The sequence below is a fragment of the Prinia subflava genome, chromosome 2 (genome assembly GCF_021018805.1).
Source record: "Prinia subflava isolate CZ2003 ecotype Zambia chromosome 2, Cam_Psub_1.2, whole genome shotgun sequence".
NCBI classification, from domain to species: domain Eukaryota; kingdom Metazoa; phylum Chordata; class Aves; order Passeriformes; family Cisticolidae; genus Prinia; species Prinia subflava.
In genome coordinates, this window is record NC_086248.1 from 4763777 (window position 1) to 4834867 (window position 71091).

General features: G+C 43.7%; 2 protein-coding genes across 2 annotated transcripts; both read left to right on the forward strand.

The window, feature by feature from the left end:
* Window positions 1-1295: 1295 nt before the first annotated feature.
* On the forward strand, window positions 1296-6204 carry LOC134564636 (zinc finger protein 91-like). Its single transcript, XM_063423597.1, has 3 exons — window positions 1296-1584; window positions 1791-2393; window positions 3044-6204. The coding sequence occupies exons 1-3, from the start codon at window positions 1326-1328 to the stop codon at window positions 5689-5691; spliced, it is 3510 nt and encodes a 1169-aa protein (XP_063279667.1). The 5' UTR covers window positions 1296-1325; the 3' UTR covers window positions 5692-6204.
* Window positions 6205-9080: 2876 nt separating this feature from the next.
* Window positions 9081-39995, forward strand: CDC5L (cell division cycle 5 like). Its single transcript, XM_063423610.1, has 16 exons — window positions 9081-9409; window positions 12320-12423; window positions 13245-13406; window positions 14237-14364; window positions 15192-15291; window positions 15375-15593; window positions 16739-16883; window positions 17007-17195; window positions 18526-18674; window positions 20338-20500; window positions 21513-21677; window positions 23257-23337; window positions 23668-23913; window positions 26629-26826; window positions 38224-38436; window positions 39531-39995. Exons 1-16 carry the CDS (start codon window positions 9365-9367, stop codon window positions 39633-39635), a joined length of 2412 nt encoding a protein of 803 aa, XP_063279680.1. The 5' UTR covers window positions 9081-9364; the 3' UTR covers window positions 39636-39995.
* The last annotated feature ends 31096 nt before the right edge of the window (window positions 39996-71091 follow it).

The window sequence follows — 71091 nt, forward strand, 5'->3', positions numbered from 1 at the left end:
CACAAACTCAACAAAAGTTCCTACAAATGGATGCAGCTCCATACACAAGAAGTGCAAGGCTTTGACTTTAAGGCAGATAATTGGTTCCATGATTTTTATTGGGGGAAGAAGACAGGGAATAGGGAAAATTCCTCTCATTGGAGTGGCTAAACATTCCACCCTCTGTCTGGAGACACCACTACTGAGTGCTGAGCATGGAAAATGAGAACTGGGAATCCTCTAGCAATGCAGAATGTGGGATCACAGATGGGGCTGGGGACAAAATAATGTCAGGAACAGGGAACTGGGAGCTGGGGGGATCCCGGGGATGGTAGGACAAGGAGCTACTGGAGAGGCCTTAAAGATCACGAGGCCTCTGGAGCATCTCTCTTACGAGGAAAGACTGTAGGAACTGGACCTGGTTAGTCTGGAGAAGAGAAGATTGAGAGGGGATCTCAACAATCTATGTAAGTATCTCCAAGACAGGCGCCAGGAGGACGGTGCCAGGCTCTTTATAGTGGTGCCCAGGAACAGGATGAAGAGCAATGGCCATAAAATGAAACACAACAATTCCCACCTCAACATGAGGAAGAACTTCTTTACACTGAGAGTGGCAGAGCACTGGAGCAGGCTGCATTGTTTCTCTCTGGAGACGTTCCAAACCCACCTGGACACATTGCTGTGTCACCTGCTTCAGGTGACCCTGCCTTACCAGGGCCCTTCCAGCCCCAACTCACAAAATTACAGAATGGTTTTTGTTGGAAGGGACCAGCTCATTCCAACCAGGCTGTCATGGGCTGGGACACCCTGCATGTATACAAATTTATGTATGCATATAAAGATCTACATCTCTACACATGTATGCACACAGGTTGATACATTTTCCACTTTCAGCCTGAACAGCCTAGAAGGAGAACAGGATGAAACAAAGTTGCTGTTCTGTGTTTCCATGAACTTTGTGACTCCGGCCTGCGACTGTTATTTTTTCTGTCCCCAGCAAGGGAGTGCCTAATTGTTGGCACAATTCCGAATTTAAGTACGATACGTATTAGCTGAGATCGAAATTTACACGAAAAGAAGCAACAATCGATCAAAATTGCTTAAGCCAGCAATAGATTTCGCGGAGCATTCGAATAATTCTGCCCAGGGCTGGGGGCTCCCTGGCCCAGGTGGGTGATTAAACAGAGTTTTTATACCACTGAAGAGCACGTTTAAAACTGAGTTTTAACGCGTATTTGAAACCCCGCACACTCCTCAGGCCGCGGCCCCGCCTCTCCCTCACAGCGGGAGGCTCCGCCCCCGCCGCGCTGCGCAGGCGCGCAGGGCCCGAGGCGCGCGGCCCGGAGATGCCGACGGGGCCGGGAGCGCGGCCGGAGGCCGAGCAGGGAATCCCGCAGGAAATCCCTCAGGAGGCCGCGGAGGGAATCCCGCAGGAAATCCCGCAGGAGGCCGCGGAGGGAATGCCGCGGGAGCCGGCGGAGGGAATGCCGCGGGAGCCGGCGGAGGGAATGCCGCGGGAGCCGGCGGAAGGAATGCCGCGGGAGCCGGCGGAGGGAATCCCGCGGGAGCCCGCGGAGGGAAGCCCGCAGACGGCCGCGGACAGCGGTTAGTGCCGGTGGCCTGGGCACGGCCCCAGCGCGGCTCCCGCGGGAGCGGCGGTGCCCCAAAGACCGCGCAAAGTGGGGATGGCGGGAAGGCGGGGGCGCGCATGCGCACCGGGGGTGCGAGTGGATTATGGTGGACGCGGTGCCGTCGGGTTTTGTGGTTTTTATTTTGGGAATTGCGATAATTGCGTCTGTTTCTCCTCGCAGAGCCCGAGGTGTTTGAGATTGTTCTGCCTATCACTGTCTTTGTGTTGAGCGATGAGGATTTTCTTCAGCATGATGATGAGGACCAGGAAGTGTCCATTCCCGAGGCGGAGCAGGAGTTTAAATTAAACAACAGCCTTTGCCTAAAATATGAAGTGGAGCCTTCAAACGACAGTAGCGGTGTAGGCAATTGGGACGCCAACAAGAATGTGTCAAATGAAGATAATTGTATTAAGTACTCTGAGGATAATTGGTTTGCTGAGAGTGTGTGTAACACATCAATATTATCTTTAAGTGATGGATGTGGTGCAGACACGGATAAATATGGTCAGAATTGCATGTTACCTACATCACCTTGCAAAACAGAGCTTCCAGAGATAATGAAATACGGTGATGGAGAAGATTGTGGTGATAGTGATGGCTTTCAGAAGATTCCTCCTGTCCTCTCCTCTGCTGACAGTGACAGAGCTGACACTTTTGAGACAGTGGTGGTGGTACCCAAAGATGAAGAAGAACCTGTCGGTATTGAAAGTGTTCTTTTTGATGGCAGTCCACAGAAACAACTAGATATCCACAAGGAATTTGAGATAATCGTTAAAATGGAAGGTAATGTATTCATAAGATTATTGCAAGAGTTTAAGAAATATGGTAAACCTCAAGTTTTTGAAATAAAAAAATTGTATAGAAATGCTATGAAACCCATTTCTTTTAGAGTAAGCATTTCAAATTAGATTCATAAATGAAGCAGAAGGAAGATATTGCCTAGAGTATGTTCAGTTCTTTCACAGACTCCTGTGAAAGGCAGTAAAACTACAAAAAGTTGGTATGTTATCATTCTCCTCCAGTGAGAAAAAGGGTGGCCTTGCGTCAAGGAAATGTTCTCAAAATAAAAACACAGATAAAGTGTGGTATTTGTGAGAACAGAGCATTAGAAAAGTTTGGTGTTAGTATTTAGATAGGAATCCTGGCATAAAGATGTTCTGTTAAAAACTGGATATGGGGTTGTCCTGTGAAATTGAGTCTTGAGTGAAAACAGAAAGTATGAAAGAAAGTGGCTTCTAACTAGGAGCAACATTTAAATGTTGGGGACAGAGGGGAGCATGAAGAGAGGCATTAGGGAAAAAATGGAGAGAGGGAAGTAATAAGCAGAAGTAGTGAAGAGCAAGCGAGTTGTTAGGTAATTTGGGATTGTTACTATGAATTAATCATGAATATTGGTGATTGTGTGATATGTGACTTTTTATATCTCCTTGTAGATCCTGTTTCCTCAAATGATAATGAAACGGATTACAGGCAAATAAGCAAATTTGAAGATGAAACTCCGAGTTCTCTTGTGGAATATGGCTTGAAAGAAGAAGAGAAATTTACCTATAATTGTTCTGATCCATTTCTTAATGGATGTTCTCCTACTTTTAAGGAAGATCTAGAAGATGTAGGGAAACCTAACATGAATGCCTCCACTTCTGCTGAATCAAATACTGCTGGAGAGCATATTTACAAGATGTTAACACCATTCAGTAAGAAAAGATACCAGCAACAAAAAGTTGTTTCTTCTCATGCAAGCCCAGAAGAGTTCCAGAGCCAGCAAGAAGGTTTAACGTGGCTGAATGATAGCATGACCATAACACCTCTTCCTAAAACATCTTGTTTTACAACGGAGAATGAAAGATTGAGTTTCAAGTGCAGGTTTTGTAGTTCTGTTTATAAATGCAGTGCACACCTGAAGAAACATATTTATTCTGCACATAAAGATAAGAAAATACATAAATGCTGCTTTTGTAAAAGAACTTTTTTCTTTTCTTTCAATCTCAAGAATCACCTTAAATTTCATAAGAAGATTGCTAGGTTGCAAAAAGCAAGAAAAAATAGAATAAGTGCGAGAAAAGGGATGCAGAAAGGATCTGAAGAGGGAGAATCCGAGACCATGAGAAAAGAAAATAAATACAAGAAATTTTTCATTAAAATTGAAAGGGACTTTACACCTCTGGATGTGCCAGTTAGCTTTTCTTGCAGAATTTGTTTCTTTGCTTCATCAAGTCCTAGGAATTTTATTCATCACATGAAGGGACACAAGGAGAGACCACCTTACCAGTGCCCTCAGTGTGATTACTCCTGCAGCAGCTTGTCCTACCTGTTAAATCACATCTACTGGCATGCTGGCTATAAGCTCTACCAGTGCAGGTTCTGCACCTTTTTTTCACTGTATTTTGCAAGCATGGTGAGGCACAGCCACGTCCACACAGGGGATAAAGTGTATTCCTGTGAGCTGTGCCAGGCAGCATTCACCAGCACCTCAGGGTTGGAGAGACACAGGAGGACACATGCAGGGACAGAAACGTGCCAAACACAGCAACCCGACTGCCTGAGTGCGAGAAAGAAAACTGAAAGACCTCCAAAGAATTACACGTGTGATGAATGTAACCTGGTGTTCTACACTAAAGGACATCTCAGCTTTCACAAGAAATTTCATGAACGGTCAAAGGCTAATGGTTATATGAGTGAGAGCAATAAATACTGTAAAAGCAATATATGCAGTGCTGATGGTGATTCTCAGGGCCATGTTTCTCACTCTCTTTTTGGCAGAGAAAATGATTGTCTGGGTGGGGGAATCCTGACTTCAGAAGTGGAGTTTGAGCAAGCACGTGATGTGTGGGGCAATAAGAAAATGTACCCTGGAAAGAAATTCCTTGAAAACAGCCAAGGAAGCAACAGCATGGCAGTTACTGGAAATAGATCAGAAGTTCCTCAGACCTCTTTCCAAATGGACAGTGTCACTTCCAAAGAGGAGCTTGTCTTCCAATCAGAGGCCTCTCATGCACCAGTGCAAGATGATGCTTCATTTCATAACTTTGTGGAAAACTTGAAGGATACATATCCTTCTAATTTAAATACATTCCAAACATATAGATGCCAGCACTGCAGTTACGCTACTGCCATTCCTAACAACTTCAGGCTGCACCTAAAGATACATACGGATGAAAGACCATTTGTGTGTAAAGAGTGCAATGAGGTATTTAAAACATCAAGCCATTTGCAGAAACACAGCCTTCTTCATGTGAAAAATGGACAGGAGTTTGGAAGTTGCCTCTTTGTAGAGAGGTGTCTAGAGAATCTTGAATTGCATCGTGAAATCCACAGAGGTACATATCCAGAAAGGGATTTTGATTCCTGCAAAGGCTCAGACAGCTCCTTGCTTGGTTCAGAAGTCTGTGGAGTTCAGCGAGGTGTTCAGAGGGGCACAGCAAATGATGTACGAGCACAAAGTCAGCCACTGTTATATCAGTGTGCAGAGTGCAGCTACGCTACTGGCATTTTAGGCAACCTGGAACTCCACATCAGAACTCACACAGGTGAGAGGCCCTACAGCTGCACCGTTTGTCAGAAGAAGTTCCGTACCTCCAGTCACCTGAAAAGGCACAGCCTCACCCATTTGAACGTGGGGCAGTTCAAGTGCAGGAGCTGTGAGTACTCAACCGATAAATGGCTGTCCTTGAAGCAGCACCTGGCTTCGCACAGCGGGCAGGAAACCTCCTCTCCTGGCTGCCTCTACGAGCACAAGGAGCTGCCTGTCAAGACGTACAGGTGTGAGGAGTGTGGCTACTGCACAGCCCGCAACGGGAACCTGAAGCTCCACCTGAGGATCCACACGGGGGAGAAGCCGTTCCAGTGCAGGCAGTGCTCCCTGGCTTTCCGCACCTCCAGCCACCTCAAACGCCACCTGCTGACTCACCTCAAGCTGCACTGCAGGAGGTGCAGGTATTCCACAATGGATAAACATGCTTTCCAAAAGCACATCAAAAAGCACAAAAAGAAGTACAAGTGTGCAAAGTGTAATGTGGTGCTGCCCAGCAAAAAACTGCTGGAGAAACATAAGCAGAATCACAAGCTTGGAATGTCAGGCTGAGAATTGGAAGCTGGTACTTGGTTTTGGGCAAGTTTGCATGTCCTGCATTTCTTCATGGCTTTATGTTCCTTTGCTGTGCTCGGAACAGTGGCTGGTAATGGATGCATCCAGCATTTTGGTTGAGAGAGTGAAATTTGGGGTACTGGTTTGCTGCAGGTGTTTGTGAGAACATCAATTCTAGCACAGGCTGTGCTGAAGATTTTGGAGACACTTTTTCATCCCTGAGTAACTGCTTCAGTAGAGGTCAGTTATTTTGGCCAGTGTTCATCTGTGATTTTGCGCCACGTATTTTCTGGTAAAAATTTAATAAGAAAAAAAATCTGTTTTCTAACCAAAATAATGTCTAAAGGGAGGGGAAGAAGGGCATGTTATATTTTGTAGTAATAACTTTTCATATAAAAATTATCAGTGTATCTGGATGCTACCTCCCATCTGCTGAATGTTACCTCCTTTACTCCGAGGTACTTTTGCAATACCAAGAGAAAAAAAAATAGTGTTTCGCCAAATTACAGATCAAAGTATGCATGTCATCACTGGGTAATTGTGACATGAAAATGTTTCACATGTGTCTGTTTATATGTTTATTAAGCTTTTACCTTGTCTGCAGTTTTGATAATTTTTGTAGTAGTCTGACAGAAATGGTTGTGTTCAGAAGCATCTATTTTATGATATTGGGAATCTTTAAATCTTTAATTTTGTGTGAATGTCCGATGTTAATCTAGTAGAAATGCCTTACCTTTTCTCAGGTTGGTAGTGACTGTGTTGTTTGTTAAAATAGATGATACATTTTTCAAATAACTTCTGTTAATATGAGCAGGTGCTCATACTTGTGAATGCTATTTAGTTACATTGAAAATCTTGGCAATATCAGAAACTGTTCAATTTATTTTAAGCACTTCAGTCTAAAATACTGAAAGGACCATTGTACTATGCAGCAGTTGGTGCAGGGTGTGGTGAACCCAGATGGATGCTGCTTCCAATTTATATTCAAATCTAGACAAATCTTTTGTTTGTTTTGGAGTTAAGCAGTGCTGGGAACTCTTGAGTGCACTAAGTGGTTTTAATAATAGTGTGTTATCCTCTGGTGTGAGGAAAGACAACAGCAAAGGGCTGGTGCAAACGGTCCCAATGCTACAGCTCAGTCCATGGAGCAGCAGAACAAATCTGTGGTTTAATTTAGAGAATGTAAATGTGGAACTCAGTGCCTTTTTTTTTTTTTTTTCTGCTCCTGGCTGAGTGCCTTTCTGAAGAAATACAGATAATGTCTTGTAGAGGCTTTCTGGTAGGAGACAGCCTGGGAAGGGCTGCACAGAGAGGCAGCAGAGTTCCTTTTTTAAGGTGTTTAAAAGCCTTCTGCATGTAATCCTGGACAAGCAGCTCCGGGTGGCCCTGCCTGAGCAGGGGCTTGTCTTCCACAACTCCTGCAGCCATTCTGTGATCTGGAGACATTTTCCAATGATGGGTTGAAACTCATGGACAGATGCATGTATTTAAGGCCAGATCAGCAAAGATATTCAAGTTCTTTGCAGCTTCAGTGAAGTCAGACAAGCAAGCATCCATGCATGAACTGGGGTGGTTACAGGTGAGTGATTTAAACCTTGGAGCCACCTAATCCAGTTCTGAGAAAGAAGAATGTTATCCTGTATGAAAAAGAAAAGCATTTCTGAGAAATAATAATGGTTACTCAAGCTTGGAGGAGTTTTTACCTGTGTTACATGACAATTCTGATCATTTATTTGAAAAGAACAGGTACAAAGAGAAAACAAAAATACTGAAGTAATTTTAAGTCTATCAGATGAGACAAGAAGGCTAAATCTGATGGAGCATAGTTGTTTAAAAGTATGGTAGAGCCTGGTTTAAGGGGATAAATTAATTGCAGTAAATTTATGAAAGTTTGTAAATTTCTTTAAGTTTGTAACAAGAAGGTATTTTCAGTTGGGGCTTGATGATTTTGTAAAAATAATTATTCCTAGCCTCTAATAAAAATAAACAGTTCAATGACTCCTGATGTGTTGCTTTATGTTCCTTATGCACTGCACTGGATTTTTGGGATTTCAAAGGTATTCTCAGTCTGCTAAGTCAGAGGTTAAATTTAAAGGTTGAGGGATATTCAGTTTCAAATAAGACATGGGCTGTTGTCGGCGTAAAGAAAAATCAAAGTCTTTCCTAAATCATACTGTGAAGTTTCCTATTTAAACCAAAAATGTTTCGTAATTTTCTCCATGAACACATCCTGAATTTGGACAAAACAGAGAAAAGTAACAAGACAAATTGAGCAGAAGGCTGTCATTTTACCTGCTGTGCATCTGCTAATTAAATGAATACAAGTTAAACTGGAGGTGATGTAAATGAACAGTAGTGAGTCAGACCTGTATGGTGTGGTGGTGCATCCTCCTGTTTGGGCCACACTGTGGTCTCAGAAAATCTCATTAGGGCTTGGCCTTGACGAGCTGGGCCAAGCTCCTCTTGAGTTTATCCAAAACACTGTCTGATCCCAGGAACTTGTGCTGCCTAAGCAGCCCCCTGGGTTTTAACAGCCTTTGGGAACTTTTCTTGCCCAAATAACCTTCTAGGTGGAACAATGTTTTCAGTTTGAATTCTGAAAGAAAGTTACCCACCTGAACTGCAGCCAGGGTGGGACATGGCCATGAGCAAAGCCAAGTCTGTTTTGGCTCTCTAAGCAGTGGTATTGGAGACCCCCTGAGCTCTGCAGCCTGCGGAGGGCTGAGACCAGCACTCCCCTCTGCGTGGGGCCTCTCTGAGCCACACAGCTCCCAGGCTGGAGATACCTGGGGGTCACAGCTGGGTGACAGTGACAGATCTGAGCTGATCCCGACTCTTTGAGACCCAACCCTTCACCTGTTGAGAGTGACAGGAGTGAAAATTTCCCGAATTCAGGCATGTACCTTGTACACGCTCCTTTAGTGCGAGTGTGAATATGCAAATGCACTACCAATGTTGCTCTCTTGTAGAATCATAGAATAGTTTTGCATTGGCAGCTTAAAGATTATCTCGTTCCACCCCCTGCGATGGGCAGGGACACCTTCCACCATCCCAGGCTGCTCCAAGCCCTGTCCAAACTGGCCTTGGACACTGCCAGGGATCCAGGGGCAGCCACTGCTTCCCTGGGCACCCTGTGCCAGGGCCTCCCCACCCTCACAGCCGAGAATTTATTCCACACATAAACGCACGGGGGTTTTCCCTGAAATTAACAAAATACCCTCTAAACGGAACATTGGGGAGATGTGATTACGTTCCGCTGTCCCTTTCCTCTCTCATTTGTGTCCCTTGGGGCTATTTGAGGAGTTTAATGGGCGCCCAGTTCAAACGCCCTTCCGCCGTGCGCTCCTCCGGCCGGCAGGTGGCGCTAGCGCCGCCTCAGCGCACGCGGGGGGCTGCGCATGCGCAGAACGGCGGGACCCGCTTCCCTGGAGGAGCAGCGGCCTCAGTTCCCGTGGAAAAGCCGCCGGCCCCGCTTCCCTGGGAAAGCACCGGACCCGCTTCCCGCTTTTCTGGCAGAGCAGCCGGCCTCGCTTCCCTCGCCCTCGGCACCCGCCGCCGCTGAGGGCGACCGTGCGCGGTCTCGGCTGGCCCCGCTGACACCAGCTGCGCTCCCGTCCCCTCTCCATTCTCTCGCTCCAGGGGTTCGTCCCCGCCTCCCTTCGCCGCCAAGATGCCGCGGATTATGATTAAAGGCGGCGTGTGGCGGAACACCGAGGTAGGACTCGGCGGGGTTTGAGCCCTCGTCCCTCTCAGGGCCCGAGGAGTTGGGGGAGCCCTCGCTGTGCGCAGGCGCGGGAGGGGTGGGTGTCGTGGTGCGCCTGCGCGGGGCGCTCGGGGTTCGGGGTGTCCCGGGCAGGTTCGGGTCTGGCGGAGCCCCAGAGCCGGGACATCGGAGGGTCTGGGGCCGCAGGAGCGAGGGCAGCGCAGCTGGGGAAGGGTCTGGAGCACAGGTCTAATGAGGAGCCCAGAGGGAGCTGGGAGGGGCTCAGCCTGGGGAAAAGGAGGCTCAGGAGGTACTTTCTGGTCCTCCACAACTCCCTGACAGGAGGGTGCAGCCAGGTGGGGGTTGGGCTCTGCTCCCAGGCAACAAGCGACAGGACAAGAGGACATGGCCTCGAACTGCACCAGGAGAGGTTTAAGTTGGACATTGGGAAGAATTTTTCACAGAAAAGGGTGATCAGTTGGAATGGGCTGCCCAGGGAGGTGATGGAGTCGCCGTCCCTGGAAGTGTTTAAAGAAAGACTGGATGTGGCACTGAGTGCCTCATTGACATGGTGGTGATCAGACATAGATTAAATTCAGTCATCTGAGAGACCTTTTCCAAGCTGACTGATTCTGTGATTCCTTGGCTCTCTCTTGGGCTGCGTTCCCCAGCAACCTGTGCCTTCCTCTTTCCTGCTGCCTCAGTGGGCAAAGGTGACTTTGGTGTTGTTTTTCCTTCGGGCTGCAGGCTGGGAAGCTCAGCCATGTGTGTGTCATGTCCTGCTCCAAGGAAACTGTTCCCACTGCTGGAGTGGAAGCATGGGCTGTGCTTGGAGAGGGGCCTCTCACAGACTAGAGTGGGACTTGTACTGCCTAGGCAGGTTTCTTATGCTCTAGGGAAATCAGGCAAAAGGAATCTCTTGCCCTTGAAGAGAATTCCAAATGTGGAAATGGCAAAGTCATAGAATTTTTAGGATTGGAAAAGACTTATGATCACCGAGTGTCTGGCCATCAACCCAGCACCAGCACCATGTTCACCATTTAACCTGTCCTTAAGTGCCACATCCACCTTTTTTATCACTTCCAGAAATGATGGCTCCACTACCACCCTCGACAGCCTGTTCCAATGTTTTATAACCCTTTCCACAGGGGAAAAACATCCTAATAACTAATCTAAACTCCTGGTGCAACTTCAGTCTGTTTCTTTTCAGTGTGTATGGGCTCTTCATCTGCAGCCCCAAGAATTCTGTGCACAGAAATTACTGTTCCAAAAAAGAATGATCCCCTTTAATTTTGCTGTCACAAGCTTTCAGAACTACAAGTGATCATGAAAAAGAATAATATATAATAAATTAATGAGAAGTCAAGGATGTCAGGCTTATTAGATGCATGTTTAAAGCAAAAGGATGCACCTGGTACTGTAAAATGCAGAACTCTGTCACTGCATATTGTGAACACCAGGCATGTACGTGATTCCAGGAAACGGTGAGGAAAAAGTCATAGAAGATAAAATGTGCTGGGTGTGCTTTTAAGCACTTGTGGTGTATCAGTGATGTGCCAGGAAGCAGCTAAATTTGGGGTCAGCAGAGGACAAGAAAACTCATGATGTCCTAACCCCATTCTTAGGGTCTTCCATACTTGATAAATTTTGGTGACTGTTTAAGAGAAAGAGCAGTGCATTGAATGGAATCACAGAAAGTCCTGGATGGGAGGGGACCCACAGGGACCATCGAGTCCAGCTCCTGCACAGAACACCCCCAGGAATCCCACCCTGTGCGTGAGAGCATTGTCCAAATGCTGCTTGGACTCTGGCAGGCCTAGGGCTGTGCTCACTGCCCTGAGGAGCCTGTTCCAGGGCCAAAATAGATCCCTGGTTCACCAGGCTTTGTGTACCAGAGATAAAATAGCTGTTGGTTTGTTTTTATTAACATTTTGGTTATACATACAGCATTAAAAACAGAGAAAGTGGAACCAGGTCATTCATAAAATGTCTGGTTACTTGTAAAAAAAGCCTGTTAATGTTACTGGTACAGCCCCCGTGTGCCACAGAGCACCAAGTAAGTTAAAAAACCACACAAGGGAGGATTTATTATTTATTTCAGAACAGTAATTACATGAATTGTTGCTTGTAGCAGCTCAAGCCAGATCAAGAGCTGATCATAAGCTCAGAGTTAAAGCTGTTTTTCTTTGGGGGGTGTCAGTGGAGACAGTGTCAAACTCACTGAGCACTCACTGGGTACAGGAGAGGGACATCTGTGGTTGACAGGGCTGCAAGAATGGCTTTAATGCATTTAACATACCACTTTCTCTGAATAAATCAGAAATAATGAACCCATCTATCGAGGAAAGAATAGAGGGATTGATGGATTGATTGACAGAAAATTAATAGCACTTCTGGCTTTTTATCAAATTCAGTGCACACTTCATTTTATGTGAACAAGCTGGCTCCCAAGCTGAATCTATTACATTTTTATTCCAGTTGTATTAAATGTGAAAAATAAAATTTTATAGTATTTAAAACAAGGCAGCCAGAAATATCTGCCAATTCAGCTTTTTTTTTCCAATTGTGTTGTCATTACCAGACAAACACTTCCTTACTTCTCCTGCTGTCCTTCAGGGAAGACATGCAGAGCCTTTAAACACTAATGCATTAGAGAACACTGCAAATAATCATTTGGGAAGTTCTGTTGGACACATCAAGTTTGGAACAATAACCATGTGTCTTTTTCATGTAATCTTTATGGATTTCATTGGCCTTTGAAATACAAATCCTCATTTTTCTTGAGAATAAAATAGAACAGAAGTAACAGTGTAATGCTGTTTCCTCTGGGCCAGCCTATGAACCTTACCATGTTCTCCTTTGCTTAAGCTCAGACTTTCTGTTTTGCAGTCCATAAGGGTATTTATTTATGTTTTTTTCAAGGATGAAATTCTGAAAGCAGCTGTTATGAAATATGGCAAAAACCAGTGGTCTCGAATTGCCTCATTATTGCACAGGAAATCAGCAAAGCAGTGCAAAGCCAGATGGTAAGTGAGAGGTGCTGTGCCTGGGGAATATGACCTTCATAATTAGGGGAAATTTAGGAAAAAATGTTACCACAGACTAATTTATGTCCACAAAGCCTCAACAGTTTTAACACTGTTGGATTTTATCATGGAAACTTCAAATTCTTACTGCTTGAAAATAGTTGAACAAAGGTAGCCAAATGTCCTGTTTGCCAGTGACTGCAGTGTTAGCAAATGCAGGATCACTTTAAATTATAAACATTAGTTTTTCCCTTTATTTAAACATGTTTTAATCGCTGGATATTGCCAAGGAAGTAAAATTGTAAGATACTAATCTCTCTTACATATAATTTTCTAGTTTTGTGTAATGGGAGTTTGGCTTGAGAGTAAATGTTTAGAAATTGCACTGTGAAATTTAATATTTTATAAGAAACAGGAGCTTTAAGCTGATGCAAATACTGATGCAATATGAATGTATTTGAGAATCAGACTTAGTTTCTCAAGTACTGAACCACACATATTTAATAGAATATTTGTACAGTTAACAGGACTGGCACAGTTGAGAATTATTAAGATAATTGTTGAAGGCTCCAGACCAAACAATTCTACCATTTTTCTGTATTTGAAAGTGGCAATTTTTACTTTTTTTTTTCAGAATTAATTCTGTGACTCTTTACCTTGCCAGAATAGAGATGGGAAAAGGAAGAAGAGGCAGTATCTCTATGAAAAGTGCTGGATAAATAATACATTTTAAAGCTCAAATACATATGGCATTAAAACAAATATCCACAAATCAGTGGATAACTTGGATCTGTCATCCTTAATTTTTTCCCTTACTACAGGTACGAATGGCTGGACCCGAGCATCAAAAAGACAGAGTGGTCTCGGGAGGAGGAGGAGAAACTGTTGCACCTGGCCAAGCTGATGCCAACCCAGTGGAGAACCATTGCCCCCATCATTGGGAGAACTGCTGCACAGTGCCTGGAACACTATGAATTTCTGCTGTGAGTTTCTGCTTGCCTGGAGGAAAGTCTAGCCAGGAATACCCAAAAAAATCTGTGGAGTTGTAGCAATGTGTCATTCCCTTCTGCCATGGTGGTAAATTAGAGTGGTTTCAAGTTGATTGAGTCCTTTTGTAAGCAAATCTTTAAAGAGTGTTTTCAGTCACTTGTGTCTAGTTTGAAAGAAGCTCCTGGAACCTGGAGAGCAGCTTGAACAGAGATAGGTGTATCTCCTCTTACTCCTGGGCATTCTGGCCAGGGAACTGTCAGGTTTTATGCTTTTATCAGGCTGTTTGGGCATTTTTGACTGGCTGATCAGCAGGAGTGGGTATGTGAGAAAGAAAAGAGACACAAAACACGTGTTGAAATGGCTGAATGTGCAGATACCATCTCTCTGCTACAAAGAGTTTCTTTAGGCCATGAGAAGAGAAAGAATGGGCTGCTTTCCCTTGTGAGCTTTCTTAATTCTGGTGCTATTGGTTGAGTAGAAGAAACACAATAGAAAACTTGATTTTTTTAATTGTCACACTGTTTTTATTTATTCTTGTTTTTATTGTTGAAGATTACCTGAGGAAATTTCTTTACTACTAGCTGTATCAGTATTGTATTTTATATAAAATGTTATTGTTGCAATGTAATACTGTGTTGGTTTCTCTCTCTCATCTTGTTTAACATTACGTATCATGCTTGTGAATTGTATAACAGATTTAATGTATTGCACAGAGTACAAGGTTACTGCTTCATGATCAGTCTGTGGAGACATTTAAGGGATGGTTATTGTGAGTCTGGGGGAGAACACAGAGCTGGTGGTGACACCTGCAATGTGTTACCAGGGACAAAGCTGCTCAGAGAGACAATGAGGAGGAAACTGCTGATGATCCCCGGAAGCTGAAACCTGGAGAAATCGATCCAAATCCAGAAACCAAACCTGCCAGGCCAGATCCCATTGACATGGATGAAGGTGAGTTAGGAGTATGTTTACCATTTTAAACAGAAATCTGATCGGTTTGATTTTTCTGTTTACACAGCCAATGTGCCCTGGTTTTCTTCTTTTTTTCCAGCACCACCTGGTCATTAATTTACTTACAAATTTTGTCTTGTTTTTGTATCTGGCCAGTCAGTTATGCTTTTCCAGTTTTCCTTTTCTTAGTGTGTTTTTTGCCTCCTTATCTGTCACCTTCATCTGTTACCATGACTGGCTGTTCTTTGCTTTGACAACTGCTCTGCTTGTTTGAATTCTGTATCTTCATCATTTTCCAGCAGCTCACACCTCTCAGATGAATCCATGCTGAAGCACAGAAGGATGGCCTGACTTCTTTTTCTTTTTTCTTCCTTGCAATGTTATGAACTAAAAAATGAGCATTGTTAAAATTCCATGAATAGACCATTGGTGGTTTTGAACAGTCACAGGTTCAGAGAAACAGCAGTCTCAGCTCTGGAAGTAAATGCAAGTAATAAGTTCTCAAGATAATACTCTCAGATAAAGACGGAAATGAAGTTTTACTTCCATTAATGTGGTCAGTTTGCCTCTTTATGTAAATATCTTAATTTGCTGTTGATACCTATTGATATTATTTTCAGCATTAGGCTTTTCTTCTACAAGTCTTCATTTCACCTGGCCAGTGAGTCAGTAAATACATTGGGACAACACGGAGATCAGTGATGACAGAATGCCTGGGATTGATTGATTAAGCTTTCAAAGATGTTTTTCTGATCTTAATATCACCTTTTTCCTGGCTCTCACCTTTAAGTGCAGATTCACTGCTGTATTTATCTGTACTATTGCAGATGAGCTGGAAATGCTGTCTGAGGCTCGAGCGCGTCTGGCGAACACGCAGGGAAAGAAGGCCAAGAGGAAAGCCAGGGAGAAGCAGCTGGAAGAAGCTCGGTAAACTCACACTTAGTTTCATATCCTGGGACTGCCTCTCTTTACTCGACACTTTAAATGACGTGGTGTTACTGTTTCTTTAGACGTCTTGCTGCTCTCCAGAAAAGACGAGAACTTCGCGCTGCTGGAATTGAGATCCAGAAGAAAAGAAAAAAGAAGAGAGGGGTGGATTACAATGCAGAAATTCCATTTGAAAAAAAGCCTGCCCCTGGTTTTTATGATACATCAGAAGAAAATTATCAGTCCCTGGATGCAGATTTCAGGAGACTGCGTCAGCAGGACCTGGATGGAGAGTTAAGATCGTAAGTGTTTGTTGTAATAAGGAGGGTATTTGAAAAAAAACCAACCCATATATATGTGTGTTAAGTCCTGGAAACATAATGTGGGTGGCAAATGTATTTTCCATGGGACAGATACAAGTGCAAGTGGCCTCTGCGTTTTCAGTTTTCTGTATTTTTATCTTTCTAAAAGGTCTAATTCACCTGTTGTCTATAATCACCTTTTTTCTTTCCTCTAGTTCACCTTTTATCTATCAGAATAAAGTTTCTCATTCATGTTCTTTCTCTTTAAGTTGAAATGTCGCTTTTTGAGGTTGTTTTTTTTAGCAGTTCTTTGCTTGTGTATTTTGTGTCCTTTAAGTAATAATCTTACTAAGATTGCTTATAGGAGTAGATTTGTAGTATTACATTTGATGGAGGTGTTCTGAAGTTGATGTCCTTAAATGCTTAATTTCTCCACATTCCCCCAAAAAATCCCCAAATGTGTAGTTGAGAAGTTAAATGCCACGCTTGGGTACATATTTAATTGTAGAGTTGCATTTCCCACTATTTCTGCCAAAACTGCTTTTTACTGGGAGAGTCCAGTGCCACATACAATTTGGTTTATTAACTTGTGTTACTGGATTTTCTGTATGGCTCTTCATTCAGAGGGTCAGGCAGGAGCTTCAGACTGAAGTTTATGATTTCACTGACTGCCCCCATTGCTGTCTAAAGGAAATTCCATTTTTATTAAAGACTGAAGAGAAATTGGTTCCCACTTTCCACAAAAGAAAGTGTCCATCTTCCCTTAGCAGCTGCTGGAGAAAAAGGGACTGTTCACATTCCCTTATTTTTACTATCTAAATTCTTGGCCTGACACTTTTTAAATTGATCCAGTGACCCTCTTGATTGTAGTTATTCAGCCTAAAAGGTAAATCTGTTGCATTTAACCATCAGATTTAGCTTTTAGGTTGATTCCATAATTTAAAAACATTACAGTGCCCTGTAGTAGGTTCTGCTGCAGGATCTGCAGATCACATCTAATCACCCACAAAGCGCTCCACTCTTTCTGCAGTGTTTTATTTCAGCCTATCCAGTGTTTGATAAGGGTACAGCCTTTTTGCTCTTAGCTGCTTTGCTTTGTAGCTGCTCTGTGTGTTCTGAAATGATTCTGTTTTCCACAATAACAGTGAGAGGGAGGGAAGAGAGCGCAAAAAGGACAAGCAACACATGAAACGGAAAAAAGAGTCAGACTTGCCCTCGGCTATTCTGCAGACCAGTGGAGTGTCAGAATTTACCAAGAAAAGGAGTAAGCTGGTGCTTCCAGCTCCTCAGGTGAGGTGTTTGCTGATAATAAACAACTTATAAGGCCAGTACCAAACAGTGCTTTCTGTTTCATCAAATGGATCTCATAGTTACATTGTGTCTTACTGTGCCTTGGGGTTTTCTCTTTCAAAGATATCTGATACAGAACTTGAAGAAGTTGTGAAAGTCGGCCAGGCAAGTGAGATTGCACGGCAGACTGCAGAGGAATCTGGAATCACAAACTCAGCCTCCAGCACTCTTCTGTCTGAATATAATGTAACCAACAACAGCATAGCTCTGAGGACTCCCAAAACTCCAGCAGCCCAGGACAGGATCCTGCAGGTAGAGTATAAATGTGCAGGGTGGGTTTTAAGTTTTGGAGTCAACTGAGTAGAAGGTGTAAGTGCTAGAGAAGCACTCCTGAGATTATGTGCAATAGTGGGATTTGAAGCAATTGCAGTCTTCAGGATACTGAAGGGCATAGAAGCAGATCTGCTTCTATCTGATCAATTATCACTGTGTTTCAAAACATTCTTTTTCCTTTAGTCACATATTGTGTAAAGCTTTTAACCATTTTCTTGCTGTCTTGCATAATTTTCCTTGTCTTATGTGTCTGTCAGTGTTGAATAAGTGTGAGTTCGTCTCCTTAAAACAATGAATTCTATGTTGTCCAACTTTTATTTCAATTAACAAGTAGTAATTAACTGCAACAATGCAAGAATATTTTCATAGCAGTTTATTGGCTTAAAACTTAGGCTTTTAACTTTGCAACCTCTGCCTAGATTTTTCAAAAACTGTTAATGTTGAGTAACATTTTTGAGTGTGTGGAAATGGGTAAATTAAATCAGTGCAGCTAATGTGTAGGACGAAACAAGGTCCCAAAAATCCCACTCCAAAAAACCCTCTGAGCTGACAATGAGCTGTATTTCAGCAGTCCCATGATAGGAGAAAAGAGAAAGTTCCTGGCTCTGCAGATCATTGCAGTCTGCAATGTTTGCAGGAATGGTCAGGCTCACCTTCAAATGGAGTACTCTGACATTATAAATGTCAGAATATTATGCATATACAGAGTTCTCTAGGTGGATTAGTGGTCTTCTGGGAATATATTTGCTATTTGGAGTAGTATAATCAGCTAATTTTCAGAGAGACTTAATTCTTCACTGTAATGAGGAAAAATTAAATTAAAAAGGGGGCTATTCATAAAAGCCCCAATAGAGTTATGGACCAAAAATCTGAATAGTGACCATCTCTTTTGGAACATTCTCTTTGAAGTGCAGTTTGGATAAATTTGATTGAATTCAGATTTCAAAGTTCAAGTGTGCTCCTCCCTCTTAAAATTAGGATCCTCAGGATTACTTGAATATTCAGTCACTAACAAATCCTGGAGATTTATGGAGTCTGCAAGCTGAAGGAAGCTGAAACAATAAGTAACCCATTCATTTTTGCAGCTGCAGTTTATAACATATTTTGCTGTACATGTAGTTCAAATGTCTCTCAGTAGAACAGCAAGGTTTATAAACACCACTGTATGGGTGTTAAAGCTAAGAAATTCTAAACATTTTCCACGAACTGATATTCAAATAACTCTTCAGCTGTTCTTGCTGCTACTGAATCTTTTAAACGTGACTGTGAATGTCTTGGTGAAGCACTGCTTGTGTTGTCTGTTACACAGGAGGCCCAGAATCTGATGGCTCTCACAAATGTGGATACTCCTCTGAAAGGAGGTCTTAATACTCCCTTGCATGAAAGTGACTTTTCAGGGGTAACACCACAGAAACAGGTTGTTCAGACTCCAAATACTGTGCTTTCCACACCTTTCAGGTAAACAGACTCCTTTTGTGATGGGTGCCTGTTGGGGCATGTGGGTGGGCGTGTGTCTGTTTGGAGGTGGGTGAACAGAGCAGATTTTGATGTGTCAAATACTATCATATCAATACCAGAGCTTCAAAAGAAATTTTAACTCACTTTTATTTCAAGCCCTTGTACAAATTTCTCCTCTGTGTCTTTAGAAAGCTCAGCCATGTCCTCTTCATCTGTGTTCATACAGTGTATGGCTCACTGGAGTTTTGATCCAAAATGTGGCCTTCTGTGGTCTGGAGCAGTATAAATTATTCTGGAGCAGTGCAGGAGTATAAATAGTAAGCTGGAGTGTCATTCTGAATGTGGATCCTGGCCTTTCCAAAGTACTACCTTGGAGTCAAAGATGTGGGAGGTCCCTTAGCCAAACCCACACTGAATTTTTGAAAAGCTGAAGTAAATATTTTATAAGCCATATATATCCAAAATAAAATATTTCTTATATTGCCAATCTAAATAGTACAGAATTGCTGGTTCAACTCTTACAGTGAACAAACATATATCCCACAAATGCTAAATACCATACAGCTAGAACATGTTACAATTGGTACATTTTCTGTGTCAGGTTTTTCCACTTAGGTTCTAATTTTACTTGTGTCATGTTAGTAGGAAAAGTGGAGAATGAAGTAAAAAGGACCTTTATGGCAGCTTTTCCAAAGCACCTTTATTTTGTTTAGAAGCTGTGTGCAAAAGCTCTGATCTTTTAATTAAAAGAGCAGCTCCAGCAATGTGTGTTTTTTTGGAAGATCTGTTTGTGTCAGTGTGGTGCAAAATCAATGTGGAATTTGACCTGGAGTGATCTGGCTGTTGATTTGGGTTATTTTATATTTTAAAAAGTAGAGATACTGTAATTTTGCTGTTTGAGATTTTTTGTGGTGTATTTTTAGCTCCTGAAGTTCAGATTTGCACATGTAAATATGCTACCTGTGGCTTGCTTGCAGGAATACTCTGTCAGTGGGAAAATCCAAGTCCTTGAGCAGAGGGAAAAATTAATGAATCTGTGAAGTAGCCCCTTGTTCATGTAGTAAGTCATTGGCATAGAGAACAATATTCCTTCCCAGTCTAAAGGAGAAGCAATTGGGGCCAACAAAATCTAAGACTTAATCCATGTTCCCTAACCATAGATGTTTAGAACTAATTATTATAATGTAATTACTTCTTCAGTAGTCAGTGAAAGCAAAGAGGCATTTTCAGGGTGATCCATTCAATTGCAATGTGTGACAGCTGTTGGGCCAGATGATTTTGGAGTGAATGATTTGTCCAGGTGGTGGGGAAATTAGAGCTTGCAATTCAATCCTGATTACTGTATCTCAGAATAATGCCTGGTGACCAGATAAGCCTTTCTCTCAAAAGCAACAGTGGGAGTTTGTATTGGTGGAGTTCCTGAAGCTTTCGTTAAAATGATGATGTGCCTAGATTTCAGCTTGACAGGACCTTGGTTATGCATTGACAAGCTTAAATAATTTTAGTATTCTTGTAATAGCACTTCACAGTTTCATTGCCTCCTGAGAAAAAGCTCCAGACTGAATGTATAGACTGTGTTTATGTAACTTTTCCCAGCATTCAGACTTCTGTAAGCAGAGCTCTTTAGTAAAAAACTAATGACTAACTAACTGCACTTCACTAGAACACCCTCTCAGGGGTCAGAGAGCTTGACTCCCCGAGGAGGACTGACTCCCAAACCTGCACTTGGCACAACTCCTGGGAGAACTCCCCTGCGGGACAAACTGAACATCAACCCCGAGGAGGGAATGGCAGATTACAGTGACCCATCCTATGCAAAACAAATGGTAAGTAGTACTGAAGGAGTAGAAATCAGTGCTCTGTTAATTTTCAGGGTTTTAGTTCTCATCTTCTCATCTGCTGAAAAGGATTTTATTTTATAATAAGTGTTATTTCTTCCACCTGTCTACGGGTCTGTCCTTATCACATAATAAAAAACAATCTTTATTTAAAAAGCCAAAAATCTTGCCGCTTAGAACGGCTTTCAGTGTGCTCAGTAAAAACACTGTAAAACTGTTGGAGAAGACATAGTTAAGTTTCCATCTTATTTCTGTCTTTGAAGCTGAGCAGGAAATGCATCTTGAGCAAAGATTCATTTTTCTTGCAATCCTACACAATCCTCAAATTCCTCGTCATCTTTGCTTCCTGATTTACCTACAGGTCCTTTTCATCAGTCTGTCGTGTTGACAACACTGAGCTAAAGGGGTTTAATTTTTGCCATTAGGAGCACTGGGGTTTGAGATGTTCAGAAATCTGAGTCCCATCCAGACTCTTTCATCACCTTTGGCAACAGATGTTTCCCTTCCTGGAGATTCAGCCAGATGGACTCTGCCAATTAGCCATGGTATAAAAGGGCATATACCTAATAGGTAGCACCTTGGGAACTCCTTTTATGTGGCTGATTCTGCAGCCTCGACTGTGGCTTTGAATATCTCCCACCTGAGCTATCAACAGTTTTCTTTTTGGCCTAGCTAAGATATCCACTCCAAGTGTCTGGCATGTTCTCCCAACAATAACTCTTCAAGTTCAAAATTCCAGAGCTCCTCTTAGCTTGGAGGAGAAGGTTTATTTGATGTAATTTTACTTTGGTTCTGTCTTAGCTTTTGAGGCTTCAAATTCCTGGTGGACTCCACCGGTTTCCAGATCTGGTGCTTTCTGGCCATGCAGCAGGCTGAGGTGGCCAGGGAATAATTAGTGTGTTGTTAATGCAGATGAATGGAGTGTGACTGTGTTGCGCTCAGTGTTAGGCTGCACTCAGGGTCTGATGCAGGAGCTCACATCTCACTGCTCTGCCCACAGGAGAGGGAGTCTCGGGAGCACCTGCGCCTGGGGCTCATGGCCCTCCCTGCTCCCAAGAACGACTTCGAGATTGTTCTGCCTGAAAATGCTGAAAAGGAACTGGAAGAAAATGAAGTAGATGAAACCTTTGTAGAAGATGCTGCTGATATAGAAGCCCGCAAGCAGGTCAGTGTGTGAGATGTGGATGGTGCCTTTTGTTTAAAATAAAATGAGTTCCTTGTATGGTTCCCATCGTTTCACACCTGTTCAGTGGAAGAAGTACAGCTTCCTCTACAGGATAGCAAAGTAAAATGCACCTGTTTCTTTGCTGCTATCAGAGTATACATACACAGAGGCCAAATCAGCTTTCTCTCTGAATCATTTTCTTAATTTCTTAATGTTATGTATCACATCATTTACTACCGTGAAATCCATAAGAGTGCCTGTGTCCGCCAAAAGATAAAACAATTAATTTAAAGCTTTTTTCTGCAGTGGCACCTGCTTGATTTTAAGCACATGAGAACTGCTTTTTTTTTTATTTGAGGTTATTATCTTAAGGTTAAAAGTTGCTATTTGTGAAAGGTTAGACAGGCATATACAAACTCATACAGGCTGGTAGCACACAGATATCAATCTGCCATGCAGAAAAGGTACCCTTGGCCAGTACCAGAAGATTAGCCAGACAGCCAAGGTGTGAAAGGTCCCTGTTGTTTTGTTTTGGTTTAGAATCAAGGAAGGCTGGATAAAGTACAAGCCTAAATTCTGCCAGTTAAATGGCTGTACTGGCCAGTAACCAGAGACACCTTAAACCTTTCTAAAAACAGTCTCTTTTCTATTTATTACTTAGTCTAAATTTTGTGTTGCAAATCTCTTTCTGTTGTATGCCTTATATAAATATAAATGTTTTTCATAAAAATAAATGGGATTTTTGAGTCTAGAGAAGCTTTTGACAATAGCTGTGCTTTGACAAGTGAACAAAATATTTTAAAAATCCTATGCTTTGATATCTTTAAATGGGATAAGCATTTCCCAGAATTTGATTTCTAGTGTGTCCTGTTTAGGGAGGAACATATTTTACACATGTATATTTATGTCTTATGCATACATACCCTAATAAAAAATCTGAATAAATACGAGTAATGTATATGTTTAGAATAAAGAATCCAAGTTGTACCATCATACAAGAGAAGAGCATCCTGCCTTCAAGTGAAGATGTGACATGCTGGGATTAGAACATGGAAGATGTTGATCATTGTTCCTGAAGTTCCTGACAACACTGGCTTTTCATGTTATTTATTGCTTGAAAGTGTATTGTAAAGAGAACTCTCATGTTTTTCCACTTTCACAAGCATTGTTTTAGTTAAATGTGTACTTTAAGTCAATGAAGATGACAGAGTCATGGCTGCTAATTTAAGAGTCTTTCTTTTTCTGGTGGATTTAATGTCTGAAGAATTAGAGCAGTTGTCACACATGGAGAAATGTGTAAAGAACAAAATCTTGCTGGAGTTGAGATTGAAGGGAAATTCGAAGCCTGGAAATGACTTCTTGAAGATCTCTTTTCTCTTAGTCTGCTGTGCTCTTCCCATTCACTTTAGAGGCAGTAAATTATGTTGTCATCACATTATTTAGCTCTGGCTTAGTAACATGAAGTCTATATGCTGGAAGGACTCTTTACTGCAACAATGAATTAGTTTTTATATCACCTTCCTGGGCAGGATCTGATTGTGGTACAGAGGCTGGAGTAACTCTTGCCTTGTTTGTTTAGGCTCTCCGAGAAGCAGAGCGTGCCAAGGAGCTGAAGAGAATGCACAAAGCTGTGCAGAAGAACCTACCACGGCCCTCAGAGGTAAGTGGAAACAAAATTCACCATCAACAAAAATTAAAAATAAGGGCTTTAACCATTATAGGAAGAGATACAGTGTCAGGAGATCATGAAGGAGTGAAATCTTTATTTGACTATGCTGATTTGCAGGAAACTTCCCCAGCAGAGTTGTCATGAGGTATTTCATGTGCACAAATGTTGAGGTTGCTGCATGTATCACACCACAAGGGATTTTGGCACCTGCTCTGTGGGGTTTAGCTGATACATAAAATTCATACTTGAGTGGAGATACATGAATTTAATGTTATCTTTGGTGCAAATTATATTTACAAACTGTTTTTTCTTCCTGGGCAGGTTAATGAAACAATACTGAGACCCTTAAATGTGGAACCACCTCTAACAGACTTGCAGAAAAGTGAAGAACTCATAAAGAAAGAGATGATTACCATGCTTCATTTTGATCTTTTACACCATCCATTTGGAGAACAGTTTACTGGTAAGAAAGGGAAAGGCCCAGGATTTGGAAGCAACAATGCAGAGCACATGGCTTACTTGGAACAAAATCCTTATGAGAAGTTCTCCAAAGAGGATCTCAAGAAGGTGAGAATTGTGTGGGCTAAGGACACCTACAGTCTCCTTAAGGCAAAGTTCTGTGATATCAGGGGGGAAAAGCCTGCACAGAATTCATATGGGAGGTCTCCAGGGAGTTGTATGAAGGGCTGTAACCAAAGAGTTGTTGAGGTTGGAAAAGACCTCTAAGATAATCAGGTTTGATCATTAACCCAGCACTGCCAAGCTTTAAGAGAGGGTAAGTTAATAAGGATGATTTAAGGGCACATTCTCCTTTCTGTGAGCTGATGTTAATCTGGGCTTTAGCAGAATGATGAAGATGCTGTATTTGCCCATAGATGTTGTCACTGAGATACAAATTTCAATGTGTTGTGGCTGCTTACCATTTTAAATAACTGTAAGACCAATAATATTCCAACAGTTACCAAATTCTACTTTGCTGTTTCTGTAAATTGCTGTTAAATCATTGAGGCATTAACCAAGGGTGATACCCACCTTCTGCTGCCTCTGAATTTCATTAATCCAAAATTATGAAGCATTTCCTTCAAAGCAGTGCAGACCAAATAGGACAATGCTAGTCAGCTTGTACCTTGGAGCAGCAGGTCAGGTTGTTTAATTATGCTTGTCCAGCTCCATCCAGACAAGCTGTGCTGGTGCAGAGCCTGCTGGGCTGTGGCAGCTGATCTTAGAGCCATGCCTGCTGCAGAGGTGCTGAGCAGGCACATGGGGCCACGGCTGGCTGCAGTGAGTGGGCGGCCTGGGCACTGTGTCCTGTTTTACATTGTAATCCCAAGTTAAACAGCAGCTCTGGACCAGGGCTCTAGTTCAGGGTGTTCGTTTATTTAAGCAGCTACAGATGTTGCCTTTTGCTGCCAAGTAACAGATAGGCAATTCTGTGGTTTAGCTCTTTCAAAGAGCTTCACCCGTGAAGCTGTGCCAGTAACCTTTGACCAAATGCCTACAGGAATAAAAATGAGTGAAAAGAGCAGAATCATGTGCCACCGAGTTGTCTGTCTCTCTAGACTTGTCTTTAGGTGTAGATGTTACACATCTACACCTAAATCCCCTATTCCATGAAGATGACTCCAAAGATACACAAGCAGATTTTAAATCCGTGTCCTTCACAATATCTGACCAATAAATGTAGATCCTAAAAGGAGAAACAGTGAACAGTATGTACTTCCAATTTGCTGTTAAATGAAAAATTATACTTCAAGATCTCTTACCAGGAGACGTTAAAGATGGAAAATACAGTTAGATCATGAATTTCATTGCCCTGCCAGTGTCAGAATGTTCCCTTAGGAATGATCTCCAAGTGCTTTCTCTGGTTGTTTTGAAGTGCAGCGAGAATCAGGTTTGCTGTCACTTCCTTAGAGACTATTTTACGGTCCAGTAGTTTTTGTCTGGAAACTTTTCTTCAAAGTCCCTGGAAGTTTTGTCTCCTAACTGATGGGCAGAAGTTTTTTTGCATCCCTGCTCCTGCTTACTCTCTAACATCCAGCACCATATTCCCTCTTTGCCTAAATCCAGTTCAAACCAGAAAATTTTCCTATCTCTGTGATCTCATCTGGGACTTGTTTATTTTGCTTTATTTCATTTGTTTTTAGAACATCTTGTGCTAAAACCCTTCCATAAAATACTCCTGTCTTTTCCTGATGTGCAGTTCTCTTTTGGGAAGGATTAGCAGTGGTGCTGAGCTCCTGGAGCTGGGAAACACTTCTGGTGCCACAAGTTAACACCCTCAAGTAGTTCCTCACAGTGTACTACTCTTGGCTAATTGAAATTTATAACCTTTAGCTTTGTCACGTGTGGTTGTGTTACTCCTATTTTATCTGTCTTGACCATCAAGAGCAAGTAATTAATTTTCCTTTCCCCAGTATCTGTGTATCTAATCCAGTGATACCTGAATTTCTGCCTGGTCAGTCTGCAGTTACAAAATGTAACATCTTGCATTAAGATACCTGCTGCTGATAGGGAAATTTGTACTGCACCTGTAAATGCTGTTGAAAGAGAGGACATGGACATGCTCTTATAACCAATGAGGTCTAGATTGGCAAGGATTTTTTAGTTATTAATAAAATCAGAAGGACCTGGGTGCCTGTGTAGTTTGCAGACCAGGCTCTTTGTCAGAAATATTAAGAGCAGTGAGACCAACAAGAACCTTTTCAGTTCACCATAAGTTTTGTAAACTAAACTGGAGGCAGCAGAGTGCTCACATCTCACCAGTTCTTCAGCCACCGAACGTGTTAGTTACAGTCAGAGTTGTATTTCCTGCAGCAGAGCTTATGCAGCTCACCTGGGAATGTTTAGTCTTGACTTTCCAGGTTGTATGGAGAAGGGCAAGCAAAAGGAAATGAAAAGTGATTTTTGTTTCATAGGACAGCTGCTTCTGTCTGTACAGTTCTCCCTCCCCTCAAGGTCCCTGCTTTTATCTCTGTTCTTGTGCAGCAAGATGAAGTATCTCACTGTGCCACAGCTTTCATTAGCCACGCCAGAGTGATGTCAGGTTTGGCCAAATTATATAAAATGAGGGATAGTTGTGCTGTGAGGAGCCTTCCAGCCTGGGTTTCATTTGTAATCCACAGCATCTGTGTTCGATTTCATAGTTAGCTTAACCTGATGGTGAGCTTTGAGTAGGAAAAGAAAAGCTGCCCCCATGAATTGCACACTGAAGGTTTGAAAAGAAGAGGAATTTTCTTTTATGCTGTATATTGTAACTGCAATTTCTCTCATGCTTTCCAACAGGCACAAGACCTACTGGCACAAGAGATGGAGGTGGTAAAGCAAGGAATGGGCCACGGAGAGCTGTCAAGTGAAGCTTATAACCAGGTGTGGGAGGAATGTTACAGCCAAGTGCTGTACCTGCCTGGACAGAGCCGCTACACGAGGGCTAACCTGGCCAGCAAAAAAGACAGGATAGAGTCACTTGAAAAGAGACTCGAGGTCAGTGGCACTTTTTTCCTGCCTCCTTGTGGGGGTTTTTTGTTTGTTTTTGTTTGTTTTTTCCTAGGGAGTTCATAGATGTTCATGAGGTGCTTAGATCACTTTCTCTCATCTTCCTCCTTAAAATATCCCCACACAGAGTATTCCCACACAGTGTTTCTCTGCACTGTTAGCTGTAACACAGCTCATCCACTCCATTCTCTGCTGGAGAGGTGGTCAAGTTCTGCTGTCTTGTTATTACACGTGGATTTTTTTAATGTTTTCCTAATCTCTGCTGTGAGTGGATCAGATCATTCTCAGTTTGCAGTTGATTGTGGCCAATATGAAGAGAAACCTTACAGAAAGATGCTTTAAAAAACCCTCTCTATACCAAAGTTCCTCTCAAGTTCTCTTTCCAACTTAACATTGGGTTTCTGACTGGCTATTACAGACAGGAAGGTTAGATAGTCCTGAATTCTTGCCAGGTTGGCATCTTCTTCTAGTTCCAGAGATTCCCTCCAAAAAAGAGAACAGTGGATGTTTGTGATCCCATTTCACTTTCTTTATCAGACCCTTTAACACTGATTCCCCTTGCCCAATCCCCTCTAGATTTTCCCCCAAACGCTCCATAGAAAAAACCAAAAATGGACAACGTCCATGATAACAAATAAGCTGGTCTGAAACAGTTTCTTCCCACAGAACATGTTTGTTCTGACTTGCAGTTAATCATTAAATGTTTTCTAAAATACCATTCTAGCCTAAAAGTCTCTCTAATTATGCAGGCATCAGATTATTTTTTTCCCATGGTAAAAGGAAACTTTGCAAAAGAAGTTTTTCTGTATTTAAGTGAACATAGTTACTGTTGCTAGAAGTAAACCTCCCCAAATAGCTGCTCCTCCAGAAATAAGAGAAGCCAGAAAGGCTGAATTTTCATTTGATTCATACCCATGAAATACAGCATGTGTGAGTTTTGTAAGGTCTGTCAGTCGAGAGCGTTGTCCAGGCACAGATCCGCAGGTGTTAGCGCAGCTCCAGGAGCGTTCCCCTGCACATGGCCTGCTAGCAGAGGCTCGGTGCGAGCTCCGAGCCGTGCCGTGCCGTGCCGTGCCGTGCCGTGCCGTGCCGTGCCGTGCCGTGCCGTGCCGTGCCGTGCCGTGCCGTGCCGTGCCGTGCCGTGCCGTGCCGTGCCGTGCCGTGCCGTGCCGTGCCGTGCCGTGCCGTGCCGTGCCGTGCCGTGCCGCCGCTCTCCCGGCAGAGAGCGCCATTGCCCTGCCCAGCGCTGCCGGCGCTCCCCGGCTCTTTCCTCTTTCCCGAGCCCGTGTGCGAGCTCACGGCAGCGCGCCAGCAGGCGGAGGGCTGCACCTAATTTGTGTACAAATGCTTTTGAAATTTAAATATCTTTTAGCTCCAAAACGACATTAGAAGGGCATTATTAAAGTTGCAAAGTTAAACAGTCCAAGTTAGGGAATGCACGAACGGCCTTAATTTGCCTATGCATATGTTTTTTGAGACAGTCTTTAATTTCATGATTGCAGCCTGGTTTTTCCACAGACTCATTTACTGCACAGGGTGGATGGTACTTGCTTAATGAGTAGCTCTTGAATATTTTGTTTTCTCTTAATTGTTTGGTGTGTGGCCCTGTGCCTTTATCCTGTGCACTGTTTCTGCACTCTAAATTGGTTACTTGTGTGTGGGCTTCCTTGTGCTGTTGATTTCTGTCGTTCTCTTCCCAATATTTGAATGAGTAGTTGGTGGTGGACTGCTTATTAAGGATACTGAAGCAAAGTAAGGTCAAGTTTATCATTTATCAAACTCGTGTATGTTTGTTCTGAATGGTCTTTGCTCTGCAGTCACAAGATAGTCACCCAGGAAGCAAAATACAAATCAGAGGTCTTGCCAAAAAAAAATATTTGCTACCAGCATTGCATGGGACTCTGTGAAAGACACTTAACACAGTCCTGTTAGCTGTGTCCCATCAGGCTGGGGAAGGTGATCCTGCCCCTCTGCTCAGCCCTGCTGAGGCACATCTGGGGTTCTGTGTCCAGTTCTGGGCTCCTCAGGACAAGGGAGACGTGGAGCTCCTGGAGTGTGTCCAGTGCAGGGTGACAAAGATGATGAAGGGACTGGAGCATCTCCCTGCCCAGGAAAGGCTGAGGGAGCTGGGGCTGTTCAGCCCTGAGAGGATCCCCAGCTGAGAGGGGCCCTCATCCCTGAGTGTCCCTGTGTGCAGGGAGGCTCCGAGCAGGGCCCAGGCTCTGCTCTGGGGGCTCAGCAATGGCACCAGAGGAACGGGCAGGGACTGATCCCAGCAGGTTCCACCTGGACACGAGGAAGAACTTCTTTCTGTGCAGTGACCGAGCCCTGAACAGATTGTCCAGAGAATCTGTGGAGTCTTCTTCACTGGGGATATTCCAGAACTGTCTGGACACAATCCTGTGCCCTGTGCTTTGGGATGACCCTGCTTGAGCAGGGAGGAGGGACCAGATGAGCCACTGTGGTCCCTTCCAGCCTGACCCATCCTGTGTCTGTTATCAGTCACTGCAGTCATGAGACTCTGGCTAATGTACCCACATCCCCTGGGAGCTCAGAGTGCTGCTGGATGACACTGATGGTTCAATTCCACACACAGTCCTGCTCTCCCATGTTCCTGTGTTCCAAAATACCACCCCCAGAGCCCCATGCCTGCAGGTGCAGTGAGCACTGTGCTACCTCTCACAGCTCACTGTTGTCGAGTGCAGGTGGACTCTGCAAAGTTAAATTTGACCTGAAAATCTCTCCCAGGTGTGTGCAAAATGCACTTTAGTGCAGCTCTGTGGCCTGACCCTAAAAGGCCCTTCCTAAAAGGAAGATATACAGTTTTTTAAGCATAGGTCACCTGCTGAATAGTTTTTTAAACAAGAAATAAAAAGCATAGCATTTTAATGAACAAACGAATATGCAATAAAAAAGTACAGATTTTTTTTTCCTACCCCATTCTCAGCAATAACAAAATCCACCTTCATTTTAATGTTTTTCCAAGGAAAATTGTCTGAAAGCAATATCAGTTGAAATAGATATTTTAATGGGAAGTATCAGACAAGCTTAATGAAAAGCAGGGACATTAGCTCAGCTTTCAGTACCCCAAGACACTTGTACTCCTAGCTTTTTTTGAGAGAAGAGTAGAAACTGTAAAACAGAGCTTGCCAGCAACAGATATTGGTCAATTTTGGGGGCTGCTTCTTCCCCTTTATAGTGCACTAGGACTGTTAGGGAAAAAATCTATGAGAGTGTGGTGATATTTGGCACAGCTGCACATGGAGAAGTCACTGTCTAACACTTCCATATGGGACTGCTGACACCCTGCAGATCCTGTGCAAAAAAACCAAGCTATTTCTGGGTCTGTCTTTGTCTCTCAGAGATTCCTGGCTGGATTGATGGCGTGGACACACTCATCTTCCTCTAATTGTCCCATTCTCACTGCCTGAGTGGTTTAGTTGTGGTAGCCTATGTTGACATGAATTTATCTTTTTCAAATGGATGCTGATATCACAAACAGATTTGTGCTGTTACTAAAGAACTTGAGGAGGCAAAGTGGAGCTGTTGTGGAGGGCTTCTGTTTGGCTGGCTATCCTGTCCAGGCATCATCAGTAATGCACAGCTCATCAGTAGTTCTGATGTTGGAGTGTACTGCTGTGTATTAGTAATATTTTTCATTGTTTTGGTTTGAGGGTTTTGGACTCCTTGAATGTGTTTCTTAATGTGGGTTAAGAGTGTTAGAGGATTAGTATGTGAACTTTTTTGTATTACAGATGGGGAGTTTCAGGTCTGTGCAAGTGAATCCTCAGTATGTGTCTGGTATACCTTAGATTTGTGGAATTTTCTGATCTTTCCATTAGCTTTTAGAAATCCAGAATATTTTTCCAAGGCTACGCTATACTGCAGAGCCAATGATTTCAGAAATTGAAGTTTTCTGATGCTTGCAGTTGCATTCTCTGGAATACTTTTGCTCCCTTCTCTTCCAAACAATACATTTATAAAGAAAAGCCTTCCTACTAACATATGTTAAATCGGGAACATTATAAGATGAAATGAGATAGTAAAGGCATCTGTTTAACAACCTAGTTGCTTCTCTTTGTAGTTCACAACATAGAAACTTCCTGCCATCTTTACTTTTCCTTTGAAGACAGTTAATAAAGTTGGCTTGCAGAATACAAATACTTTTATTAAAATTGTGGTAGTTAACATTATCATTTCAGTTGATTACTAAATTTTAAACGCTGTTGGAAGCCTACAGGGAAAAAATTCAAGGTACACTGTATATGCAAAATATAGTAAGTTATGTATTCTTTGCAGTGTCCAAGATACATCAAGGTGATGATTTACCGAAATGTTGATGTTTGCTTTTAATTGCAGCCCAAGTCCTCTGAATTAATTCAGATTAAAAACAACTTGCTTAGCTGGAGTTTTATAGGTTACATAGTACACTCTGCTGCAGGGTGTATCACTTAGTTTATTGGAGATTGTCTTTTAATTTCTCTCTAGTTTATGTGGTAAAGTTTGCAGTCTCTTTTGCATTTTCAGGTGTGCTGGTACTCAGAAAGCACCTGGAGAAAATAAGAAATTTTATAGGAGTAGGAACAGAGAAATTACTCTAAAACTAAAATACGGTGAAAATCCTGAGTAGTGTTGCTTTTATGGTCATATGTTTTATTTTCTGCTAATGTCTTGCATTTGTGGAATCCACTTCTTTTAATAAGGTCTGTTGGGAGTGTAGTTGGCACCACAGGATCACAGCAGAGAGGTATCAGTAGTCTTCACTGTCAGATTGTTCAGAATCTGGTAATTTAGCATGCTTAAAAATAAAGTTCAGCATTGACAAAGCTCTCATTGCAAAGGCCTTTGCACACCCTCACTGTTCAGGACTGACTGCTGCAGGATCACCATGGGCTTCTGCTGTATTGAGAGGGAGCCAGGCTCTTTGTCAGCTCCTTTACTGCCTGAGCTTTCCCAGCCTTGTCAGCCTCTGCAAGAGGCCAGTGCAGGCACTCTGGGTGTGCAGGGGTGGTGTTTGAAGGTGATTCACTGTGCTGGCTGCCCTGTGACCTCATCAGATATGGCAGTAACCCGTGTTTGCTTGTGGTTAATCAAAGATCTTGGCCTCTCGTGGGTGTTGCTGTCTGTGATCTTAATGCAAGGTTTTTCTTTCCCATTCAGTGGTAGAGAGTTTCCAAAAAAAGGTTAGTAAAAATAAATAATTCGTTTTTCATCATAAACTTCTGTCTTGTAGACATGTTTCTGGTGTGAAAGAGATAGGATCCTTGAATCATTAAATTTGGAAAAGACCTCTAAGATCACCAAGTCCAGCCTTATACCACCATGTTGTTCACTTCTAAACCATATTCTCAAGTGCCGTATCCACACATTTTTGAACAGTTACAGGGATGGTGACTTCACCACCCCCCTGTGCAGCCTGTTCCAATGCTTGACAACCTTTCCATAACAACATTTTTTCCTAATATCCAGTGTAAACCACCCCTGATGCAATTTGAAGCCATTTCTTCTCATCCTGTCATTTGTTACTTGGGAGAAGAGTGACACCCACTTCAGTACAACCTCCTTTCTTCGTAGGGAGCATATATGGGTATCACTCATTAAACTGCTGGTCTTAGAAGCAGTTCCCAAATAAAAATATTCAAAGTGGACTTCAGTGTCATGGCTGTAGATCAGCAATGACTGCTGACTCACACAGTAACTTTTCTAGATTATTCTAGTTCTAGGTATTTGGATGCTGTGAATCCTGTAGGAACACTTGCTTTTCATATACCCTGTGTTGTCTTTACTCAGCAGTCACACTGACTCGTGGTGTTTGAATTTCTGGAATTATAATTTCTGGAATGTACTTCAGAGGGAGCGTGCTCTTGGGTCATTAGATTTTGCTGTGAGTAGAGAATGGTGTTCTGCAGATACCAGTAAGTCATAATGGTACAGGATCTACATGGCAAAGTACAATATAGGAGTTTATCTGGGGCTCCCCTATTGAACTGGGAAAAGTCAGCTTTATATTGGTATGCAAGCTCTGAACATCTGGTCTAGTTTCAGCTGGGAAGTTATAGCTGCTTACCAGCAATGCCTTAAATTGAAGATTTTTTAAAGTGAATCTTTCAGTAAAAACTTTGTGTGATCCCAGTCAATGAAAATTGACTTCTGCTTTTTCAAGTCTTAACAGCTACAAGCTCAGTCCCTGTTTGACTGCTCTGATCCTGATCAGCACCTTTACTTCATGATCCTCATCCTCCCTCGTACGTTAAGTAAAGCACCTTACTGGAGATGAGGTGTTCAAGGCCAGGTTGGGCTTGCACTTGGAGCAGTCTCGTCTAGTGAAAGGTGTTCATGCCCATGGCTGGAGGGTTGGAATGATTTGATCTTTCAGGTCCCTTCCAACCCAACCCATTCTCTGGTTCTGTGATCTCTAGTGTCACAGCAGAAATGTGAAGTTGTGTCAAGCCCATGGAGTGGTTTTGGTTGTTGAGCTGAGCTAATGCTGTTTAATACATTGAGGCCACATTGTTCTACACTGGACATGCAATTTTGATTTCATACTAACTCCAAGCTTCAGTTTCCAGTAGAGTTGACTTACCTTGTACTAACTTAGGGGTAACTCTGGCAGGGTTCTAGAGAGTGTTTTGCCTGGTCAAACTCTAGACAGATATAACAGTATTTCAAGCCAAAAATTGAGAATTCTGTCCAAGAGCTTGGAACTGAAAAAGCATTTTCAAGTAGAGAAATTAATGACTTTTTTTAAAAAAAACCCCACACTATAGTTGAGTGCACCATAAGCTTGTAAAAGCAGATGACCCCAGCATGGCCAGAGGATTCTGCAGTGTGAGGTCCTTGTCCCTGGGGTGGTTGGAAATGCCTGGCCTGGAGCACAGGCTGCTGTCAAGCCGGGCGCTCTCACCCCAGACACTGCGGCTGAGCCAGCATGAGCCAAGCTCACAAGCCTGCCATTCCAATTAAGTTAATCCATCTCCTGCCAGCAGAGCTGAATTTGGGAGGGCCACGTGTGGGTCTGAGGTGAGGAAGGAAGTTACAGTAAAGTTTAGAGTAGTCCTATGTATGTTCCAGGAGTGCCCTGCTCAGCCGGCGTAGCTGAAGCTGGCAGAGGATTCTCTGTGTGAGTGAGGCAGCTTTGTGATGATGTTGATTCTCCAAGGTCACAGAACAGGTTGGTTTACTTTGACCGTGGCTCTGCTCCGAACGTGCAGCAGTTTTTCTTCCGTGTTTGTTTAATCCATCCAGCATGATTAGGAAGATCAATTAAAAGACAAGAGAGCTTAATGCTGTTCGGGGATTACCAGGAGCTCCACATTAAAGGCAAGGAAAACAAACCAGTCAGTACAGTGAAAAAGCCCTTGGAATTGACCAGGGGTGTCCTCAGTAGACCTGGTGAGATGAGAATTCTGAAAATGCAGTCTTTAAGGCACTTGAGCTCTTCCTTCCTCAGGGTCAGTTTTTCTTAAATCTTTCCCAGTGGATGTTTATTCTCATAAAGAGTCCTTCCCTGTCCTTCATTGTCCTTAGGTAAACCTTACAACTAACATCTAAAATTTCTTTTCCAGATTTAAGTCCCTCTTCCTTTCTCAGTAGCTGTAAACAAATTAATTTTTCACAATGAACTTTGTGATATTTAAAGCAGGTGTTGTCTTTCTTCTTTTTTTCTATTTTTGTTAGGCAGAGGAAAAACAAACCAAACAAACCCTGGTTTTCCAGTCAGTCTCCTTTTTCTAGATCATGTTTTATAAACCTCTGGTTATGTCTGTTTCTCTTTTGGCTCTTTTGTCTGCTGCTTGTTTTGGTTTCTCTTCCTTGGTTCTCTAGTGCAGTACTAAAAACTGAACACCACTTTATGAGTCATGAGGGAAGGCTTTTGCATCAGAGATTTGGGATAGGATGAGGCTCTCACACTTGCCTTAACATCATATATCATCTTACCCCATGTCTGTACATGCTGTTCTCATTTTGCTGTAGCTGGTATAAAAGTCAGCAGAACCAAAGCTGGCTAAGGAACAGTACAAAATAAATAAGTGGAGAAATCTTTCAAATGTCTTTACTCTTTCTGTTGGGTTCAGGGGGAAATGGTTGTCAGATTTTACTCAAATCTATTTCTTTGCTTTAAGCAAATAATGTAGACTACTGTTTAAACACACCTCTTTATAACTGCTTGGAATTTTTAGCTTGGTATCTGAGCCTTAAAATTTTATGAAGCTTGAACTGAAATTATATGCAGTTGTTGGCACTAATGCAGCAGTCAGCAATTTTTAATAAATAGTATTTGTTACAAAAGCTGAGACCTCCTTTTGACCTTTTTGTAGTAGGTCCTAAAATTTTGTAGTTGGGAGGAAGGGGAAAAGGTGGTGAGTGTTCACATTTCTCCATCAGCATAGAAGGAAGAAAGGGCTGTTATTTCTGGTTTTAGATACTTGAGAGGCTTTTTTCTTTTCTTTTTCTTGTTTTTTTTTTCTTCTTCCAGCAGTGAGGCCTATGATAATCCAAGATGGACAAGGAGCTGAGTAGAAAAGCAATATAGCAGCATACAACCTAAGGAGCTCTAGTAGTTAAGAGTCCAGTATCCAGACCAACTCAGAAATACTAAGTCCAATTCTGATTGTCTGAAAATTTCAAGAGTGCTTAAATAGTGAGGGTCAGACACTGTAATAAGTATTAGACTTGAACTGGCTTTGTTAAAAGCTTCAAATTTAAAAATGCTCTTTTATATCCCATACCTTAAGACAGTACACACTCGGAATGGGATTGATCTACCTGATCTTGGATGACAGTGTCTGGACATGGAGTTTGTGCTCCCATCAGTCAGTGAGGAGCCCTTCTCTGGGGTATTTAATCTTGTCCCAAGCCATGCCCTGGAGTTGCCAGTTTCTCTCCTGATGACACAAAGACCTTCTGTGACAAGCTCAGATGTTGTATCTAAAGCCAAGCAAAGGCTTGCAGAGTGTAGAAGAGGGAGACCAAGCCAGTACTGCTGCTCCTTGGAACATGGGGATAATTCAGGGCTTGTGACCACCCTGATCACAAGTCCCTTTACTGTATGGTGGGGATAGTGCTGATAACTATTTCTGTCCTCAGGTACTCAGTGTTTAACATTTTATTAGAAAACTAGGTTGTTCAGAGATCAGAGAATCACAGAATGGTTTTGCTTGAAGGGATCTTAAAGCTCAGCTCATTCCAAGCCCTTGCCATGGGCAGGGACACCTTCCACCAGCCCAGGTTGCCCAAAGCTCCATCCAGCCTGGCCTTGGACACTTCCAGGGATCCAGGGGCAGCCACATCTCTGGGCAACCTGTGCCAGGGCCTCATCACCCTCATGGTAAAGAATAAGATCTTCACTCAGGATGACAGAACAGTGGAACTTCTCTAGATGGTCTTTTTAGCCTGCTCTGAAGAGTGACATTGTGATGGGAGTTTCATTTCACACCAGCCATACTCTACTCCAGTCTGTAATGCTGGGAGCAATGTGGACAATGGATCTTTGTTACATCAGGCCTCTGTTCCAAACAAAATTCTCTTTGCCTGTGCATCCATCTATTCCATGATCTCTAAATGTCAGTGGTGCTCAGCACACATTTTCATCCAAGAAACAGTAATTGGAAAATAGCTCATTGACCGCACAGCTGTATTTGTTGTTGCAGTAATAGCATATTATTTACCAATGAAGACATTTAAAGCTTTCATACTTTTCCATCAGAGAGTATCCTCACAAATCCCTAATCTATTTATTTAATTTTCTCTAGATTTGTATAAATATTGAAAAAGAGGCGCCTTTCTGTATGCTTAAAGCACCTTGGGCATAGCTTAAGTCTACATTGCAAACAGAGTTTGAAAAGCGTAGCAGTCTGCATCACTCTCCCCACGAGCAAACTAGACAGCTCAGAAAGTCAAATTTCTCTTTCACTCACCCATTAACAGTTTGCTCCCTTGACCATTCACTTTGTTTATCTCTGCACCACCAACTAAAACTGTTCTAAATGAGTGAATAAATTGTTAAGGAGTATGAGGGCATGTTACAGAAACCTGCAGCTCTGTAACAGAGGGTACTTTAGTAGAATTGGAGGGCTGGAAGGCTCATGAAATGCACTTCGCAGTAGCTTGGGGTGTGAGACTGATGGCTGACTGTAGTTATCACTGTGAAGAACAGATCCCTCTTCAGTAGCTCCTTCCCAAAGGAGTTGCATTTCATTGGTAATGAATAATATATTGGGTAATTGTAGCAATGAAAAGGTGCTGCATTTTGGTTGATTATTGGTAACTTCTTTGTATGTGAGAATGTTCACTAGCAAAGCTTTGATTTTTAAAGAAACCAGGCAAGGATTTGTGACTCAGCCACCGTGGTTCTTTTATATTTTAACATTTGAGAAACTTGCATATTATATTTCACGTCCTGCACTAATATATTGTTAAGTGTGGCAAAAATCAAAATATGAGAAGTCTTAATTCCTTTTCTCTTGAGCTTGACAAGGATTTTGTTTTGTTGTTTTTCTTAAGGAAGTAGCATTAAAAAGGCCTCACCAAGGAACCTTATGTCCCTGTTCAGAGATGTGAGCTGGTGCACCTCTCCACAGCTGTGCACAGTGGTGGAGACCTGAGTTCTTTCCTGGTTTCACAGGATCACAGAATGGGCTGGGCTGGAAGGGACTTTTGTAAAGCTCATCTCATTCCCCCCCCTGCCATAGGCCAGGGACACCTTCCACTATCCCAGGCTGCTCCAAGCCCTGTCCAACCTTGAACACTTTCAGGGATGAGAGCAGCCACAGCTTCTCTGGGCAACCTGTGCCAAGGCCTCAGCACCCTCAAAGGGAACAATTTCTTCCAAACATTTAATGTAATCTAATCTTCATCTTTAGGCCATTTGTGATTGGGATTCAGTGTTAAAGATTTCTTTGATCCCTTCTTTCAGGCTTTAAAAATTCTGATGGCTATTTCATTCTTTTAGTTTAGCTCATTTAATTTTACTCCAGGTGGAAAAATAAAAAATAAATATTTATTTATTTTTAAATAGAATAAAAACTTGTATTACCTTTGCTATTTATAAATATTTTATACAACGTTTATAACATGTTAACACAAATATGTTCAATTATTGGTGTTGTTTCCCAGTTGACAGAATTTTGTAGTTTGTGTCACTTGTCTGTTTATTGATTTTGTCTGGATTATGATTTAGAGATTATGTGTATTATAAAGAATTTAATCCAGAAGGCTAGGTTGTTGTAAAATGTGCAGTATGATTATTTTAATAGAAATCAAAGAACTTGATCAACTCAACACAATTCCACAGATACATTTTTACTTTTTTTTTTTTTTTTTTTTTAACTCTCTTGACTTTTGGGTTCTGGGTAACTGAAAGAACTCTTGGATTCCTTCTGGCAGATCAACAGAGGCCACATGACCACTGAGGCCAAGAGGGCAGCCAAGATGGAGAAGAAGCTGAAGATCCTCCTTGGCGGGTACCAGTCGCGCGCCATGGGGCTGATCAAGCAGCTGAACGACCTGTGGGACCAGATCGAGCAGGCGCACCTGGAGCTGCGCACCTTCGAGGAGCTCAAGAAGCACGAGGACGCTGCCATCCCTCGGAGGCTGGAGGTGAGAGTCCAAAATCACTGCCTGAGCTCAGATACAGGCGCCTCGTGGAAAAGATGTTCGTGCAAGGCACGAGCTCTGAGCCTCACAGCCTGAGCTGGTATCAGGTTTTTAATGTCCTCTTAAAATTTCGGCCGTTAGCAGATTCATCTGTCTTTTACTTCAGTATCAAAGATTCTGTGATACATGTATTAGAGGCTGGGACTAATCTGCCAGTGTGTTTTCTAACTTTGGGGTTTTTTTATTTCCTTGTGTGGTTTATTTTATAAGTCTCCTGCAATGCGTATCAGCACAAGTTCCATCTCTCTCTTGATTTGGTTTGTTTCGGCTTTAATTACTGTTAGAAATTCAAGTAAACATAAAACATGTCTAAAATCTTCCTTAAAAGTCAGTGGACTAAATGCTGGTATATACCTGAAATCACTGCCTTGGAGCCACTTTTCTCAGTTTAAAGATTTCCAGGATATTCTCCTTCCATTCAGCTAATGAGACAACCCTTAATCAAGACTCAGTCCTAGTTTTGAACCAGTGCCAGCCTTTCTTTCCAAGGAATAAGTGTTCACCTGAGCATAATTTTTATTGTAATGTGTTTTTCCTCCAGAACAGAGGCTTCCATTGAGGCTTAGATATTCTCAACCACTTGCTGTAAAAAAGATAAAATGCATCAGTTCTTAAAACTGATTTTGTGAAGATGATTTAGAAATGCTGATAGATGTGTCTGCAAACTCAGAAGTGATTCATTGATTTAGTGAAAGATAACAGTTAAAACATATTAAATCACTTGATAGCTGCTAATAGCACCTGTTTTAAGTAAATGGCAAGGTTCCAATTTGAAATTTCTCGTTTTGAAGCACTTGATCTTAGCTGCTGTCAAACACAGGGTGAGCTACCTGACATTTGAAGTAAGATAACTGTGATTCTTGATACTTTACATCTACTGCTCATTTTACATTTATATTTAAAGTAAATAATTCCAGCAATGTTCTGTCTTATTTCTGTGCTCTTCCTGTGGGGGAACTGAAAAACAACCTTTGGTAATGGTGTTCATGGGTGTGACTGGTGGAAAACTGATTGGTTGTTTAATGTTTTCCTTACAGTGTCTGAAGGAAGATGTGCAGCGACAGCAGGAGAGAGAAAAGGAGCTCCAGCAGAGATTTGCTGACTTCATGTTGGATAAAGAGACTTTTCAAGCAAAGTATTAAAGCACAAAATTCCGTCTGTCACTGATGTAACATTTCTGAAGTATGCAGATATTTCTCCAGCAGCTTTTGCCAGCAGTTGCAGAAATCAAGTGTAGTCTGCTCTTTCCATCTTGTCAAGTTTTGTTCCTTCAGTGGACTACTCCAAATGCTCTAGGTATTAATAGCTCTGGCCAGTGTTAAAAATGGGATTGAAGTGTCCAGAATTTTATTGAAAGAAAAGAAAAATCACTCTGGTATGATTTTAGCCTTGTCTTCATTTGCTAGGGTTATCACGTTATTCCTAGTGTTTTACCAGTCTTAAGACCTGTAAGATACATGCAGAATAATGTCTTTTGAATAAACCTGGAATGTTAAAAAACAGTGAAGTGATAATGTGTGTCTTTTAACTGAAATTGAATCTTCACATATCCCAGCCCTCCTTTGTGTTTCTGGTCTTCCCCCTGCTGCTGCCTCTATTTTCCACTACTCATTTGTAATAGGAATTACCTGTGCAGGGAGTTGTTGTCCAGGTAATAAATACCATGTTCCCAACTCTTCTCTGTGCCTGTGAATAAACACTCACAGGTTTATCAAGGTGTTCTATTGGTTAGTGGCATAATCTCCCCATCCTGGAACCATGGTAGGGATAAGTTTTATAGAGACACCCAGCATGGCCTAGTGGAGCCATAGATTTCAGCAGAAAATGTACTGTTAATTTTTCTGAGTATTAATTTTTATAAATCATCTGCTTTGCTGCCCATGGTATGAGACAGAAGCTCTGTGTTTGCTCCTCTTCTCCTTTCACCACATCTCAACAGGATTTAATTGTCTCAATGGCTTGTCCTGAAGGGTGAGGATGGAATTAGGGAAAGGCAGGAATGTGCCTGCACTTTGTGTCTTTTGGCTTGTGGAAAGGCACAGAGGAAAAGGCAAAACTGTTGTTAACAGCACAAAATTCAGCAATTAAATACATCCAGTAACATGGATCGTGCAAATTTGCTTGGCTGTGTGTGCAAATTAAATGTAGATTTTGCTGTCTGGATTTTACCAGGTTACAATGTCACTTTACTTAGGCCTTGGAAATGTTACTGGGGAGCACTGTCAGGGTTGTGCCTGTGGAGCTCTGTGAGTGTCATCCATGGAGATCAATGATTATCAGGTTTTTTTAAATGTAACCTTGATCAGTCCTGCTGATCACTGACAGGAGCAGGGACACAGCCAGCCTTGGAATATCTTTCCCTTTACTCACCAGGACATCATTCTTCTGAAGTATTAATGCAATTATAGACAACATTCTTCTAGAAATGTGTTAAATATTTAACTAAGCCAGAACACATCTGGAATGAAGTATTAAGCATCAATCTTGTAGCATATGGGGTATTTTAGCTTGGATGGTTATACCCAAAAGGAAAAATCATGGCATATCATGTCAGTTCTTGTGGTTGTGTGGTAGCTGGAGATATTAACAGAGAAACCCCTGTGGGTTTACCAATACCACAACTACAATTGTTTCCTTTCCTTTTGGGGCTGCAGCAGAGCCTCTTTGATGTGCACTGTATTTTTGACAGCTTTGGAGCTAGACAGGTATTCAAACACTGCCTTAAATTGCTTTAAATGACAATTACAGAAGGACTGATCAGTCACAAAAGACCTTTCTTGAAATGTGTGCAATTAACCAGTCATTAACTGCAGCAGGCATGAGGTGGTTCTATTGAGGAGTACCTGCAGGAGCTTTGCTCTGTGTTTCTGCAGTACAGTTTGTTCACACAACACTTAAGGTCACAGTTTTCCCTGTCTTCAGTCAGAGTTTTTGGCCTGTAGTTTCTATCTCAATAATGAAAGAAAACTAATAAAGTCGCTTTCCTTACTTAGAGCTTGGCTGTGCCCTGCTTTAGCTTTTTACCTGCCCTCAGCTGGCTGCTCTAGGGCAGCCAGTCATAGATCTGCTGAAATTACCCCAAAAACTTCACACAGGGTGCTCTGTGCATTTGTTGGTCCCCAGAATGGTGTGAATGGAGCAGCAGAACCTGGCTAGAACAGCCTGAGACTATTCAGGTGTGGGATCTTAAACTGGAGTGCTTAGGAAATCTATCCAAGCAAATTTGGATGCTGCTAGATGTCAGTGCTTCCAGCTGCAGGTGATGATGGAGCTTGGCCTTGTCAGATCTATTTCTTGGGCATAGTTTATGTCCTGAACAGCGCTCCTTGAATCTTTCCAAAGGCTTTGTAGCTAAATGTAGCAGATGTTTGGTGGACACAAGCGTGACCAGCACATCTTGACAGCAAATTTTTATTTTAAAATTCTGAAGCTGGCCACCTATTTGTCCATTCTCTCCAAGAACAATAATAAGTATTATCATAAACAATGCAAACTTGTGAACACTTCACAAGTGGGGAAACTCTAACCTGACTGACAGAGGTGGGATGGGGGTTGTGCTGTGTGTTAACAATTACTTTAAGAATTATTTAATATTCTCCCCAAGAAATTCCTCCATTTCCATTCAGCATGCCAAGATATATCTGCAAGCCTTTAAATAATTTCAGCTGATGATTTTCCTCCCTTCCTGAAATCAGACTTGGCATTTACGTATTGGATCAATCCCGTAGCTGGAGCCTGCTTCAAAGCCCGTGGAGTTGATAAGGCTGTCATTTACTTCAATTGAGTTGGAGTCAAATACCTGGGAAAGCCAAGGGAACTAAATTATAACAGCTGGGTGTCATCCATACCCAGCAGATAACAGATCATGAGCTCGAGGTAAGGGGGAGACTCCTCGGAGGCACAGGAGGTTCCCTGTGAGAAATGCAGCCGAGCTGAAGGCAGCTCTTCCAAACGTGGCAAATCTCCAGGGAAATAAGCACTGTGTAACACTGTAATTAGTCACGGCAGCCAGCAGTGGCCAACACACACCAGAGTTCTCTGGCTGCCTTAAAAAGACACTTCCAGCGCCAACAGGAGCATCTTGTCTTTGCCTGTCGCTGCTTGTTTGCCTTTTGCACCTTTGTTTGCTGGGACAAGAGTTGGGGCAGCAGAGCTGGGTTAAAATATGTTAATGCAGTTTCACTGTCCAATCCCCAGTACAGGGCAGACAGGAGCTGGACCGCATTTCCAGGCAGGAAGTGCAGGTGAGGGTGGAAGTGGGGCAGTGTCCAGAGAGGGGCAGTGGGGCTGGGGAAGGGTCTGGAGCACAAGGAAGCAGCTGAGGAGGGCTCAGCTGGAGAAAAGGAGGCTGAGGGAGACCTGGTTCTGCTCAACTCCCTGGAAGGAGCAGGCAGCCAGGTGGGGGTCAGCCTCTTCTCCCTGTGATAAGGCAAGAGGAAATAGCCTCAAATTACTCCAAGGAGGGCTAAACTGAATATTGGAAAAAATTTCTTCACTGAAAGGGTGATCAGGCATTGGAACAGGCTGCACAGGGAAGTGGTGCAGCCAGCACCCCTGGAAGTGTTCAAAAACCGTGTAGATGTGCTGCTTAGAGACCTGGTTAGTGTTGGGCTTGGCAGTGCTGGGTTAATGTTTGGACTTGATGATCTTAGAGGTCTTTTCCGACCTTAATGATTCTGTGATTGCTTCTGTCAGAGGATGTCCCACTTCATTGTCTGCCTAAAGTGAGTGTGAAACATGGGCTGCGATTCTCCAAGGCCAGTAGCTGACATGAGGTAACTACCCACAATTACGTCCTCTGACAGACTCAGCTGGATCTGTGCCCCTGATGAAAACGCTGGAAATTCGTTGTTTTTTGTCATCATGGGCTGAACATAGATTTCTAAATAAAATGCATCAAAACCCGTGTTTGAACTTTTGTTTTGGCTGCAGACTTGCTAACAGTATCATAAACCAGTGTGTGAACTTTGGCTTGCCTTCAGTATCCTCGGTCAGTGATGTTGCTGGAGAAGAGAGATTATTGTGGTCTGGACTTAATCTGCTTCACATTCATCTCTGGAATCCAGCTTGTTATCTTCCATAATGTGGGTTCAAAGCAACACCTGTCTCCCAAGCAGGATTTAAAAGTGGAGTATCAAATAGCATTTCCCCCATTTTCCTAGCTGAGTGAAAAGCACATTGGAAAGCAGCCAGATGCTCATCTCAGGGCAAAGTGTCCCTGTAACTGATTCCAGACCTGTGTGCTCTGCCTTTCTAGGGCTTCGGTTTCTACCTTTCCTTACCAACAAAATGTACCTGGTCCTGCTGATCTTCAAGACTTCCCTGACATTAGGAGTGAGATCAGACCCTGAAAAAGACTTCAAAAGGCACATTTGACACATATCTAAGACTGCAGCCCTGTATCTCCACTAAGTACACACAATTGTCTCGCCCTTTGAAAGTTCCACAGTAAGCACTTCTGAGACTTTAATAATTTTGAAGCAAAGGGGAGTAGCTGTGGGTGGAAAAAGAGGAACTTTTACTTTTTTTGGTTGCATGCAGGCCTTTAGGTGAGTCATCTCCCCTCCAGCGAGCCTCATTAGTTTTTTTACGTCTTTAAATGAGGTGGCTTTAACCAATTCCTGCTGCCTCAGGCATGACTGTGATGCACACAGTAGGTGAAAAGGTAAAGAAGTGGGTATGAGCAGTGTTTCACAGCATCACTTCTGCTGCTGGTGTGATTACTCATAGCGGGTTTGATTGTTTGCCAGTGGTTGGAGGGTGTTGTCTGGGTTTGCTGTAATTTATTGAGAGATGCCTCAGTGTCAGGGTTAGAAAAGCCTTGCAAAGGTTTTCCACAGATCAGATTAGACAGGGTCTGCCTCATTCGATGACTTCCAGGTTTCCAAGTCACCACCGTGGTGCTGATGTGTTTGGATTCCTTAAGGATTCCCCAAGGGAAATTCAGGTACAGTCTTCTAGAATCATTTGTGTGCATCGAAAGCATTTACTAATTGCGACACAAGGAAACACAGACTATTTTATTATTTATTCACTTCATACATCACATCTTTTGCCAAGTACATGCTGCTGGTGAATGCCTCATAGGATCAAACAGATGTGTGTGTTAAGTTCCCCTCTTCTCCTCCTGCTCCCTCTCCCCTCCCAGGACAAAACTGTGGGGTCAATTTTGTATAATTATCAGGCCAGTAGCATTTTTAAGTGTGTTATGCACCTTAGGTGAGACTGTGGCCCCAGTGAATTCGATGGGAGATTTGGCTTCAGCTTCAATGGAGCTGAGATTTCCTTTCCTCTCCTCTCCTATGAGTATTTGATGAGCCTTTCTGTCAAGAGAAGAAAGAGATTCTCTTTTGAAAAATAGTCATGAATGCTTAATAAAGCTGAATGAGCCAGCCAGGATTACGTTTTCAGCTCTATAGCCAGCAAAATCTATTCCAGAACTAATTCTGATTAAAAGAATCCACTGGTTGAACCTCAGACACAAAGGCACCCCTGAAGTAATTCAACTGTATGATATATTTATTTTTCAAAAAACCTAATTATTACATTGATCTTTGTAATATCTGGCTCTTGTGTAAAACATTGATTTCAAAGCTGTCTCTGTCTTATCTATAATTGTTCATTATTGATGTTCATGAATTATCTTAGGGCTTGGGCAGGGCCATCAGTGTAACTGGGTCTTAAAAAAGGAGTGACTTTACTGACCACATTAATTAAGATTCATGGCAGACCATAAAATAACTATAAATAAAAGTTAAATCATTCCTTAGATTGTGTTCCCCCACTTTTTTTCTTAATTCTGACTCAACCAAATCAATCTTTAGCACAGAATAGGCTTATCCCTCCTTGATCTAGGCTCCTGCCAAACTCTTCCAAGGGTCTGGGAAGAGGTAGGGTCTTTCCTAAGAAAGGTGGAGAACACAGATATTTACAAGACCGTGAACTCTGAAACTCACCTCCCTGTTCCAGTTGGTTTACTCAAAGATATTCTCCCTTCAAACTGCTGCTTCTCTATCCTTAGCTCATCCTGGCTCCAACAGTGACCTCAAGGGGTTTTGTTCCCTTTTTGCTGGTGCTTTAGTTGAAAAGAGACTGTGCTGATCATCTTCAAGTTCAGAGGAAAACAAGACAAAACCAGGAACAGCAGTTTGGTGGGAACACCCATGAGGTGTTTTCAGCTCACATAAATGGTTGGTCATTGCTTTAGAGGGCTCTGAGCAGTTTCTCTCTCTGTTGTAGCACGTTTAGTCACACAACTGTGTTATTTCACTAAGACAAAGTGCTTTCCATCTTTGTGGAGGAGATGCCAAACCTTCCCCTCTCTCCTGGATTGGAAGGTCTGGACCTTTGGTCACACTTTTGGCAGTCCCAGAGATCAACCCCCTGGCATCACTGGGTTACCTGGGACATACCCAAACTCTGGTGTAGGCAGAATTTTTTGTCTCTGGCTTCCTGCTTGGTCCCTGGAGAGGAAGATGGGAGTATCTGGCCACTTTCTACCTCATGGAAGGATTATACAACAGGGAAAAAAGTATTCTCTGTATTTCATGTCTGCTATAGCATATCCTGTGGATTTTATAGAATCATAGAATCATTAAGGTTGGAAAAAACCTCTAAGATCATCAAGCCCAGCTGTCAACCCCGCACCACAATCATGTTCACCACTAAACCATGTCCCAGTGCCACATCCACACAATTTTTGAACACTTCCAGGGATGGTGACTCCACCACTTCCCTAGGCAGCCTGTTACAGTGTTTGACCACCCTTTCTATGAAGAAATTTTTCCAAATGTCTAATCTAAACCTCCCCTGTTGCAACTTGAGGTCATTTTATTCTGTCATTCTTAATAATGGCAAAGTTACCAAAGTCCAGGGAAAAAAAGGGGGTCCTTGAACCTACAGTCAATATAAAACATCCCACCTAATCCTAAATCACATTAAGCTGAGGGTGAACTTAATCATGTGAGTGAGGATAGAACAGTGAATTAGATTTCCTAGCAGCTCCTGTAATGTGTTGTTAGCAGCAAAACAACCTCTCCAGCTCTGCATTTAACTTCCTTCCATTGCAGATGGCTTTTGGTTAACAGCAAAGATCTGATTTAATTTTACAGTTACCCGGTGACCACAGGACGGGGATTGTGCATCACCAGAGAATGCACAAACGTCTGCCTGCCTCCCCTTCTTCCAGCAGGAACGAGGCATGGCAGGAGCACAGCCAAGCCCGTGTGGCTGGGACTGTAATTGGAAAAACTGCTGAATCAGCCAGAAGGACAAGGGTTCACAGAGGAACTCAGGCCAGGCAGACACACATCCTTGGAAGCACCAAGCAAAAAGTGACCACAAAGAGCAGCGTGGCCAGGAGAGGCTGGGAGATGTCAGCTGGGTGGGAGGCACCTTCCTGCCTACGAGGACAGTGGTTTACATCTTCCTCAGGGGAGGAAGAGGAGGGGCAGGCACTCATCTCCTCACTGGTGACCAGTGGCAGGACCTGAGAGAATGGCCTGAAGTTGTGTCAGGGGAGGTTTAGGTTGGATGAGGAGAAGGTTCCTCACTCAGAGGGTGGTTGGGCACTGAACAGGCTCCCCAGGGAAATGGTCACAGCACTGACAGAACCCAAGGGGCATTTGGACAATGCTCTCAGGCACAGGGTGGGCTCCAAACCCAGACTCAGGCAGCTGCTTCAGAAGGCAGTCAGCAGCACGGATCAGCCTCTCCCCACCCATCCCCTCAGTGTGAGGAGCAGGAGCCCAGAACAGCTGCACAGAGGCTGAGAGCCTGTCATAGCACACAGCTGGAAGCAGTTTTCCTGCAGAGCTGAGCACAGCTTCCAAGCCCCAGGGTGGAAGGAGGATACTGCAGGGAAGTGGGGCAAGGCACAGGAAGGGAGGGAGACAAGAAGCTGTAATGAAGTGCACACACGTGCATGTGTGAAGGAACGGCCTGACACGCAAGGCGTGTGCCAGCAAAATCTAAAAAAAAAGTAATAAAAAGTGAGTCCTGATACTTCTCTGCTCATGTAACACATGCAGGGCTGACCTTAGATGCCTTCTGTCTGGCATCACCACACTTCCAGAGATGATGGGACCCAGGTGATGTGTTTGGTCTTTGGCCATCGCTGGCTCAACTCTTCAACAGAGAACTTGGCCCAGTAAAAAACAAGGGAAGGGACAGGCACAGCTGGAAGAGAATCACCATCATCATCATCATCATCATCATCATCATCATCATCATCATCATCATCATCATAATTCTGCTGCTGAGCAGTGCCTGGACCAGGAGCTGCCCAATTTTGCACTGTAGCAACAAAGCACTCAACTCCTTTTCACCCCTTCCCAGGCCAGACAGACAAGAGCACTTCAAGGAAGAGAGACTTCAGTCAGATTTGTCTTTGTTGCTTATATCCAGTTACTGTTAAATGGAAAGAAATCTGAGCAGTCCTCGGGCCTGGGTGTGGAGTGCAGAGCTGCTCCCTGCTTGCTGGCTGTCCCTCTGAGGTCACAGGGAGCTCTGTGCAGGGCATGGCCACGTCTGGAGCAGCTGAGGTCACTTGGTATATTCAGCCCTGGGAAGAGGAGACTGGGGGGAGACCTCATTGCAGGTACAGCTTCCTCACGAGGGGAAGAGGAGGGACAGGCACTGATCTCTGCTCTGTGGTGACAGTGACAGGACCCGAGGGAATGGGCTGAAGCAGAGTGAGGGGAGGTTTAGGTTGGACACTGGGAAAAGTTTCTTCATCCATCACATGGCTGGGCACTGACCAGGCTCCACAGGGCAGTGCTCACAGCACCAAACCTGACAGAGCTCAAGAAGCATTTGGACAATGCTCTTGGGCACAGGGTGGGACTGTTGGGTTTGTCCTGTACAGGGACAAAAGCTGGACTCAGTGATCCTTGTGGGCCCCTTCAAACTCAGGATATTTAATGATTCTACGATTCTACGATTCTATAATTCTATGATTCTATGATTCTATGATTCTATGATTCTATGATTCTATGATTCTATGATTCTATGATTCTATGATTCTATGATTCTATGATTCTATGATTCCATGATTCTATGATTCTATGATCTGTGCCAGGAAACTAAAGCACACCTATCCCTGTCTCTTGCATGGATTATGTCCATATTGAACTGGTTCTCCCAGGTTGATAACCATGTCTGAAATTTGCCCAGGCCCCTGCTAACATCTGAGGAGAGCCTAGGGATCCATGCTGCAAAGGGAGCACACAAGATAGATCCTGGGTCCAGCACACTGGTGACACATGTATGTTATGTTTATGTATTCTGTGCTTATTATAGCACATCCTGTGGATTTTTATAGAATCACAGAATCATTAAGGTTGGAAAAAAACCTCTGAAATCATCAAGTCCAACTATCAACCCAGCACCACAATCATGTTCGCCACTAAACCCTGTTCCTAAGTGCCAGTTCCACACAATTTCTGAACACTTCCAGGGATGGTGGCTGCACCACTGCCCTGGGCAGCCTGTTCCAGTGTCTGACCACCCTTTCTATGAAGAAATTTGTCCAAAGGTCTAATCTAAACCTCCTGTGGTGTGACCTGAGGCCATTTCCCCTTATCCTGTCCCTTATTCCCTGGGAGCAGAGCCCAACCCCACCTGGCTGTCCCCTCCTGTCAGGAGCTGTGCAGAGCCACAAGGTTCCCCCTGAGCCTCCTTCTCCCCAGGCTGAGCCCCCCCAGCTCCCTCAGCTGCTCCTCCTCAGACCTGTGCTCCAGACCCTTCCCCAGCTCCGTTCCCTTCCCTGGACACGCTCCAGCCCCTCAATGTCCCTTTTGTCATGAGAGGGCCAAAGGATTCACGGTGTAGCCTCACTGCACAGCCTGCAGCAGGACAGGTTCAGCCTCCCCTGAGCCACGTCTGGGTGTCCCTAAAGGCAGTGCCAGGCATTGCTCCCCCAGCTGTGCAAACACCACAGAGGGACTGAAGACAGCCTCAGGTCATTTCTCAAAATCACATCTCTTGTACTGTGCTGAGGCTAGAAAATGGCAAATAGGATGCAGGATTTGGCTCCACGATGTTCACTGCTGTCGTGACTCATGAGTTATTTTTATCTTTTCTGTAACAGAACAAATGGCTGCAGTAATTAATCTCTGTCTGTTCTGACAATGGCCTGGCCAAAACACATGATGTTTTTGCAGACAGAGTAAGAAGAGAAGCACAAAAACATCGTGTGTGTGAGTCAATATTTTAAATATTTTCCTTAGGTTTGCTTTTTTACATGCTTTAAAATATGCTTATGTACTGCATTCAATGTATTAAATAAAGTTAAAAGGAGCAACAAGTGCTATTGCACAGGTTAGCTGCACAGATATAAATCTCTGTTTTGAAGCTCAACCACATGTGAAACAAGATCTAATCAAATCACGGCAATGGCAAAATTAATTTGAATCTTTTCAAAGGGATCCAATCCCAGTGGAGGATTTTACTCTGCCAAGCTCCTTCCAACTTTATTGGATGATAATTATTTCTGTAAAAAAGAAATGTTGCAATCAAACACTCCCCCAACAGTACTTTTGTTTTCTGCAGAGCTGGTTGAGCAATGAAAAGATTTATTAGTGGAGAATGTATTAACGAGGAATTTGTGGAGAAATAACCAAAAAAACAGTGAGTGGAATTTCCATGAAATATCTCCAGGGTGTGAGTTTGCCAAGCACTCAATTTGCAGATGCCCAGAACTCCCTGTGGAGTAACAATCATACCCCAATCTCTGTAAACAAGTGCTTTTGCCACCCAGAATGCCTAAGGGGGAAATACCAGCTTACAGTAGTATCACAGAATCACAGAATTGTTTCAGCTAGAAAAGACCTTAAAGATATCTCATTCCAACCCCTGCCATGGGTGGGGACACCTTCCACTATCCCAGGTTGCTCCAAGCCCTGTCCAACCTGGCCTTGAAAAATCCAGATCTACAGACCCCAATTCACCTCTGAGACCAAAGGAGCAAGCACTTCATCGTCTGAGTTCAGGCTGCCCCTAATTGTTGGCTGAACTAAAAATCTGCTCATGCCATAAACATAAATCATGGTTTCTTGTCCCTTCCTATGCAGCTCCACGTTCTCATGGTCCAGAGGATACGAGCCAGACAAGCCTTACACAGATTTACACAAACACATACTAAAATAAGAAATATCCATTTTCCATACCCATTACTCACTATTCATGTACTATCTGAACAGTCCTGCCATCCCTCTATTTAATAGGCTTTTCTTTGATGTGATCCATCAGAGAAGACAATAATTAGGCTTGTCCTTAATCACTCGAAGCCTGTTGCCTAATAGGACATTTGTATAATACCATCATTTTTGAGATCTCAGGGAAAAAATCTTCCAAGTCTCTTGTAGCAGCAAATGTACTGCTTTTGCTTCCTTCAGACTTTGTAAAAGTGAGAGAAAACTTGTTTATAGCATTAATTAAGCCTTTCATTTTTGTTTATCAAATCAAATAATCTTTTCTGAAACTGTCTTTTTTTCCACACCTATGGGAAAAAAATGCAGGCTACATATCAAATTTCTTCCAGCACTGGAGTATCTGTGTTTGTGTTGAAGATAAACAGTGACAAATTTCTCTTCTTTCCAGTTTACACAGAGATTGGACTGATGTATTTTCTGAAGTTGCATGGAACTGATGTGTTTGATAGAATTCAGGGGATATTTTTGAACAGTTAAAGGAAAATACACAAGTATTTCCTGAATTTGTTTCTTCTTATCCCATAGTTTACATGAACTGTTCAGCAAAAGGAAGCAGAAGCTGAGCTTCAACCAAACCCAGACCAAAGCAGAGCTTCTGGTAGAAACCATGTTGGGATTAAATGATTTCCTTTGGTTTCCATCCAAAACCAAGCTGAATGTGGATTTCTGGGTTGAGTTTCACTTTGAATTTTTGGTTTTATTCGGTTATGAAGAATTAAGTGAAACTTGGGAGGTTCAAACCCTCATTGAATGATCCTGAAAAACGATCTGCAAAACCCCTTGCTATGGAGTCCAATTTCATACCTTTGATCTCTGTGGATGCTGGGAGCAGCACCAGTGTCTCTTCCAACCTATAAAAAACACACAAGTGAAGCCACTACATTTTTTTATGTAGAGACTTAGCTGTTCAAGAGACAATATCCAATCCCAGTCATCACCCTGGGCCAGCTGGAAAGCAGGAAATCCCAGAATTTGCCCTTCTCCCAGACAAGGCCCATCAAAGCCAGTAGGTACAACCCTGAGCAAACCAAGGGCCTCCTGAGGAATATGGAGAGGAACAAACTAAGGGTCTTACTGAATTTTTCCCTGGATAGACGAAAGAATTTACCTTCCTCAGCTCCCAGCTTGTGCTGGCAGTGCTCTTTGGGCTCCCCATCATGGTCAGGATGATCCATGAGATCCCATTTAAGTGGTGTAGCTGGAGCTGCACATCCCACTCCACAGGAGCAAGAGGGCAGCCACTGAGCTGGTGGCCATCCAAGTAATGAGCATTTTACATCTGCTTATCTACCCATCTACACTCAGGGGAGTAATCCCATGTGTGCCAGCTTTGGCAGGAGAGATGCTCCAAGAACCTCCCACCCCATCATATTGAATCTTCATAACTTGTTTTTTATTGGGAGTCATTTCCATGATCTGTCTTCAGTCCCAACTCACACAAGGTGGTATGATTAAATTGGGGAAGGGGGCAATTGCATCTCAGGCTGAGAATCTTCTAGGGAAGAAGAAGCCTTTGAAGCTACTGTCTCTCCCAAAAATACCCTCAGGTACCCCCATTGGACCCTCCTTAGGGATGTGTGACACATGTCTCCTGGTCAAGTCATTTTTATGGAGCACGTATTTCCTGCTCCCTTGTGTTTTTATTTTCTTCTCCCCCTTCAAATACTTCCTGCCTTTGGCTGTCTGTGACTGAACTCCCTGGAGCCCTAATAGTCTTGGAATTTCTCCACTTCTATAACCTGATTTTACTATTTAGGAGAAAGTTTGATTCATCCCCCTCAAACCAGAAAGAGAATAAAGGGGGGGAAAATCCTGTTCACCCACCAGCAAAGGAGCAAGATACAAAAAGACAAGATTATTCTCATTCAGCTATTCCTGGCTTTGGAGTGCATTTCATTTCTCTGTCTGCACAGGCCTTTGTAGCCACCATCTGATTGAACATTACTTATGCTGCATATTATAGGCACTAATGAGAAAATGATTCTAAATTGCCCCTAGGGATGGTTATGATTAAACTATTTGCTTTTGCTTCCTCTAGTAAATTAAAGCAACCAAAAGAAAGAGAGGGAAAAAAAGAAAAAAAAAAAGAAGGCTTAATCTGGAAAGCTGTCAGAATAACGGTTTGGTAAAGTTTCTGAATTCCGAGGAACAATTTTACCCCTAACCTGGCCATGGGCTGTGTATTTCATGCCGCAATTTGAAGCTAAAGCTGTGACAAATGTGTGACACGGGGAGGCATTTTGGATGGCTGAACTGGGCATGATTTTCTGTGTTGTCAACCAGCTCGCAGCCCTGAGCAGCTTTAATTGCAGGCAACTGAAGCCGCTAAACCCCGCTCTGCCACCGAGGAGCTCCTCCAAGGCGTCAGGCGTCTGTCTCTTAAAAAGAGCATTTCAGAGCCTCACAGACCCTGAGCCTCATTCAGACGTTTTATTTAAACTCTTAAATCTTTTGAGCTTCGGATGAATAAACAAGTCCCTGAAATGCAATCCATTCTTGCTGGTCAGGGTTTTGCAAGTGTTTTTCACGGGGAAGAAACAAAATGTCATTTGTGTTTCCTTTGGCCATTTTGAGCACGGCGGGATTTGGGGAACTGGGAGCCGCGTTCCATGAGATGTGCCTGGGCCTGGATGTGCTCACGCACTGGGACTTCAGTGGGACTTTCATCCGTGATCGTTACCTGATGAATTAATTAAACATGTGAAAACTCTGTGGGTCGAATTGCCAGGTCACACAGCTTCTGCTTAAGCACTGGTTAAAATATTGGCACTGGCGGGGCCCAAACAGGAGCCCACAACTCTCTGGTGGTCCCCAAGTCTCTGCAAGGTGGTCCCCATCATCTTCACACTCTCTAACCTGGACAATCTCACTTCCATCACCCAACCCAACACGTTGGAGCCAATTACTCCTTGTGGTTTGTGGGTTTGTGGGTTTGTGGGTTTGTGGGTTTGGTACCAGTGATGGGAGAAAACCCTGAGCTGACCTGTCTGCCAACACCCCAAAGCACCTCAGATTCTGTGCTACAACCTGAGACGTGCACAGCCCCTGCAGATGCCTTGGGGGTTCCTCAAAAGATACCAAGGTACAGAGCTTAGAGACCCAGCAGAACAACCAAATGCTGCATTGTTGAGTTTTACTGTAGAGCTACTAATGATTGTACACCCCAGCTTCCAAGAGTTTCCTGGGTTTATTCTCTATATACCACAGGGATGTGAAAGAAAATTATTGTGAGATTATTTGCATGATACCCGAGGTCACATGGAGCTTCAATAGCTTGGGATGAGAGGAACATCCCTTTCCTCTGGCCACAAAGAAGGGATCACTCAGAAATTCAAGTGCAGTTGTCTGCACCAGCAGCCTCTGAGGCTGGAGGATTTTTCTGGATAAGTTCCATTTTGATGGGGTAATGGAGACAGCTCCAGGCTCAAATGGTCTCCGGGGTACCAGGCAAGATCCTGGCCCAGTGCTTATGTCCACACAAGCACAAGTTGGTCACTGCTAGTTGTTCATAGAGCTTAATTTGGGGTCCACATGGATTGCCCCCCAATCTGTGCCAAGGCTATAGATGTCTAATTAATTGGTTGCCTTGAAGCAAGACCTTCCTGTCCACATACAATCAGTGGTGAGAGTAAGAAAAACAAACACAGCTTTGAAGGTATTTTGGGGAACTCAAGTACCCAACCCACCTGCTCACAGTAGGCAGGTTTTTCCCTTTAGAGGCTCTCTAAGGTGCTCCCCATTAACTACTCAAAGAAATGTGGATCATGCTGGCAGGAACACCTCAGATTTTGTCATTAGTTAGATGCCCTAGTAAGACAGGATTTGGGCTGCCTGTCTCACTCCAGTGCTTCACTAGCCCTCAGAGGACAGTGAGACACTGGCACAGGTTGCTCAGAGAAGCTGTGGCTGCCACATTCCTGGAAATGTTCAAGGTCAGGTTGGATGGGGTTGGAGCAAACTGAGGCAGGCCCCTTCCAGGGGTCTCTGCCCATGGAAGAGGATTGGAATGAGTTGATATTTCAAACCCCTTCAACCAAACCATTTATGAATTTATGGCTCTTGGTTAACGTGGATAAGGTCTAATTTTATGTATTTGGCTGATGCAGGTATCTGCACCACCAGGTCACTCCTGTGCAGTCTGGACACGTGTGTTTCTGTGCACGAGTGCAGTGGGGTGGAATGAGAGAGAGGAGGAGACAATGCTCTTCTGGACATTGTCATAACAACTCAGAGCTGTCACTTCAATGTCCTGTCCCCTTGTGCAGAAGGATTGTGGCTTTTGTGGCAGAAATGCATTCCCCACTGACCCCAGGCTCAAACCTGAAGGCAGAGTGCTCTTTGTTTCCTCCCCACCCTGCTCCCTCCCTATAACTGCAAGGTTATGTGTTTCTTAGCTACTGGTCAGACTGGTGGTGCCTGCCAAGAAGCTTTCAGGGAATTTCCTCACTATGTAACAAATTTATGAGTCATATGAAAATCTGGGAAATGATTCAACCAGCTGTCTTTCGTTGACTCAAAGATTTTTACAACACCTCGGTGCCTCATCTTTGATTTGAGCCAGCAGAATGGTTTATTGTAACATCAAATGGTCTTATGTTCACTGGAAGGATGCTTCCTACTACCAAAAAAAAAAAAAAAAGGCAAAAAAAGCTGTAAAACTTTAAAACTTTTGAAGGCAGCCTGTCACTAAGTGAGAGATGCACAGAGAAACTGTGGGCATTCAGTATGAGCTGATGAATGTGGCTGGATTGCTGCTTCCCTGCAGGATGGCTGCAGAGGTGGCTGTCACTGAGCAGCGTGGCTCAGCTGCCACAGGTACAGCCTTTCTGCATGGCAGAAACCAGACTTGCAGAAACTTCTGTTTGTAGCTGGGTTTAAATGGCTAATTCAGCAAAATTTAGCAAATCCTGACTGTGCAGCAACACAGCTAAAGCCAGGGAATGTTATTGGTGTTACATAGTCTTTTCAGGTGGGAGAGGCAGGAAGTGGACCAGGATCTTTCATCATCATGGAAGATGCTCACTGTAGGAGGCAGGCACAAAGCACATTCTTTCCATCTTCTTTTTTGGACAAAACCACTCAGAGCTGCTCTTTGCTGTGCTGGAATCACTGGCAGCCCTGAGCAGAGATGCAATGGGCAGCCTCATCTTACATGTGATCTTGTGCTTTTTAAAAATCATATTGGGGGATAAATCCAAGGCACTAGAGATAATCAGTGATTGGGAAGCAGAAGTAGAACAGAAGTGGTTCTTCCAGTAAGAGCTGAACTGCTACAAACAGAAGAAAAAGTAGAATTTACTATTACAAAGCTAAACTGACACTCTCCATAAAACATCCAAATGAATTTAATTATTGGAACCATGTTTCCAGAATGAGTTTCCATGTCCATGAAAGCAACCCGCCACACAAAGAACTGCTCCCAGTAGCCTCAAATCCTTTGTTTTAGACACTCAATTTCCCTGCCAAAATCATAGAATGATTTGGAAGGGACTTTAAAGGGACTTTAAAGATAATCCATTTCCAATCCCCAGGAACACCTTTCACTAGTACAGGTTGCTTAAAGCCTCATCCATCCTGGCTTGGAACACTTCCAAGGATGGGGCAGCCACAGCTTCTTTGGGCAACCTGTGCCAGGGCCTCTCCACCCTCACAGTAAAGAATTTCCTCCTAATGTCTAAATCTAAATCTAGATAAATACAGCTCAAAGCTATTCCATACACATGGCTGTAGCCAGCAGCTCTGAGCAGAGCTGGAGCAAATGCACCTCTCACAGCTGTCACCAGGCACTTTGCAGGTGTAATGTGGCTTACAAATCTCAAAGTGCCTTGTGTCAGCACCTGGAGAATCCACTGTACCAACTGGGGAAGACAAATAAAATAAACTTGAAACAGACAGGACAAGAAAGGGTTCAATGGAGTGCAATATTACTTTGATTTATTGAGGGTCACAGCCTGTGTTCAATGAACTGGACCACTCTTCTCAGTCCAGGGACTTAATGCAGCTCTAATCTTTGGGATTCAGGTAAGCAGTATAAATCCTGGTCAGAGTTTTTATCCATATTACAGGCATAGACTTGCTTGCATGAAACTCCTGTTTCTATCCATTTCCAAAGGATACAAACCTGGGAATAGTGGAGGATGAGGGAAATAGAAATTCAGGGCAAAGAAAAAGAAATCCTAAATGGTGATATTGTCTCATGACTATTTTCTGGTTGAGAATTCCCCTTTCATCTTTCCATCCCCTTCCCATTGAGCAGCTTTGTATCTTCCATTTGTAACAGGCAGAGACTGCAAAAATATCTGACTTGGGGGGATTTGGCAAAGGTTCTGGCCTTGAACCCAGCAGCAGATACAGAACACTTGTAACATTCAAAACAGGCCCTCTCTTTCTTGACCTCTGTGATTTTTATTGCTTATCTGGGTATACATAATCATTTTAAGATGTCTCCCCTTACCATAAAATAACCATGAATTATTTTTAAAAAGGTAGATAATAAACTTCAGAATAACTCTTAAATGTACCCAAGCAGACAAGGGGAATGTGAGGTTGCTGTCATGAAGGATAGCTTCTGGCAACTGATCTGAGGGAGCCACTAATGATTTTAATTAGCTTTTGGAAGCACAATCCACCCATTCTGAAGCCAGTGCCCTGCTGGCAGCGACGACGCTTTGGAAGATCGACAGCATAAAACATTTTCTGTAATGAGACCTCGTACAGCTCCATGTGTCAGGCAAGGAGCGATCTGTCTCCAGCAGAAGTGCAGTAGGAAAGCTGTAGCTGGAACATTTTCCAGCTGTGGACTTCCAGCAGGTAACACACGTGGTCCCCTGGGGAATGGGGGATTAATGACCAGGCACCAGGACCTGGCGCCGTCAGGTGCAAATCCAAAAATCAGCTTTTCCTCCTGGCAAATCACTTCGCCTCCTAATTTATTTCATCTCTTCGGGTTATAGGCTTCTCAGGGGGATGGTAATCTCTGACTACATGTTTGTACAGAGTTTAGGATGTAGTAAGGGATTAATCAGTGTTGGGACTATCATCCTACAGGAACAGGAACGGTGAGGTAGCAATAAATTGGGGAAAGCAGCAGTAGATGCTGATGCCTTGGAGGTGGTTGGAATAAAGACCAAAGCTGGATCACAGTTCAGCCAGAAACAGAGAATCTATTCTAGTGAGGAAACTGTAATAGGAAAAGATATTTCAGCTATTGAACAATAAATTTAAACTGATATGAAAGACCTTTGCCTACACGGCTTTAAGATGTAGGAAGTTAGATTTAGATTAGACGTTAGGAAGAAGTTCTTTACTCAGAGGCTGGTAAGGCCCTGCCACAGATTTTCCAGAGAATCTGTGACTACCCCATCCTTGGAATTGTTCAAAGCAGTGTGGACAAGGCTCGGAGCAGCCTGCTTTAGTGGAAGGTGTCCCTGCCCATGGCAGAGGGTTGGAATAGATAAACCTTCCAGCCTGCCCCAACCCAAATCATTCATGATTCCAAATCCTTGTGCTCAACAGGCAGCAGCTGCTGCCCTCCCAGCCTCTGGAGTATTTGAAATATTTCAGGAGAAGGGGGAATCAGTAGATGCTGAGGTGGAATCATCAAGTATTTTGAGCTCAACATGAATTTATGCTGAGTGATGAAATAACAGATAGATATTGGACATATTATTTAAAACATATCAGATCAAAGTAAAGAAGGATTGACCAGAATTTTCACTAGAAATGCAAATGAAGTCTGGGCTTAGTTTTTTTTCTACAACTTAAAAAAAAAATCTGATTTCCTTTTATACTTTCTATTATAAATCATCAGTCCCAGAGCACATGTTTAACTACTTTGTTGAATCAGGGTCATTATGAATAAGAGCCTGGCAATGCTCCTCTGTTAATGAGCTTCCAGGAAATGTACAATTGTTTTTAGAAGAAGTCTAATGAAGACGGATTTGTAGATCACATTTGATGCAGCCAGAAAACCCAAACTCATCAACCAAACAAAAGCACTGGAGTAATTTTTTTTTTTGTGTGTGTGTGTGTGTCTGATTATCCTTCCAGGAGTGCTGGTGTGTAACGCTTTCAAACTTTCATTGAACTTTACTCTCTCGCTCCAGGCGATTATTTTTCCTTGATGTCTGATGTTGAATGATATACGTGCACCTGTGTGATAATGGCTGCTTGGATATATCTTTACTGAGCTGGGAAAACCCGGGACCTCACCTCCACACTTAACCATTTGATTTCTTTTATGGCTCTGGTACAGATCCCTGCACTAAAAGCTACCGGTGGAGCTTACATTTGTCAGGGGAAATGTGGGTGTTTTATCATACCAGCTGTTTAAAGTCTCCTACAACTTTGCAAACTGCTTTAAGAGCCCTTGCTTTTATCACTGCTCAAACTTCCAAGCAGTCGCCAGAACAAAGGAAGGAGCAGCTGGGAAGTTTTAAAAGCAGCAATGTTTGCTGTTGCACTCAGGTTTAAGTACAATAATTAATAAAACTTCCCCTCCTCTTCCACCTCATCTCCGTGCACAATCATTTTGGAACAGGACTTCTCACTGGCCCCTTCTGCTGCGTTTCAGCTGTTATATTTCCCTTTTCCAAACCAGCAATTACTATTATGGCACATCCACATTGCTCTGATGTCCTGCATCAACCTGCTAAGAGGCAGTGTGCTTGGGGTAATTTTGTATTAAACAAAAGCAAATCTTCTGGAATTTCATTCATCTGAAGGAGAACTGCTGCAGAGGGTCAGGAATACAGCACCCATGGCAGGAGAGGTGAGGAACACCTCTTGCCACTTCAGCCATCAGGAAATATGGGATCTCACTGGGGTGAATCGTATGGGCTCCACCAACAGAGCTGGGCCTCCAAAGGGTGATTTATCCTGGTTGCCTCAGACACCTCTCCTAGCATGGGATGAATCATCCCCTGACCCTCTCCCAACTTGAAAATGATGTCTGGCACCAGCCAAGCTTGCAGGCAGCCGCAGTCTGGTCAGATGAATCCTGCCTAGGCAGTGCCTGTGGTCTGCCCAGCCTGATTTTCTGTCAGCCCTTACATCACTGCATGGTGATGGATGCTCCTCAAGGATGCAAAATAAAGAGCAGCACTGAGATCTGTGAGTATGGAGCTGCACAGCAATAAAGTATGAAGAAAAAGGAAGAGTTGCTTCCTTCCCCTCTGTGGTGATGAGCATTGGCTCTGGACTACGAGCACTGGACTGATGGCTTCTGTAATTTTATCCAAACTGGAGCTGCTGGAGTAGATTTGATGGGGTGGAAATAGTGCTGCTGATCCCTGCAAGATGGAGCTGGCTCCTCTGACAGGACCCAGAGGCTCAAAACAGTGAATGCAGAGAAACCAAACTGTGGGATTTTAGCAGAAATAGCAGGCATCATGTTTTCACACCGTCCACGTTTGGAGAGGTAGCAGCAGAAAGTACAATTCTGAGCATTTCTGAAGGTCATCTGGAAGTTCTACTTCCCATTTAATACAGATATAGAGATTGAAATGACTGATCTTTTCCTTTCTCTGACAGTTAATGCCAGGATTTGTGGCTTTGTCTCCTAGTTCAGGGCATCCCCATGGAAACTATTCACCATCCCAGCAGGACCCTCTCTGTGGCACGAATTGAGTTCTCCCTCTGACAGGTGAGATGTGTCCTTTATTCACACCACGGCACATCCAGCTGCAGTTGCAGCAGGGATCTGCCAGGGGTTGTCCCTGCTCAGAAATGATCTGGTGAGTTCCCCAAGGGGCTCATTTCTCCAAATCCCAAGGCAATGCCATCTGCTCCCCACAGTGACATCCCATGTGCCACCAAAGAAACGGATGTGTGGATGCAGCACAGGACCATGGGCACTCAGCAGAGCATCGTTTCACTGTGGCCACACAGGGTTGGGGCACTGAGAGGAGTTATTGGGAAGAAAAACACCAAAGCACCTCAGAAAACACAAGGTACCTGTGTTCCCCAGCAGAGACTTTTCCAAGATAGTGGCAGCGGCACTTCCGACAGACGGCATTTACAAATCACTATTACCCAAACAAAGCTCTTTAAAGAGAGTCACCCCAGGGCACCCTGGCCTCTGTTAAAACAGACTTTTCAAAAACATTTATGGACTTAAATAAAACTCATTTCAGAACGCCAGCAAAATTGCCTCCAGGTTGCACTCTGGCTTTGCTACCAGTCTAGTCCTAAAATTATTCACCAGGAAAGGGAAAGATTTTTTTTTTTTTCCTCAGCTAAAGGGTTCCCGTGTGTGCTGCTCAGCTGTGAGAGTCCTGCCAGAGTGTAGCTGGCCAGATGTGGGTGGCTGAGATTTGATACAGTGTATAGATCAGATTTTCATTTATTTATTTATTATTATTATTATTATTATTATTATTATTATTATTATTATTATTCGTATTACAGCCTTGCATGTAATTTAGCATAGGCAAAGGATAAGAGAAATGTTTTAGCAGAGGGACTGAGGCACAGCGAGATCAAATAGTTTGCCCTGGGACACACAGGAGGTTGGTGGCAGAGCTGGGAAATAAGTTCAGCTTTCCTAGAACCAAACCTTTTTAGGTCTTTCTACAACATTTTCAAGGTGTCCATCACACTGACATCCAAGAGAAAACCTACACAGAAACTACTGTGCTCTGGAAGCTGTTCCTTATCCTTCTGCCAGTAAATGCAAAAGCCTCATCAATAAGGGGGGAGAGAAATGGTTGCAGAAATGCATTTGCTGGTAACTTTCACTCTCTAGCTCATATTGTTAACACTCACGACTCCAAATGCTGCATGGCAGATGGAAATACTCATTGGCCCGATGGATTTATGGATGTCTGAAGCCTTGTGGCAGCACATATTGCCTTCAGAACAACATTTTCTTCACAGTGAGCCAAGTCCTGGTGCAGTTGAAGTTATTGGAAGTTTTGCCACTAACATTAATGAGATCAGGATTTGGATTTGTGTCTGCAGAGACAAAAATAACACACTGTTGCAAATTGGAAAGTAAGAGTTGAATTAAATGGGGTGAGATGAGAGAAAGAGAGAGAGGGATTGATGCTCTGGTAAGACTTAGGATGCAGTTTTGCCCCATCTCTGTGTCTCCTTGTTCTGAAGGAGGCAGTCCCACAACCACAAAGATCAGCATTTGGCCAAGGGAAAAATGTTTTATCTCCCAGCAACAAGATGTAACCCAGCCCCTACCACAGGTGACCAAAACCTGTCACTGGTGTGGCATTTGCCTGGTGCCTTGTGTGAAACCAGCAGCTGTTCTCTGCCTTGCTTACACCATGTAAAAATTCTTAAATTCAACTATAAGATAGATACACTGCTGGATCATCCTCTTCTTCCAGTAACAAATGATAAAAAAAGAGGAAACAGCCTCAAGTTGTGTCAGGGGAGGATTAGATTGGATATTAGGAAGAATTTCTTCACTGAAAAAGTGGTCAGGCCCTCTCAGGTGAGGCTGCCCTGAGAAGTGGTGGAATGATCATCCCTGGAATTGTTCAAAACAGATGTGGATGTGACACCTGGGGACATGGTTTAGTGGGGAACTTGGCAGTGCTGGGGTAATGGTTGGACTCAGTGGCCTTAATGAGCTTTTCCAACCTTAACGAGTCTGTGACTGTAAGATACAGCAGGGGACTGGGCTGAACTTTGCCCTAAGAACAGCCCAAACACTTCCTTTGAAATAAATATGTAGAAGAGATAAGAGAGAGAAGCAGGGACAAATGACCAAAGCATCATGACCCTGTCTGACTCATTTGTAAAAGGGCTGTCCTGGGAAGCATTGCTTACCTTGAGCAGTTCTGACTGGGAAAATAACAAGAAGCACAAGGCATTCCAGGCAGCTGACCCTTCTGGGGTGATTCCCAGCCAATTTGGCATAAAAGCAGGGTTCTAAAACTCACAGCCATCTAAACTGGTATCCTGCTGGCACACAGGGAGGAGAGGATGCTGCTTTGCTGAAGGTGGCTTTCGTGGTCTAAGCAAACCAACAGGAGCTGAGAACAGCTGGGTCCAGCTCCTGCCAGTGCCTTGATGATTTTGGGGCTGCTCTGAAACCAACAGAAAAACTCTTGCTGCATTTCAGGGGTCAGGCTGCTGTGTTACTTCCTGCAAGTCACCCCAAGGGAAGAAGAACGCTTTACCTAATGTAATAAATATTGTATATTAACTCGTGTTTTTGGTGTATGTAAAATGTGAATATGTTTTGTGAAATAAAATACAAGCAGGTTGGCCACGAAATTTTCAGGACAGGCAACACCCAGGGGCTGCTGTTCCGGGAAGGACAATGCCTTGTCAGAATTGTGAGCCCGCTATTGACACCAGAATAAAAGCCTAATCAAGATTGGAATCAGTCCTCCAGGGGCAGCAGAACTTTGAAATGCTCAGCCATCACGGAAGATACAATCAGGAGAACCCCTCTCATTCAGAACTTTTGCCTCCCATTCACACAAAGGAGGAATGAACTTGGCACCCGTCTTTCCACAGAGAAACCCCATTCAGCAGACTGGACAGCAGAGATGAATATGAAGAAACCAACCCAAAGACAAAGAACTGTGGGGAAATCCTCTGCCACAGGCCAAATAAACTGTATAAATATAAATAAACTGTATAAAACTGGGACCCCAAAAAAGCCCAATTTGTGAACGAGGGGAGTTATGGTGCGATAGAGGCTGTAACTGAGGTTCACCCAGTGTCGATCCCAGGCATCGGCACTGCGCTTCCAATTGTGGGTTTTGCCCAAAATTTTTGTCCTTTTGTAATTCTTTAACTAATAAAATTCTATTTTATTAATTGGAATTGGCCTGGCATTTATAACACCTAAAAAACCTCAGAAGCTGAAGCAAAGACCAAAGACCACCAAGCTCATTGAGCACCTTCAGTCTAGCTGGAGAGGACAAACCCATCAAGTGCAAGTCTTTTCACAGCTCTGCCTTGGAAGGAGAGGCCAAATCCTCCCCCCCGAGCTGCTGGGCTCGGCCAGCTCCAGCTGTGAGCTCTCTCACCCCGGGCAGGGGAGACAGGACTGCGGAAATCCCGCCCGTGGCTCCTCACACGGGGCAGGGGGGATGCCAAGAGCATCGTCAGCCCCTCGCTTGCCAAGGACCTGGGTGCAGCGTGAGCAATCGCATCCCGCAGACAGCTCCGTCAGCCGCCAGCGCATCCCCCTCCGAGAGGGGATGGCTGGACATGCAAACTAATGTGCCTGCGAGCCTTTCATGTGCAGAGCTGTAACAGATGTTCAGAGATCATCCTCTGGCACTGGGAAAGGGTCTAGGAGGCCCTGGATAGGAGTTTTCTTGGCACACTTTTTTTTTTTTTTTTTTTTTTTTCAGATGAGCTGAAGGGAAAAAGTTCCTGTTACTGATTATTTTCTGTCTGTGAGTGTCCCAGCTCATTCATCAAGGAAAGCCAACTAGATAAATGCAGCTTTCCTCTTCTCTGTGGGTCCCCATCTCTCCCGAGGCTTTCCAAAGACCCAGAAGACCTTCTTTTTGGTGACATCAGTAATTAAAAACCTGCAGCTGAAAGCACCTCACACATTTTTTTTCTGACATAAAACTGTGAATCTTGCTGCAAAACTGCAGATCACAGGGGATGCCCACAAGAATCTCAAACAACAACAATGGGATGTCCCATGCAGCACGACCTGTCCTCAGAGCTTGTCAGGGATGAAAATATAGAATCAGTAAAGCTGGAAAAAATCTGACAGATCATTGAATCGAAATGGAGACCATGACCCTGCTCTGATTTGTAAGTTTGGGCAGAGCACCCAAGAACCACCTTTTTGTGACACTGATGGCCATTCTGTGACACTGGTGGCCAGAGATGGCCACCTCAGGTCACCGAGGTTTCAGAAAATGTGGCCACTTACAGGAACACCTAAAGGCTGAATGCCACTGGGGCTGGCTGTGGAGTTCATTGCAAATCTGTCTGGATGTGCCTCCAACCCTTTACCCATGTACAGAGGGGGATGTCCATAGGCCTTCTCTTAGAATCATAGAATTGCTGGATCATTAAGGTTGGAAGGGACCTTTAAGATCATTAAGCCCAACTGTTAACCCAGCACTGCCAAGCCCAGCATTAAATCACGTCCCTGGTGCCACATCCACACTTCAGGGATGATGATCCCACCACTTCCCTGGATGGCCTTGTCCAATGCCTAAACCACCTTCCAGTGAAGAATTTTTCCTAATATCCAGCCTAAATCTTGCCTGGCACCACTTGAGGCCATTTCATCCTGTCCCTTGTCACCTGGGAGCAGAGCCCATCCCCACCTGGCTGTCCCCTCCTGTCAGGAGCTGTGCAGAGCCAGAAGGTTCCCCCTGAGCCTCCTTCTCCCCAGGCTGAGCCCCTTTCCCAGCTCCCTCAGCTGCTCCTCACCACACTTGTGCTCAGGTTGATCTTGCCCATCTCCTCCCATCCTCTGCTGTGCACGATCTCTCCCCAGCTGTGGATATATTTGATTTGCAGGTTGATGAGGCTTTGAAGTCCCTGTTTACTCTTTCAGCTGAGTAGTCAAATGCCTGGCACAAGCAATCAGGATCACATCCAACAGAGTCTGTATTCCTGCTGTGAAACCCTATAATAACCATTTCAGCTGCCTCACCAAAGACTCCCCATCCCACCATGGGACAATGCCTGCAGGGCACAGCTGCACCCTGCAAACCTGTGGAAACAAGTCCTGTGTAATTAATGAGGGCTTTTTTTGTTGGGCACCTAAAACATCCTCAGCTCAATCAGTGAGTTTGGCCAGCTTACTGCAGAGCTACCTGACTTTAAAGTGACTAAAAAGAAGGAGCATTTATCGTCAGGGTCTGAGCTGGAGCCACTGCAAAGCATGAGGACTCTTAAATGATCACACAGAGCGGGGAACAGCCCCTGACTGCTGAAAAATGTAGACCTGTCTCATTTTGGTTTTGAGTAGAGACAAAGAAGACATAGTCATAGATAAATAGGGCATAAAAGACTTTTTTTTTCTAGTATAGATCAGAACACAATGGGAAAAATTCACCCAATCCTCCATTTATCAGTGGTGTGTTAGGAACACCATTTTGGTAAAAGATATTTCACTATTAAGGTGTAAGGGGAAACCTACCATTGAATGGACATCAAAGTTAAAGGCAGTTTTGTCCCTGGCATCCAAAGAGGGACAGAGTCACACAATAGGCCTTTTATAACTTCTAATAAAAACTGAGGGCAATTTCTCTCAGTTTGGGCCAGTAAAACAGGGATTTCTCTCCCACTCTTCTGGATTTCTTTCTAGAAATGGGGCTATAGCATTGTAAACTTGTTTGCAGCTTGACTGAACACGGAGTTTAATTCATTAATGTTAACAAATTGCTGTAAGATCTGCAGCTGGATAAGTGCTAAATAGTCTTATTGCTGTAATACAGATGAATTTGCTGATGTAAATCAGCTTAAAAAATTGCCCTGAAATTAACAGCTCTGGGGTTAACAATGGCCCCAGCCACACACTCCACTGCAGCACTTATCATATCACAACATTACCCTTATTAATTACACGCCCTGCTGTGGTTTTTGGACCAAAATCAGCCACACTTCAGATACAGGCAGCCGGACAGCGCAGGGAGGAAAGTGTCTGTAACTGCAGGACACACATTTAATCGTGAAATTGAACAGATGGCCCCCTCACTCATCAGTGAAAGTCCACCAGGGGCTCTAAGAAAGAAGGAGATTTCCTATGTAACATAACAATTTGGACATCAGAAGGTTTCGGGTTACAAGATTTTTCTTTATCCTCCACCTGAAACTTTTAAGGGGTAACGAACGTCAGGGAATTCCATCCGGTCTTCAGATACTAATCCCTTTTTATGCTGGCTTGATCTGTCTGCTGGGAGCTGGCAGCCAGCTCCTCTGACTGCACGTAAGTGAACACCAGGCAGCAGATGGACCAGCCCTCTGCAGCCACCGAGAAGCGTCTGGGGATCACAAACGTCTCCAGAAATCCTCGCTGTGATGAGCTCACAAAGGAGCCCCAGCACTCACTGCATCACACGCTGGCAGGATGGGGTTAGGGGCTCAGATGCAGGGCAGGAGGAGCAAATATTCCCTTGTTTTCATCCATGCATCTCCACTGAAGCCAAGAGTGTCAGATCTGGCATTAAAGCTGGTTTCAGGATGTGTAACCACCAAACTCACTCTGCAAGTTTTGCTTATTCTGAGCAGGGAACACAAGCTGTACCTGCTGCCTGAAATAAAACCTTAAAAACTGGATAATAGGACAACTTGAAATTAAAAGTCAGTTTATAGAATCATAGAATCATAGAATTATTTTAGTGGGAAGAGACCCTTAGGATCATCAAATTCAACTGTTAACCCAGAATTTCCAATTCACCACTAAACCATGTCCTCTAAACCCCACCAGCATTTCTGCATCCAGGTCTGGGGCCCCCAAATCCAGAAAGTCATGGAACTGTTGGAACAGGTCCAGAGGAGGCCACTAAGTTGATCTGGGGGCTGGAGCTCCTCTCCTGTAGAGCCAGGCTGTGAGGGCTGGGATTGTTCAGCCTAGAGAAAGCTCCAGGGATAACTTGGAGCCCTTTCCAGTGCCTGCAGGGGCTCCAGGAGATCTGGAGAGGGACTTTGGACAAGGGCCAGGAGGGACAGGACAATGTGGAAAGGTTTCAAAGTGACAGAGGGCAGGGTTAGATTAGACATTAGGAAAAAAATCCTTACTCAGAGACTGATGAGCCACTGGAACAGGTTATATACAAAAAATATTTTTTTCTATCCTGGTATTTAAATGCCTACCATTGTTTTTGAAACTTGACATCTAATTCTCTTTGAAAAGCTGTTCCAGATTTACAGATGTGGCCAGCTCTCCCAGCTGAAGTTCTGTTTTCAAAAGAGCTCAGTTTCTGAGGGGAGGTCACTCAGACAATGGGCAGGTTTTCAGAAGTGCCCAGTGTGAGACTTTAAAATGTTTTGGAAAAGGAGAATAAGAATCCAAACATGAACTTGGGGTATGAAAATCCAGATTTACACATCCTTTATCAGTTGCAGCCAGAGATTACGCATTTGGACTTAATAAAAAGTCTTTCTATGAAGAAATTATTCATGTATTTTCATATATTCAATTAAGCAAGTATCTACCATCTTCCCCTTCTGCAACACAAAAAGCCATGGACAGTCTCTTCTTCCCATGATCGTGACATAAGGTTTCCTACACAGAATAGCTTGGGGAAAATGAGACAGTTTTTCTCTGTCTCTGTTTAATATTATAGAATTTAATTTTTATTATTTTATTTTATTTTATTCACAGGTGATATGAAATTTCCTACTGAATCCTGAACATTTTTACTTATTTACATTACTTTTAAAACTGACTGGGATTTATTGGAAGCCTTAGAGTTTCTATTTCAAAAATATCAATGAGAATTAAAAATTGTTTATTTTTCATATATTTTCCAGGTGTGATAAAATGATTTCTCAGTAAGCCCAAATTTGAAAAATGGAGCTGCAAAATGCAGAAAATGCACATCTGTGTGAACTTTTTCACACTCCGTCTAAAGGCACAATTTTCATTTGAAATTTTGCTGTTTTTATTTCAAGTAGAACAAGAAAGCAGTAAGATCTTCCTAATGAACAAATCACATGTTCAACACAAATCTTTTACTGAGCTGATTTGTGCCATAAAAAATATTCCCCATTCAGATATCATAAAATCAATCACAAATGGTTTGGGTTGGAAGGAATCTGAAAGATGATTTACTTCAAGCCCTGCCATGGGTGGGGACACCTTCCACTGTCCCAGGTTGCTCCAAGCCCCGTCCAACCTGGCCTTGGACACTTCCAGGGATGGAGCATCCACAGATTCTCTGGGAAACCTGAGCCAGTGTCTCACCCCACTCACAGAGCAGAATTTCTCCCTAATATCTAATCTAACTATTTTCTCATTTGGTTCAAAACCCTTCCCCATTGTCCTGTGACCCTACACCTTTGATGAAATTCCTTCTCCATCTCTCTTTAGCCCATTTAGGCACTGAAGGTGCTCTAAGATCTCCCCAGAGCCTTCTTTTCTCCGGGCAAACACCCCTGGCTCTCCCAGCCTGTCTCCAGAGCAGAGCAGCTGCAGCCCTTGGAGCATTTTCATGGATACACACGAGTTATGCCTTCATCTGTCTACAGGCTGAGAGGGAACAACAACGAGGCATTCACTGAGTCAGGATTGCTGCAGCTTTTGTTAAGCACTTTATATTTTCTCCTCCATTCCCTCTCCTTCCTTGTTTTTAGCTTGCAACACCAAAAGGTGTTGGAACAAAGGCTCTCTGATGTAGTCACATGGCAGAGGGTCAGATAAGATGATCCCACAAGGTGCCCTCAGCCCATTTATCCTCCAGTTCTGTGATGTGACTCAGTTTCCTGGGGATTAGTGGCCAGGTGGGGTTAATGCTCAGCTGCAGCAGGAAGCCCCCAGCTCCTTTTGGATGGCCAGTGTTCATCCCTGCATGTCAACCATGCATGTAACTTCTGGCCTCTGGGTTCAGGAGCCCTGAAAAAGCCATCAGGGTTTTCCAGGGCAGCCTGGGTAGACATCCTGTCCCAGGACAGGGCTGGGATCAAAGCCCAGAGGTAATGACCTCTGGACTGCTGCAGGTGGTTCCTTTATGTTCCTCCCTGCTAAGCAAGGTGTTAATCAAAGCCCAAGTGCTGCAGTCATGGCATCTTGCAAAGAATTTCTTGTTGAGCAGAGACATCTTCATCCACAGCTTATTCCCGGGAATGCTGAGACAGGAGGTACCAAGCAGTCCTTCCTCACTACAGGGAACACTTCCTGGCACCTCACCATCCTGCTGAAGGCAGGGCTTGGCTTTCTCTGCCTGCACAGAGCTGTCCTGGCCATCAGCACAGCCTGGTGCCAGGGTGCCAGCACAGGAGTCCTGAAATGCCTGAGCCTGCCCCCAGTCCCTGGGTGGGACACAGGGGGATTGCTCTGGCAGAACTGGGATGCTGGGATGGAACCCGCAGACAAAATGGCCAGGAGGCAGCAGGGATTCCTAACAACACACCTCAGCAGCCCTCAGCAGTCCAACCTGCAGAAAAACATCACTAGATCTGGAACTAAATAACACATTTATTGTGCCCAAACCCATTATTTACCAGGGTCCAGGGTGCTGCCCTCATCCTGGGAATATGTGTTCCTACCTTGACCTCATCCTCTACTCCTGCAAAGTGCACCCATCACTGGGGGAAAATTTCCCAGCATAGAATCAGAGAATCAGAGTACGGTTTGGGTTGGAAGGGACTTTTAAATGTCACCTAAACCCCTGCAGAGAGTGGGGACACCTTCAGCTGGGCCAGGTTGCTCAGAGCCCCACCCCAGCATCCCACCCACCTCCTGCTCTGGGAGCTGCTCCCAGCAGGACACAGGAGCTGAGCTGGGAAGGGGTTTTCTTGCATCAGGAAAACCAAGGCAGAGCCTTTGCCAGCCCCCAGCAGGCCACAGGCACAATTCCTGATCTTTGTGAAATCATCAACCCTGTGTCCTGGGAACAGGGGCTCAGATAAACCTCCCAGAAGGCCTGCTCTGCAGGGAAGGGGGATTTCTTCCCCTTAGTAGGAAAATTATATAGTTTATAAGAAAGATTATTTACCTAAAGGGATTTACCTATTTCAGACCTTGAGGTGTGGAGCATCTGGGCCACGGAGCCCCACTGCCCTGCACGCAGGCAGGGGGCACGGACAGAGACACCCCCCAGCAGCTACCACGGCTCCTGCAAGGCAGGACAGCTGCACATAAATGTGCAACTCATAAAGCTGGAGGGGCTCTGCAAGCTATTAGGTAATTAAGCAAAGTGAGGGCTCGGAGCACCCGGCTGCTCCTTCCAGCCCATGGCTGTGCTCCCTTTAGAGTCTGATTGGATAAAGGATTTTTATTAACTTCATATTTTTGCTTCTAATTTTCCTCTCTTTGCCTTTCATATTGCAGGCCCTGAGCTCCTCTGGTCTTGTGGTGATGTTTATTGGCACTGGCAGGTTGCAACACCCCTGCAGGCTTCCCACAGACAGATCCCAGAGCGCAGACCACGAACCGAGGCAACTTCATACGCTGCCTCTGCTGTGAAATTGCTCAGGCACTTCCCTCATGGTTTTCCTCTCACCCTCCTCACCTTCCCAGCTGGAGCCTCCTCCCCTCAGCTGTGCCTCTCCTTTTCCAGGAGGGGAGGCAGCAGGCCCAGAAAAGCAGCTGGTTCACAGGACATCGCCAAATTCATCTCTTTGCTGCTCCTTGAGGCTGTGGGTCGAGGTAGAAAAGAGTCCCTGGGGGCTGCAGTGGACATCACCTCTGTGCAGGGCAGCACAAGCTCAGACAAGGGAAGGATGGAGGGAGGGGGGCTTTGAAACACCACCAAAAGGCTTGGGCATCGAC

What these genes read in the sequence shown, in the direction of transcription:
- LOC134564636 (XM_063423597.1), top strand. Translation starts at nt 1,326, where the DNA reads ATGCCGACGGGGCCGGGAGCGCGGCCGGAGGCCGAGCAGGGAATCCCG. An exon ending in GCAGACGGCCGCGGACAGCG is followed by an intron (nt 1,585 to 1,790) that starts GTTAGTGCCGGT and finishes TTCTCCTCGCAG; the next exon opens with AGCCCGAGGTGTTTGAGATT. An exon ending in GATAATCGTTAAAATGGAAG is followed by an intron (nt 2,394 to 3,043) that starts GTAATGTATTCA and finishes ATCTCCTTGTAG; the next exon opens with ATCCTGTTTCCTCAAATGAT.
- CDC5L (XM_063423610.1), top strand. Translation starts at nt 9,365, where the DNA reads ATGCCGCGGATTATGATTAAAGGCGGCGTGTGGCGGAACACCGAG. An exon ending in GTGCTTTCCACACCTTTCAG is followed by an intron (nt 18,675 to 20,337) that starts GTAAACAGACTC and finishes GCACTTCACTAG; the next exon opens with AACACCCTCTCAGGGGTCAG. An exon ending in CCAAAGAGGATCTCAAGAAG is followed by an intron (nt 23,914 to 26,628) that starts GTGAGAATTGTG and finishes GCTTTCCAACAG; the next exon opens with GCACAAGACCTACTGGCACA.